At 38.1% G+C, this 72,089-nt stretch overlaps 3 long non-coding RNA genes across 4 annotated transcripts; 1 reads left to right on the forward strand and 2 right to left on the reverse strand.

Annotated features, from left to right (window-relative positions):
- Window positions 1-249: 249 nt before the first annotated feature.
- Window positions 250-5,196, reverse strand: LOC130459506 (uncharacterized). The gene is made up of 5 exons (XR_008918919.1): window positions 4,874-5,196; window positions 3,029-3,108; window positions 1,795-1,858; window positions 1,597-1,695; window positions 250-728 (listed from the first exon to the last, which is right to left on the reverse strand). It is a non-coding gene; the product is annotated as an uncharacterized lncRNA (long non-coding RNA).
- A 36,217-nt stretch (window positions 5,197-41,413) lies between these two features.
- On the forward strand, window positions 41,414-54,045 carry LOC130459320 (uncharacterized). Its single transcript, XR_008918664.1, has 4 exons — window positions 41,414-41,745; window positions 50,737-50,800; window positions 53,437-53,649; window positions 53,734-54,045. It is a non-coding gene; the product is annotated as an uncharacterized lncRNA (long non-coding RNA).
- Window positions 54,046-64,192: 10,147 nt separating this feature from the next.
- LOC110785160 (uncharacterized) lies at window positions 64,193-66,904 on the reverse strand. 2 transcript variants are annotated; one of them, XR_008918612.1, is made up of 4 exons: window positions 66,794-66,904; window positions 65,626-65,739; window positions 64,836-64,933; window positions 64,193-64,325 (listed from the first exon to the last, which is right to left on the reverse strand). It is a non-coding gene; the product is annotated as an uncharacterized lncRNA (long non-coding RNA). The 2 variants fall into 2 exon arrangements; XR_008918611.1 differs by lacking the exon at window positions 64,193-64,325 and having other exon boundaries at window positions 64,362-64,933.
- Window positions 66,905-72,089: the final 5,185 nt, after the last annotated feature.

Below are 72,089 nucleotides of genomic sequence, written 5' to 3' on the forward strand. Positions count from 1 at the left end.
GTTAGATATTGAGATACAGAACACCTTCCGTACATAGGCGTACTATGTACTTCCTGTTTAATATTAAAATAGAAAGCAGTTTCCTTACACTATCGTTCTATATATATTCTACCCTTTTTAGAAAAAATATTATTCAAAAATAGCAGCACACACATCCCTAAAATAAGATATTATGATCCTAGCTCCTATATGTAAACCAAATCTAAATAGATAACAAAAAAATGATATCCACGCAATCTTTCCAAAAATCATTTCATTCAATAACAAAATCCTGTTGTTCATACAATAAGAAAATCCCTTTTTTTTTGTGAAGAACAAAATCCTATCATTCATTGACAAGATGATCCATACAACTGTACCGCAAATTAAAAAATACCATTCCAATGTCAATAAAAAAAATCAAAATAAATAAATCAAAGGGCTGCAATAGGCGACTATGCAGCAGCAGCAACCATAGCTTCTGCAGCAGCAACAACCAAAGCTTCTGCAGCAGCAGGGCAGTTTGTCTGCAGGAGTGAACTGAGGTAACAAGGCAGTTCGTCTGTAGGAGTGAACTGAGGTAACCGACCATCTGCTTGAGCTAGCTTAAGTCACACTAGATCATCATCATCATCATCATCATCATCTTCATCATTATTTGGTTGGTGATATTCGGTAACGTATGAGATCCACCTCTCCCTTAGCTCGTCAATTGTATTTTGAGAATACGTGGGAGCTTTGTTAAAAAACTACAAGACAAGTTAAAATTATAGGATGTCAAAAGTACGTAGAACACTCTCAAGCAAACCTTTTAGGGAGCTTTAACTTGAGCACATTAGAAAGAAAAAGAAATAAGTGATTGAAGAACTCCTTAACACGGGTATAACCAAAACACAATTATCAAATGAGAATAATCTAGTAGCGGTTGTTATAGGTTTGAAGTAACATTTCAAATATATCATGAAGCTTCCCAACAATAACAAAGCCTCAAAATTTGTGTACTCATACGAAAACTATACATCAGGAATGAGGTAGCAGTTTTAACTTTTAAGTGCTTATATAGCTCAGATAGTAGCAAATAAGAGTAAAATTAATGCTTCAGGAAGATAAACTACCCTTTGTTTAAGAGTTCTGTTTGCTTCAATTCATTAAGCATATGTTCCTTCAACAACAACGATATTCTATGGAATTAAACAACAGGAGTAATTATTTTTGTGATACAACAATAACATAAACAACGTAACAAATCCTTAAAATGATTTGAGGCCGGCTAACATCAGTATGTTCACCTTCCTCTGAAGATCAGTAAGTTGATCCACAATGCACTTAGTCTGCAAGGAAAAGAACCTTCCTGTCTAATTTATTAATTCTGGTCGAGTTAGTTTCAAACATGTTTTGCTGATTTAAGTTGAGATTAGTTAAGGTATAGTTTAAGATTTAGTCGATTCTATGCCACGATACTGAATCCTAAGGTAGTGTTTGCGTAATTTCAGTTCAGATAAGTTAAATTCTCTTTGTTGTAAGCGAAAATAATCACTTGAAACGTGTTTTAGCAAGCATGTAACTATGGCTAACTAAAAGCACATATGTAAACAAGAAAGGATATTGATTCAGTACCCTTATTGATCTGATCTGCTTCAGTGACATGTCAAGCTGCCTCTCAATAGATTCAAGCTCCTTGATTCTTAGAGGACCAAGCTCCTCCACCATACGATTCTTAACATATATATTTGAGAAATGAAAACACTATAGTAAGTTTGTGCTCATATATAATCACAGGGTTAGTAAAAAACAATTTAACTACATCTTACTTACGTGTACGCTGCAGGGATTCAAAACGCGCATTTAGCTTAAGATACTCCTACTGGCTACTTATTTCCTTCATCCATTACAATCAAGGAGAAAACATATCAGTGGATTACTTTGGGAAGAATTTGAGTATCAATGTTGGATTGAGATGAATTGCTAAACAAATCCAGTAACATCATCCAAGCTTTTAAAACAGTTGGAAGCCTTATAAGGTAAATAGGGAAATACATATGATCTGTTCATGAGCTATATACGAGCTTATTCTTCAAATATCAACCAAGGATTTCTCTTAAAAGGATATTATAGATCAGTTTAATCCAATATCTCTATCTAGTCTTCCATGGGTGGGCATGGTAAGCGCGCTGCTAGAGGGGTCAGATACTCAGATGTAGACATTTTACTCATGCAACAATGTAGTGCTATATGATTAGAAATGAACAATCAAAAAGCTCATTGTGATTGTTGAGAAAATATCTCTTGAGTCACTGTGAAAATATTCTTAACAAGAGAACATAACTAGTGAACTGCAAGCTAAGTATCAGTATGAAGCCCTCTAGGGTTACATATGGAAGATGATACTTGAGAAATCATCCATTTGGTTCATAAACAAGCATATATGTAGTATAAACGTCACACAACTGAATTTACTCAGCTTTAAGCTGATTCTAAATCTATATCTTTAATCGAAATTCTCTCCAATACATATGATACGACCATTTATATATTGTATGTTCCTTAAATTATGAATGTACTATTACTTGTCAGTTTGAATACCAAACACAATAACAGGTTTGACCTTACAAGATACTTGAGTGTTAGTGAAGTGAGTAATTACTGGCCGGGGGAAGTCTCTCTATAAATTATCAATCATTTTGTGTAAGCACAATCTCCAGAATCGATCATCCACATTATTTTTGAGGAACGAAGAGCAAAATCAATAAGTATATAGCCATTTGATTTCTTTTTCCAAAACATTATGGTCTTGCTTCTAATTAATGCATTACTTCTAACTTCATTTTTGTAACTCTTGGTTTCAAATTTATCATCAATTCCTACATGTTTAAAGCCATTTTCCCTCCTAGCTTAGCTTTGATAATACATAGTCAACCACTCAAGAAACAATATGTTCCCCAACAAATCTAAGGCTATACTCCTCGAGTTTTTAACACAAGAAATGAAATGTCAAGAGAGACGATCCTTACAATTTTGAGAATGAAATCTGCATATCTAGTGTACATACCAGGGCCTCTCTTGTTGAGACAGTGTTGTTCGGGGATCCATAAATTTCTCTTTTGATACCTCTCTAGTGTCTTCAGCATGCTGCAAGAAGGAAATCAATACATAGAGTGAGAAACTTCAATTGTCACACAAGTTCAAAGGCACCACATTTTCAAAGCACAAATCAAACCACAAATCACATAAAAACAAAGCTTAAATTGACATCTATATAGTCATTCATTGAGACAACTTACATCAAATAATAAAAGAATAACTTACATAAAATAAGAGTTGAACTTTTTTGTTTTATATTTTGAAGATTGCGACTTGGTACTATCATAGTCCGGAAATGAAAGAATTATATGAACTAGTAATTGACAACTAAAATCTTGAAAGAGATAGTACATTAAAGTCAGGAAATGAATGGATTAATTGAAGTATTAATTGACAACTAAAATCTAGAAAGAGAGTACATTAACCTACTTTTTATGGTTTACTCAAATAGTCACAAAGCTAAATTTCTTTGAGCTCCTTCCCTAAATAGTGAATACTTGTTTTCCTCAAGAAGGACTCTAGACTTCATACTACTTGATGATACCAGGACTATTACTTCCAAGAAAAAATCTTGAGACAAATCCTAGTTTTGAAGTATTAATTACACTCTCGTCATATTGTGAATGTCCAGTACTACATGATCTTAATTAATACTTCGTATAAGAAAGCGTCATAACAATGAACAAGTATAGATAGATAGAGAGAAAAGGAAAGAAAAAAAAAGCAATAGAAATCGAAGTAACTATCAGCACATCAAAAAACTAAAATCTAGCTACATTAAAGTCATTGAACATGACATACCAAGTACTAGTATGTAATTATCTCATAAGACTAGAGCCAAATGCATATTTTTAGTCATGTTTTTGCTCAAACTTCCATGAAAAAGAGACTGAACTTATCAACCATTGGATTCCCGGGAAGAGGCAAAACATGAAATATATATATATTTGTATAGACAACAACTCATAAGAATCAGCAAGCTAATCCAAGGCAGCTTTTGCTAAAATTGAACCAAACAAAGAACAAGCTAGCACCCTTCAAAACCAGTTTACTAATCATGGCTTCTACCGCAAACTAAGAAATCTATTTACCTTCCCCCTCCGTCTTTCTCTAAGGCTCCGTTTGGCAGGGCGTAAAATGTTTTCATGGAAAACGATTTTCTCCTCTTCAATCATTTTACGTTGTTTGGTTGGGTAAAGGATGGAAAACAATTTTCCATAACTCCCTAAAAGGTGGAAAACCCTTTTCCATTGAAAATGGAGGGACACCACTTTTCCTTCTTTCCTCCTTACCTCCCTCTCCTTTCTTCCCCTCAATCTTCACCATCTTCTCCCATTTTCCTTTAAGGTAACAAACAAAGGAAAACTAGTTTGGAATTGTGTTTTCCCTTGAAAAATGTTTTCCATGGAAAATCATTTTTGAATGAAAACGTTTTACGCCTTACCAAACGGAGCCTAATTGAGAATTTCAATTTAATTCGACCTATATCACACTAATTAACTAAAGAAAATTAGTTTAATTAGACTTTATTTAGCAGATTCATTCGCCAATAATTCTACATATTTGAGTGTAATTCGATTTATTTGTTGCTCTTTCTATGCATTCGTCGAGCGGAAATGGGTCGACTAAATTAATTCGACCTAATTTTTAATACGTTTAAAGAGTTTACAAAAAGAACTTAATTTTTTCAATTGTCCACTCACAAACTCGAATTCCTTACTCATATATTACAATTAGATAATTAAAAACATTCATAATCCCTAGGTTATTAGTTGAAGAAATAGTATGAATAAACAAAATAAAGCATACAAACCTCGAAATTAACGGCAGCAGAGGGACAGGCAGCGATTATCGGAGGTTGGAGGACGGTGGGAAAGGTGGTGCACTGGCCGGAGCCTAAAGTAAAGGAAGGAGATCAGAGAAACAGCTTTGCGGGAGTATTGCTAGTTTTGCTCTTCTTGAAGAAATCATTTTTTTTTAGGACAAAGTATTGATGAAGTAATTAAAGGTTGGATTTGGATGTTTTCTTTTGCTTAGTATTTGCCGCCTAAGAATAGTTTGAGTTTCAATTGATGTGCGTCCTAGCTTTTTTTTTTTTGATAATCCCTAATTGGAAAATATTTGTTTTCAAATTGGAAAATATTTTCCTAAAAGCTAAAATATAAAACGATTATCATAAACACTGCTTTATGTTTTACTAAGTATTTTAAATTTAATTAATTATTTTTATTGTGGTAAAGAATATAAAACGTATAGGTAACATAACCGTTCTCTATTCTTTTCTTCACACAACTGTTATAAGAGAAATGCGTACTCTATACACCTAGAAAACGCTTAGCACAATTAACCGTTCTCTACTTCGAGTTATCTAATCCCTTTTTTGTAGTAGTGTCATGCTAGGTCCCTTAATGCTATTTAAATCAGATAATCACCATCGAATTAGTATTATATGTTGCATATTGCTAAAATCAATTCAGATTAGTTTAATAGTTAACGCATGTCCCTTCAATTATTTATGCTGAGCTAGTAAGGATATCCTGCCTCTGGAGTTATCGACGAGCGAAGTACTCCTCTCGGTAGTTACAGTCTCCCGAACCCTCAATCTCTACCTTGCGGGTGTATGTTGAGAGATCCCCACACCAGGAATCACAAGGGAACCTACGGCCGTCGTGGTCAAACATAATTGCACTCCCTTTATGTCACGATAACCGGGTTTTGTCAGTTTTTCTCATTGTCGTTAAAAACTGAATGGCGAATCCTATATTACTAGTCAATTGGGTGTATACTCACAGGAAATCCAATTACACTTGATTGAATAAAAGAATCGTCACACCCACGAGGGATGAGGTCACGCATTAGCCTCGTGCTTTTTCGACCCCCTCACAGTGGCGACTCCACTAGGGATAGTGAAGGAAATACTCGTGCTTGTAGGTAATCAAAATAGCCGAAGGGTGAAGCGATCCTACCCCGCGTTTATTTCCCAATCAAGTTGGGACGACCTGAAAATCAGCATATTAATGTGAACGGGCAGAACTGCATAACGAATCTCGGCTCCCTCGGGAGTTGGGACTAAGGATACCTTTTTTCGCCAATAGGGGGGTGCATACGCCGCGCATGTTGCCCACTCGGTACTTGTGCAGGTAGTACGCCTATCCCGAACCCAATCGCTCGCTCATTAGGTCCCTCTCGCCTGCATGCCCCCTTGGCTTGCACTTGCGGGTTGGCCTCTTGAGCGAAATTCGTCTGTTGAAGACACTACCTCGACCGGGGCATGTGTTGGATCTACGATAGAAGCGGTACCAAGCCAGGCGCAAATACTACCCATAGAAGCCTATCATAAACTACGTGACATATTTAATTTTCAAATCCATGTTTGTAATGTAGTTATGTGTAACGAACTATGTGACTATGTTATGATTGTGCGTACGAATAATGCTAGACAAATAATGCTAGAAAACCAACGACCTTAAAAATTGCCCAAACATTCATGAACCAATTGGCCAAAGAGTTATACCAAAATACGTGTTCCGCAAGCCCGAACGATCGCTACAAAAATAAGCGACGCTCGGGATGGCCGTAACGAATCCCACAAACGCTGCACAACGCGTAAAGGACGTTATAAGGCAAGCACGCAAAACTAAAGTCGCGAAAACAAAAGTATACACAAACAGAAAACGAGAACCAACCAGCGACGCATTTTCAACGCCCTTGGCTGGGCGCCAAAATTTCTCACGCCCACTGCTGGGCGCTGTAGTTGCTGCCTGGCCTTTTGGTTTGGCACAGCAGCCTCGGTGCCCGCGCATGAAAAAATATACGTAGCAAAAAAAAACTTTTCGTAAAAATTGTTGCAGGGGCGTATGAAAAGGCACTCGACTCTAAAAGCGACTAAAAAATAAAAAAATAAATAACTCTTTGTGTCGTTGTTAGGCCTCCTACGACGACAATGCTCGGCACCAAAACCGAGCATGCTAATTAAACGACCTTGAATGTCACATGGGCAAAATATTCAAAAAAATGTTCGAATAAAGTCTTCAAGAAAAAAATAAATGTTCAAATAAATCCGAGTCTAGACTAGGCTATGCCAAAATACAATCCAAATCCTAAGTCTCAGTTTTCTTATCCATAGAATCGGTCCTAATGCTTGGTGTCGTTCTGCAATTTAAAAGGTTAAACCATATTGAGTCTCCCTTCCTAACATTTAAATCAATAAGCACCCATATGTAATTGTCATCCCTTGCTAAGAGTCTACGACCTCAATACTCTCTCTCACCAATAAAAAGAACATATTATTTAATTCAAGTATTTGCAAAATGGAAACGGTCATATTCTGAAAATCATTCATAGTCGCCCAACCCCCAAAGTGAACCTAAGGTGTCAATACCATTAGCAAGAATTACTGGCCTCAAGGCTTATGATCACATTGGGTCACGACTATCATAGTCCTCTCGAGTCACTCACTCCTTGAAATACTACTAAGTACGGACTAAAAGATTTTCCATGAATGCAACATGACCAACCATGAAAATACCCAAATCGGCATGCCATAAGACTACCATTGGGGTAAAAGCAATACACACTAAGAGAGAAGCCGCACTAATGATTCTAGCCTTGCAAAAATAAAAATTCGATCTCCCCAATTAACTACCTTGCCAACATTAAGCAAAATGGCGCATGACAAATGAACACCCAAGGGTTAAAATCTAAAGTGTCAACCAATGAAAGTTATGGTCCAATTAGCCTAAGTCTGAGAGTCGCTTGATCAAGTATTATAGGCTTACGCCATGTCATTATTTAGAGTCTAGGCCACCTCCTTGTATTCATACACGGGTTATAATCAGAAAGATTAATGAAAGTTTGAGTCTAAATCACAACTTCCAATTAAATCCCAGAAACTGGAATCTGAAAAGAAGCAAAAAAATTATTTTCGATGTAATTCTTTCGTTAAATTTCAATAAGGTAAAAACAACAATTTGAATCTACACTATTTGCACATTTGAATAAACGACTAAATACACTTGCAAAGTAAGACGATTTAAAGGTCCACCCTAGGCCTACTAAAATTAAAGGTCCACCCTAGGCCTACTAAAGTTAAAGGTCCACCCTAGGCCCTAAGTACCGGTGAAGGACCGAAGTTTTATGAGACTAAACCCCAGGCTTGAGCCACATAGAGCACCATTAGTAAAAAGCGCCTAGTAGTTCTTTAGACTGATAGAAAAAATAATAGAGACTTTAGATGGTCCTAAGGCCCCTTAGAATATGGGTCAGTTTTATTTCAGTGTGTTTTCCTTACTTTCCGAATCAATAAAGGCGTAATATTTCTCCTAAAATTTTTATTCTAACACTAAATAAACACCAAATGTACTTGCAAAATACGAAAATAAGAGGCGGCCCACTCTAGGCCCAACAAACAAAGCCCACTCGGTTTTAAAATAGTGCCATGGGAACCAATTCCCGAAACCCACAAAATAAACCACACTATCCCATTCATACCCCCAAAACCTAAAAAGCCAACCAGTGTCATCATAAGAGCCAATCCATGCAACCCAAAATCAAAGGAAATCAAAATCCAAAACAATGCAAATGTTACCAAAAAACAGATGCATAAAACATAGATTCCATCATACCCTTCACTAACAACCCACCTCCAAAGCCTACACAAAGGTCTTCATAACTTCCGCACCCTAACTCCATTTTCAAAACTGTTTCAAGTCACCAATAGAAAAAATTAATCCGGACAAAAATGCATTTCACGCTAACAGTAAAAAAGCCTCCAGAATAGCCTCAAAATTAACTTTAAATACGAGCAAAATATCAAGGCACAAAAAAAAAGAAATAGAAATAAACGCAAGAACATGTGAAGCAAAGGGTCAAAAATTGACCGCCCAAGTCATTTTCAGCGCCCAGGGCTGGGCGCCGAAATTTCTGACGCCCCAGCCTGGGCGTTGAAACTCTCTGCCTGCCAAAAGTTTTCTTTTCGAAAGTGCTCGTCATTTTATCCGCACACAACGGAAAAATAACGAACACTTGGGGGTACAGTACGTATCCAAATAGGTTTACCAAGAATATAGCTATACAAATTAGTCGAATTTTACGCGACCTATGGCAAAAAAAAAAAAGAACAACGGCAGATGAAAATAAAGATAATACTTCACTCATTTGACCGATCAGGTAATATGTTTCCACCTCAGGGCATATCTACCGAAATCCGGCATACTAGAACTTATTCTAAAGCTAGAACTACGCGCGACCTGATTCTGACAAGATACGTAGGCAATCCTTACCAAGGATTCGGTCCAAATAAAAAAAAATATATTCTTTGTGCAAAAAGTGTTAGACATATAAAATACATAAAAAAGAGGAGAAACAAAATAAAAGAGTGAAAATGAAAACTAAAAATACGCCTTTATTAAAATATAATAAGAGGGAAAACAAAGTGCTAGGAATAAAAACAAACACAACTGAAATAAATAAAGGGCACCTACACCCTAGCAAGAACTACACTACTCTAGTTCTTCCGGATCATCAAACAAAGTCTTGTAGAGAGCAATGTTCGCAGGATCCACCCCCACAGTCTTCTGCGCTGCCCCAATATCAATCTCCATAAGAACCGGCTCCTGGACACTAACTTCCAAAGATGTCAAGGCTTCAGAAACATTCTCAATTATAGCCCGCTCAGCCTCGAGGGCACAGGCAATGGTGGGAGAAGGATTATTATCATCAACTAGACTAGCCATTGTTTCTACAGGCGGCTGAGCCTTCCTAACCCATACATTGTTCCGGCGACGATCTCCGCGAGAGCTTGCATTTCTTTTAACAACAGCAGGCCCCTTCATGTTAGGCATCTTTTTAGGCCTGAAACTGGAACGGGGAGGAACCTCCTTTCGCTTTCGATCAGGACGAGCTTTCACAGTCTTAATAGTATAGGTACGAGGTTTGGCAGAATCAGGACCCTCATACTTAACACGAATACGAGGTATGAGATATAAATCTATCCTAACAAATTTTTGGATAATATGTTTCCACCTCAGAACGTACTTGTTTAAAATCGGCAGTCTAAGAAACCATTTTCTAGGCTAAGAACTACGCAAGACCTGATTCCAAATTAAATTTATGTAAGGCGGATACGTAGGCAATCCATGATTCGGTCCAACCAATTTGACAAAAATATTAAAGCCTATAGAAAAAAAAGAATAAAAATAGAAGTCCCTTATTGAAATTTAATTACTTGCAATCCAAGTCGAAAGAAAAATTTAAGTCAAAGAATCCAAGTCATCAAAATGCCAAAATTAATGAGCACACATCGAAAAATAATAAGGGCACGTACCCTTGCCAGAAGGAGCACTCACACTCCTAGGCACTTAGCCAAGACTCAAAAGATCGCTTTGCCTCAATTGAATGGAGGCTAGCGCAAACGTCCATGATCTCTAAAGTACTCGACTTGACCCTCCCTAAAAGCGAACTAACTCACTTAAAGACTTTTCTTTCACCACTAGACATAGTCGTTCGCTTAAAGACTTTCTTTCGCCACTAGACACGGTCATAATCGCCAACAAGTAATAAAGGCAGTAAGCTTGCAATAAAGAGGATTGTTCTACGGCGTCGCCCCATCGTTCCTTCGAACTCAGGGCACCCGTTCATGGTAATTCAAATGCTCGCTAATCCCCTTCGAAAAAAAATCAGACATTGTCAATAGGACTTGGCACTTAATCAAGGCTCACCCTACTCAGACTTATGGCGCGGGCATCTAAAATCGAAATCTGAAACATCATTAATGGGAAGACATAACAGCAACTGGGGGCTAAAAAATTGAAACGAAAAAGCTAGGGAAAGAACTAAGTATACCTTGACCTTTTGTGCAGACATACACCAAGTAAATCTAAGTCAATTTGAAAACGGTTTATATTCCCGCAATTCTGGAAAAGATGGCCCTAAAAGCCTAAAGCAAATGCCAAACTGGCACAAGTGTATCTTGACGCCTGCACCCTGGCTTCCAGCAAATCCTTAGACAGCATTCCAAAAATCGTAACAGTATTTTTACGAACCCTTCTATAAGTCAACCTACTTAGGACACCTCGGATTGTACACAATAGGACTCGGATTTTAAATAATTTTCAAATGATTTTCAAAGACTTCTTCGAACATAATAAAGTGTCGTTGGTTTAAGCTTAGTATGCGTCTATCTCAACGTTGCAAATGAGTCAAAAAGATTTCTAAATATGATTATGGGTAAAGAAAGGCACCTAGCTTTTATTCAAGGCACACTACAACATGTGACTACCTTGACCATGGCAATGTCGGACAATACGACATTTACAAGAGAAGTAGCAAAATCACTACTCGAACGTACCTCGCACTAAACGAGTCTGGTTCAAACTATTCATGATCCATGTAACCATGAATGCATAAAAACGTATGCCAAGCATTATAGCACCAAGACAATCCCGTAGCTACAATTGGGGGCTTGAGAAAAACACTATAAAAATGCTCGTAGTGACGATTTTATCGCAAATTCTCGACGCTAATGCTATACATATGTCATAGGGGCACAATCCTAAGCTTTAATCGCGTAAAACGAACCTTAGAATGGCTACAACCCCTCCTAAATTCTAAGCGCTACTTAGAATATATGAAGTCACCCCACTAACAAGGGTAACTGAAAATCGCGAGTCACCAAAACTCCGATCAAACTACTGCACATAGCGCTCGCCCTATAAAGCGCCCGTTACACAGTCTACATCGTTCCAAAGCAAAAGAGAAAGAAAAAAGAAAAAAAAATCAAGGATAAGAACTGTCAAAATATATTCAGAAATTATTTTCAAACGCCCAGAGCCGGGGCGCCGATATCTTTAACGCCCCAGCCTGGGCGCTGAATCTTTCTGCTAGCCAAGTTTTGCCCAGATAAAAAAAGGGGGAAGAAACACCTATGAATCCTCGCATCGAACGAAGTAATAAGCCGTGCAAACCCACGCAGAAGATGCTACACTTGTTCGATCACCTGAACGAGGCATGATAAAGTACTCCAATACAAAAAATAATAGTATCCCAACACCTGGCAGAATGTTCTAAGACACGCCGTTAGGCCACACAAGCCTACGTCGCACCATAAGTTCAACCGTCCCACGGTACAAGTCTAAAAAAAAAGAGTAAGGCATATTACACTAATGCAGGCACGACCAAGAGCATGTGTAAAAGAGGCAAATACTACTTATCGCCCAAATTCAAAATGCAAGCCACACGACTTCTACTTTAAGGATTAAAGGTAGTAAAATATTACCTACCACGGAAGGGATAGCTCGCACCTACACGAGCGGAACCCCAGGGCATCTTTCTCAAAAGAGCCTACAAAAATCGTACGCCAAAAGGAAGCATCCCAACATGCATACTTGGGGGCTCCAAGCTACGAAATAACCATAGCAAAAAAAAAAAAAAAAAAAAATCTTGAAGCAAATGTTTGAACAATCGAAAGGGCACGATGTTTGAGCCCACTTCATGAATGGGCCTGAACCTTATAAAGCGTCTAAGCAAACTATTCAAAATCAGTCATTGCTAAAAAAAAAAACATGATTCAAACAAACTGATTAATGGACCGCACACAACGGCCATTCTATGAACGCTCGTTCGCACATACATATCATCTTTTCTAAGTATCGAACATTTACGAACGCTCTAAAAAAAGAAAAAAGAAAACGAACGAACGAACAAGAGGCCAACTGTGTCATCAAGAAAGCTCGCCAGGAATTATTTTCAGCGCCCAGCGCTGGGCGCCGAAATCTTTAACGCCTAGGCTTGGGCGCCGAAAATGATCCTAGACCCTCTCTGACTTCTATAGGGCCCTGCCATATTTATTCGACTTGAAAATTGCCGATTCCTTTACTGAAAGTCGCGCCTCACGGCTTTGTTAAGAGTAGCACACCACTACAAAGATCGCTCGCACTTACGAGCACAATCCCAAACACGATCAAGGACATTACAGAATGCGTATCCCCAAGGAACCTCTTTGACAAGAAATGACCGTCAAGCACGAATGCTTGGGGGCTCGAAAGAAAATATACATTATGCAAAGTAAAAACAATATTCCCAGACTACGCTGTACGAAGTCTCGTGTTTGGATGTCTCAAAAAATAAAACCAGTTTACGACCTCAAGACAAAGGTCGCCGTTGATACTTATACGTAGTCCCCTAATCAAGGACCCAGGTAGTGGCAAAATTGAGCCGAAAAGACTAGCTCAAAACCATGAAAAGGTGATGACCACGAGACTATGGTCCATCTAAACACATTGTCAACCCACATTCAGGTTGCAACTAAATCCGAGCATCCCTCGGAAGAATTCGCTCCTACAAGAATGAATAAAAAGAAATTCTCAAAAGAAATCACAAAGAACCAAAGAAATAGGAACTTGCCCACCTTCAGTTGGCAAGATCGCGTCACAAACCGTGCGAGTTCCCAAATCGAAAAAACGAATTCAGGGACGTCCACCCTTAGCGGACAGGGCTCGCCCACCTTCAGCGGGCGGGGTCTGCGTCACTAGCCGCGCAGGTCCTCAGTTTTCCAAAAATGAAGTCTTCAAAAACAAAATGAAACAGGCTCGCCATCTTCAGCCGGTGGGGTCTACGGCGCAAACCACGTAGGTCCTTATTTTAAAAAAAAAACACAAAACAAATTTCAAAATAGATTCGTCCACTTCTATCGGACGGGGTGTCCACCCTTAGCGGACAGGTTCGCCATCTTTAGCCGGCGGGGTCTACGTCACAAACCGCGTATGTCCTTATTTTCAAATTTCAAAAACAGATTCGTCCACTTCTATCGGACGGGGTGTCCACCCTTAGCGGACAGGTTCGCCATCTTTAGCCGGCGGGGTCTACGCCACAAACCGCGTAGGTCCTTATTTTCAAATTTCAAAAACAGATTCGTCCACTTCTATCGGACGGGGTGTCCACCCTTAGCGGACAGGCTCGCCATCTTTAGCCGGTGGGGTCTGCGCCATTAAACCGCGCAGGTCCTTAGTCGCTGCAGCGTTAACTTTTGCTGGATTTTCCTTCATTTTACGTCCTATAAAAACAAGGGTACTGGATTTTCCTTCGTTCTACGTCGTATAAAAACAAGGGTGCTGGATTTTCCTTCGTTTTACGTCCTATAAAAACAAGGGTGCTGGATTTTCCTTCGTTTTACGTCCTATAAAAACAAGGGGGTTTTCTCGTTTAGCTAGCCCTGAAAATGAGAATCTTTAAACACATTTTTACCTCGTGATTGGGCTTGGCCAGGCCCAATTACATTTTATAGCTTTGATTTCGAAAATATCTGTAGCTACTCCCAATGACAAAGTGAGGGAGTTTCTACGCACCTTTAGATCCTTCCAATGACAAAGTGAGGAAGTTTCTATACTATCAGTTGACAAATCCCAATGACACGTGAGGGATATGTCGACACTTCAAGTGATGACCCTTAAGTCAAATGTTATCACTCGGGGGCTCGTGAGACCCTCGCAAAACAGGTCACATACACCATGGCTTGTGTGACGCACTCCGTCTAATACTTTGACCATCGTCTTACTCCAAGACTCAGTCAAAGTGGGGGCTAACTGTAGACACCTACTTTTGTCCCTATTCCCGAAAGGGAAAGGTTCGATGATGAAAGCATAAATCTCCACTTGACAACGCATCTCCTATAAAATAACGAATCTCAAATCCCCTGTTCATTTCACCCGAAACCTGCTATTTATAGAAACTTGCTATTTATAGAAACCTGCTAAAAATAGTAACTGCCGTAAAGGGTAGCTTCTAAAAGTGGCAAGTCATAAAAGATAGAAACCTGTCAGAATTAGGTGTTGCACTCCAACATAAATCCTAAATGAGATAGAAAACTGCGAGAATCCTATTCCTAATATGATTCGGAAATAAGAGTTACGTATTAATTAAAATCCTAACGAGCCTAGAGTTCGTAACGGGCCCAGATGCATTCCGTCATGAAATTGATACGCACTAAAAGACTCGATTAAGTCTCAAACACTACGGATTTCAGGAATCCGAATCTGACAAAGAAACGGCCCAAACAGCAATTTCATCGCCCAGCCCTGGGCACTGAAATTGCCTGGATCCTATTTTCAACGCCCAGAGCTGGGCGCCGAAATCTTTGACACCCAGGCCTGGGCGCTGATAATACCTGGGTACGTGTTTTTTCCTAATTCTTTGTGAATTAGAACTCTGTAATTCTATCTTTCCACGAACTCTTCCCTATAAATACAGCCCCAAATTCGACGTGAAAAACACAACACAACAACACACAATTATATTCTGAGTATTGACTCCAACCCTTAGCCTAAGCCTCACGCTGCGAAATTGTTCACGCGTTCTGTCGCAATCGATCAATAAATCGAACAGAACGTATCCTGTCCCATAATTGAGATTCGTTAAATAAAAAGGAGAAATAGCAAAGTCAAAGTGGTTAGTTTTCTGAGAATCGTGACGCACCTCTCAAGGGTGCGTCGTAATGTGTCCCTTTTCGATGATTTAACTGCTTTCCTCGCCCTTTTTATGAACTGTTAAACTAACCTAATCTGATTGTTCTATCACGCCTAACAAATATAATATTTTTGGGAAATCGGATTATCATGCTAGGTCCCTTAATGCTATTTAAATCAGATAATCACGATCGAATTAGTATTATATATTGCATATTGCTAAAATCAATTCAGATTAGTTTAATAGTTAAAGCATGTCCCTTCAATTATTTATGCTAAGCTAGTAAGGATATCCTGCCTCTGGAGTTATCGACGAGCGAAGTACTCCTCTTGGTAGTTACAGTCCCACGAACCCTCAATCTCTACCTTGCGGGTGTATGTTGAGAGATCCCCACACCAGGGATCACAAGGGAACCTACGGCCGTCGTGGTCAAACATAATTGCACTCCCTTTATGTCACGATAACCGGGTTTTGTCAGTTTTTCTCATTGTCGTTAAAAACTGAATGGCGACTCCTATATTACTAGTCAATTGGGTGTATACTCACAGGAAATCCAATTACACTTGATTGAATAAAAGAATCGTCACACCCACGAGGGATGAGGTCACGCATTAGCCTCGTGCTTTTTCGACCCCCTCACAAACGCATACCAGTTCAATTCTAATTCTGCAAGTAAATACAACCACACAACAAATATCCGAGCCTTTTCCAAGTCCAAGATCAAAATTTCAAACCATACAAATACAAAGTACAAAAACCTTTCAAGCCTTTTCAAATTTCAATCCTTTTTCCCAAACCCATTTCGAAAATGCAATATCCAAAGAGCAATAAAAAAATCCAAAGAATTCGATATCCAAATACAAAAACCTAAAAACCGTAAGACAAAGCTATGATCTCGTTACCTTGCAGGATAGGAACAAGTAAAAAGGCTATTTAGAGCCTTTCCAAATACAAAAAGGTTGTTCAGAGCCTATTCTGGTACAAAAAGGCTATTTAAAGCCTATTCTAGTACAAAAAGGCTATTCAGAGCCTCTCCAAATACAAAAAGGCTATTCAGAGCCTCTACAAATACAAAAAGGCTTTTTAGAGCCTATTCAAGTACAAAAAGGCTATACAGAGCCTCTTCAATGCCAAGGTTGTTCAGAGCCTCTTCAAATGCAAAAGGCTGTTCAGAGCCTCTTCAAGTACAAAAGGCTATCCAGAGCTTATGTTCAAGAGGATACGCGAAGCCTCTACCTCAAAGATTGACTATCCAGAGTCAATTCAATCTAGGAAAATCCTAAGCCTAATTGGAAATCAAGAGCACCAGCATCCCCAACAGAAGGGTGATACATGTGCAAATCCAACTAGCATAGTCGATTCAATCTAGACTATCCCAAGTCTATACACAGCAAGATTAAAAAATCCCCACTAGCAATACAAGTTTAGCCAGGGACCTCTACGTCGACAGAAAATTCTACACCAACGCCTAGGCTATCCACGCCGAAACAGGTATTCAAGTTCTACACCAACGCCTAGGCTATCCATGACGAAGTAGGTATTCAAGTTCTACAGCGACGCATAGGCTATCCATGCCAAAGCCAGCATTCAAAATTCTACAACAACATCTAGGCCATCCTAGCCTACTCTCTTACAAGAGACCCGAATAAATCATGAATAGGGTCACTATCTACAAATGCCTAGTACAAAATTCAAAGAAGAGTTCAAATTCTACAAAGTTCCAACAGTTCAAGTTCAAATGGCTACCAAACAATTTTTTTCCTACAAGATTCAAGAAGCCTACTACCATACAAGCATCATATCAACAAAACATTTCAAAGTACAAAAATCAAAACTACATGCAATCCTAAAGTTATTTCATAAACAAAATTTGAAAAACTTACATGGACAAGGCAAGAAAAACAAGATCAAGGGGAGAGTAGTCGACCTTTGAGAGAGAAAGAAAGAAAAACAAGTGAAGTTGCTCTTCTAAGGGCACAGGAAGGGGGTATTTATAACCCAGCCCCACGCCAGACGCCTGAAGGAAATAATGCCCTTGGTCCAAGTATGCATTCAATGTTAAGTCTAATAAATGCGGTTCAGTATTAATTAACAAGTTAATAATTCAGTGAGATCAAGTGAGCTGAATGCCTAGCTAGAGGCCGCTTCAGTTCAAGTGGAATTAATGATATTAATCCACAGCTTACTCTTGACTGAACCCGTAGGGTCGCACAAATAGTACGTAAACGAATCAAGTATTTAATGGCATTAAATACTCCATCTATGGATATTCGGAATCGACGGATCTTGGTTTCAGTGGGAGCTGAGATCGTCACAGGCAAGAAATGATTACTCCGGAAACGATGATATTGCCGGAAACGGAAATATGGATCGTATCGGAAATATAAATATTATCCAAGTCGTAGATGTTGCCGGAAACGGAAACATGGTACGTATCGGAAAATATTATCGGAAATGGAAATATTGCCGGAAACGGAAATATTGTCAGAATCGGAAATATTAGCGGAATCGGAAAATAGTTCCGGAAACGGAAATATTAAATATTTGTTCGAAACGGAAATTAATTTCGGAATCGGAAATATTAAATATTGTTCGTATCGGAAATGAATTCCGGAACCGGGAATTTAATCGGAAGCGTATCGTACGAATAAGCATCGGACGAGGCCTGCCGGACGAAGGCCCAGCACGAAGCCAGGCCATCGCCCAGCAAGCCAGCGCGCCACAAACGCACCAGCCAAGGCTGCGCCAGGCCCACCGCAAGGCAGGCCCAGCGCGCGCCAAGGCTACGGCAGCGTGTGGGCTTGCGGCAGTGGGCTGCGAGCTCGAGGGCTGCGCGCGCGCGCATGGCGCCCCTCGTGGGCTGCTGTGCGTGCGTGTGTGTTTGTGTGCTACTCGAATCCTAAAGCTACCGGGATTTGTCATATGATTAAATCTAATCTTAAAAGATTTAGTTTATTTAATTAGAGTCCTAGTAGGATTATAATTAAATAAATTAGTATCCTAATAGGATTCCAAATCCTTTTCCATACTCTATAAATAGGTGCCTAGGGTCACATATTTACATCGAGCATTCAAGTATTCAAAGTGAGTTTTTGAGAGCAAAATTCAATTACACAATTGCCTATAAAGTGCCGAAAATAATAGTACCTTAAGGGCGATTCTAGTTGGTCAATCTTAAGGCGGATCCGGACGTGTTGTGGACTATCTACGGAGGGACGACACTTGGAGTCCTAAAGACTTGTTCTTGTTCGGTTCGGGCGCAGCTAGGGAAGGCACGCAACAAAGAGTATGCATCTAAACTATGCTAAATGATAATGTATAAATAATATGTTTTCCTGGCTTTATGGTTTTTCCGCATGATTTATGAATTGTCATATGTATCATAACCTAACAGTGGTATCAGAGCCTCTTATTATTTTCATAATCTAAATTGCATGAACATGGTTAAATATTACAAATTTGCAAGAATTAAAAGGGGTGATTAATTTTCGTAATTGTTAATTAATTGCAAATTGCGTTTATTTAATTATACGTACGCAGTTTTTCGGCAGTTTCTTCGTTACTCATCCAAATCGAGTGATTTTTGTGTCAATTCCGCATGTAAAAGGCATTCTAAAATTTTGACAAAATTAGTATTTTTCTGCCGAACCCAGAATTCTCAAATTCGAAGCCTAACTATGACTTTTCGGAAGTTTTAGTTTTTCGAATGCAAAATTTCGTAAATTTAAGATGTTAAATTAAATATTTGCGATTCTTGTTGATAAATCTTGAATTTTTTATTGACCTATTGTATATGTTTAACAAGTTTGAATGCCTAGCCTTGTTAATTATGCAATCTAATTTGTAATTATGATTAATTTGTTGAAAATTAGAATAATTTAGAATTAATTTGATTTTCATAATTAATTATAATTTAATTAGATACCTATGATTAAAAACCACCATAAAAATTGTAAATTTATGATAAATTTTAAATTTTTATGACCTAGGCTTGAATCCATGTTAATCGGAAATCAATTGAATAATAAATTTTCGATTTTTCGCCCTAAAATTATGAAATTAATATTATTTATTAATTTGTCATTAATTTTAAATATAAATTTTTTAAATTTTATGCGATTCGCTCATATAACTTGCACGCACAAAGCAATGGACGCTACGTGTTACCCTTAAGGGGTGTTGTATAGTGCGGGCATGTGACGACGAGCAAGGGAGCTCGTCGCCCATGCGGCACGAATGCAATGAGCAAGGCCATGGTGCACGAGCACAAGGCAGCAGCCCTGCCTTGTGTCGTGGGCTGTGAGCAATGGACGAATGGGCAAGGGCGAAAGCAGGCACAGCAGTCGCGTGTGGGCAGCAAGCGAGCTGCGCCACAACGCGCACTGCCTCGCGCAAGCGTGCGGAGCCTCGCGCGCAGCGAGCGCAAGCTCGCGTGCCACGAGTGCTACGCCCAGCGTCGATGCCTCGCGCAGCGAGCGATGGCTCGCAGGATCGAGCGCTGGCAAGCGCGCGCAGCAAGCGCTGGCGAGCGCGCGCAGCGAGCAATGGCCCGCACAAAGCGAGCGCTGGCAAGCGCGAGCAGCGAGCGCGCTGGCGAGCGCTGGCTCGCATGAAGCGAGCGCTGGCGAGCGAACGCAGCGAGCGATGGCTCGCGTGCATCGAGTGCTGGCGCGCGCAGCGAGCACCAGCTCGCGTGATGTCTTGCGAAGGAGAGCAGCAACAGCGATGCGACGCAGCGCATGGGCTGCGCGCACATGGCCAGCGATGGCTGTGTGCGTGTGGCCCATGGGCGTACGTTGCGTGGGGTTGTTGCGTTGCGATTAGATCGTTTTGAAATTTTAATTTGAAATTTTCAGTTTACGTAATTTTAATTAATTTTAAAATTAATAATTTAAATTATTTTCTTGGATTTTAATTTTGAATATTGTAATTATAATAAATTTTATTTATTCTAATTATTTTACTAAAATTAAAATCATGAATTAATTTAAATACGACTGAAATTAAATTAAACTTTTTGGATTCAATTATAAATTTATATGAGCTTTAAATTTTAATTAAATTTGTATGTTTCCGGTTAGACTAGAAATACATTTTTATGTTTAAAATTAGTAAAGCATATGAATTTATTGGTTTAAGTGGGAGCCCCTTTTAGTCATAAACTCTTGATTAGGTCTACAAATCCTTAAGGTTAAAACAACTTGATTAGAATTAATAAGGACTGAATAATTGGTAGATTATTGGTGCCCTTGATTAATTGCTGCAAATGTTTACGTGATGCATAATGTGTTTTACTAACCATCTATGTGGGCCATTGATGATAATGAATGGGTGAATGGTATATATTGTATATGTACTGTTTTGCAGGTTATGAAGTGACTAGTATGGCCCAAATAGGATAGAAAATATGGTCTGCGTACCATTAATTTGAATGTAATTGGTCTAAAGTACCAAAGTTGTTTTTCAATTCAAATATGGTCTGCGTACCATCAAATAGTTGTAATTAGTTTTAATTATAGCTTATCCTATTTGAAGAAAATGGTGCCTCCCACGGAGATTTTCAAGACGGACTTTGAAGTTAAAGCTTCAAGATGAAGTCGGGCCATACTAGATCACATTTATCTTATGCATGTTTTAAGTTATTTATTGCTTTTAAATATGTCTTAAAATGCATGAGATCAAAAGCTTGATTATGTTGCATGATTAAGGATTTTAGTTCACTTAAAATCTAACCAACATAGTAAGAGCCTTAAGTTCCAAACTTAAAAATTGAGTTAAAAGGTGCCATGCCAAAATATACACTTGCTTGGATATCCTTTACATCAATCTAGTAATAGTTTTCGCTCAGCGAGGTGTTACTTATTGGTCCTAAAGGGGCAAGGTACACAAATAATTGTGAGTACATGTTAGTTTTGGTGAAACTCAACGATATAAGTAAGGAGTCCTTTTATGTCGTGGCAAAATCGATAGGTTTACCTAATAAGTTCTTAGACGTACCTATCAACCAAGAATAGTTTCTAGACTATTAGCAAAAGGCTTTTGCTTACCTAAGATGTTTTAGGATTAAGTCGACAAACTGTGCTTAGTTCTTCAATGATTTTAGGATCTTGGAATCATTTTATTCACACCTGCCGGAACACATAACTTGAATAAAATGCTTAATAAACATTGAATTATGCATGTATGCTAGAATTTAAGTTTATTAAGAGAAACTGTGAATGGTTATTTATTTTTCTATTCTTTTCAATTTTAGTTTTAAATATGGCAAACAACAATTCATTCAACATTCGATCAATTCTCGAAAAGGAGAAGTAGAACGGGAAGAACTTCCTTGACTGGCAAAGGAACTTGCAAATAGTTCTTATGCAGGAAGAAAAGGAGTATGTCCTAGAAGAGGCGATGCCCGAAGCCGCAGGCGACGGGGTCACTCAGGCAGCCCTCAATCGTTGGATTGATGCCAACAAGGATGTGAAATGTCTAATGCTCGCCACCATGAGTGCGGATCTACAGAAAACGTTCATCAACTCAGATGCTTTCACAATCATTAGTGAGTTGAAGAACATGTTCCAAGATCTGGCTCGAGTCGAAAGATTCGAGACTCATAGGCAAATTCTTGAGACCAAGCTTAAGAAAGGCGAGCCCGTAAGTCCATATGTTCTCAAAATGATTGGACTCATTGAGAATATGAGTCGGCTGGATCAGCAATTTTCTCAGGAAATGGCTATAGACACCATCCTCCATTCTCTTCATAGCGGGTATGATCAGTTCAAACTGAACTACAGTATGAATAGTCTGGACAAAACGCTCACTGAGCTTCACGGTATGCTGAAGACCGCTGAAAAGACGCTCAAAAGTGATAAGCAGGATGTGCTTATGGTGCGTGGGGGCAAGTTCAAGAAATCTGGAAAGAAGAGGAATGCTAAGAAAGGTGGCAACAAGGCCAGCCCAACTAAGAAAACTGGCGCCAAATCTGTAAAGAGGAAGGTCAGTCAACCCACTTCTGAATCCGAATGCTTCTACTGCAAGAAGAAGGGGCATTGGGAGAGAGATTGCTTGAAGCTAAAGGAAGATCAGAAGAACGGAACAGTCGTTCCATCTTCAGGTATTTTCGTTATAGACTGTATACTTGCTAATTCAACTTCTTGGGTATTAGATACAGGTTGTGGCTCACACTTATGTTCCAATCCACAGGGACTAAGAAGAAGTAGAAATTTAAGCAAGGGTGAAGTCGACCTACGAGTGGGAAATGGAGCACGGATTGCTGCATTAGCTGTAGGAACTTACTATTTGTCGTTGCCCTCCGGGCTAGTTTTGGAACTGGAAGAGTGTTTCCATGTTCCAAGTCTTACTAAAAACATCATTTCAGTTTCTTGCTTAGATGCTAAGGGATTTTCCTTTTTAATAAAAGACAATAGTTGTTCTTTTTATTTTAAAGAGATGTTTTATGGATCTGCTAGATTAGTCAATGGATTTTATTTATTAGATCACGACAAACAAGTATATAACATAAATACCAAAAAGGCCAAAAAGGATGATTCAGATCTCACCTATCCGTGGCATTGTCGATTAGGCCATATAAACTTGAAACGCTTAGAAAGACTTCAAAAGGAAGGAATTCTAGAACCATTTGACTTAGAGGATTATGGTAAATGCGAATCATGTTTACTTGGCAAAATGACAAAGCAACCTTTCTCTAAAGTTGGAGAAAGAGCAAATGAACTATTGGGTTTAATCCATACAGATGTATGTGGACCAATGAGTACAAATGCTAGAGGTGGTTTCAGCTACTTTATCACTTTCACTGATGACTTCAGTAGATATGGTTATGTCTACCTAATGAAGCATAAGTCTGAATCCTTTGAAAACTTCAAGGAATTTCAGAGTGAAGTAGAGAATCAATTAGGCAAGAAGATTAAGGCACTGCGGTCTGATAGAGGCGGTGAATATCTGAGCTATGAATTTGATGACCATCTGAAAGAATGTGGAATTCTATCAGAATTGACTCCTCCTGGAACACCACAATGGAACGGTGTGTCAGAACGGAGGAACAGAACCTTGCTAGACATGGTCAGGTCAATGATGGGTCAGGCCAAACTTCCATTAGAATTTTGGGGACATGCACTAAATACAGCTGCACTCACTATAAATAGAGCTCCGTCTAAAGCTGTCGAAAAGACTCCATATGAATTATGGTTTGGAAAGCCTCCAAATGTGTCTTTTCTTAAGATTTGGGGATGTGAAGTATACGTCAAACGATTAATTTCAGACAAACTTCATCCAAAATCTGACAAATGTATCCTTGTGGGCTATCCAAAGGAAACAAAGGGGTATTACTTCTACAATACATCTGAGAACAAGGTGTTTGTTGCTCGAGATGGTGTCTTTTTGGAGAAAGATCACATTTCCAAAATGACAAGTGGGAGAAAAGTAGACCTCGAAGAAATTCAAGTCGAACAACAAACTCTAGAGAATGCTCAAGATGACATTCAGGATGAAACTCAGAGATCTTTAGAAGAATCTGGTGAGAATCATGGTCAATCTAGAAATGTTACCCCGCGTAGATCGCAAAGATATAGATCTCAACCAGAAAGGTACTTAGGTATCTTGACGAACGAGAGCTATGACGTTCTATTACTTGAAAGTGATGAACCTGCGACTTACAAACAAGCTATGACGAGCCCTAGCTCCAAGCAATGGCAAGAAGCCATGCAATCTGAATTAGACTCCATGTCTGAAAACCAAGTATGGGATTTGGTCGATTTGCCAGATGGCTACCAAGCCATTGGAAGCAAATGGGTTTTCAAACTGAAAAAGGACAAGGATGGGAAACTTGAAGTTTTCAAAGCTAGATTGGTTGCAAAAGGTTGTAGGCAAGTCCACGGTGTGGATTACGATGAAACCTTTTCACCAGTTGCAATGCTAAAGTTTATTCGGATAATGTTAGCAATCGCTGCATATTACGATTACGAAATATGGCAGATGGATGTCAAAACCGCTTTCTTAAACGGCGTTTTAACAGAAACTGTGTTTATGACACAGCCTGAAGGTTTTGAGGATCCAAAGAATGCTAAAAAGGTATGCAAGCTAAAGAAGTCAATCTACGGATTGAAGCAGGCATCCAGGAGCTGGAATATACGTTTTGATGAAGCAGTCAGTGACTTTGGTTTCATCAAGAACGCAGACGATTCTTGTGTATACAAGAAGGTCAGTGGGAGCAAAATTTCTTTCCTAGTATTATATGTCGACGACATATTACTTATCGGAAATGACATTCCTATGTTGAACTCTGTCAAGATTTAGCTTGGGAAATGTTTTTCGATGAAAGATCTAGGAGAAGCACAGTACATATTGGGCATCAAGATTTACAGAGATAGATCTAAAAGGATGATTGGACTTAGTCAAAGCACTTATATCAATAAGGTGCTTGATAGGTTCAAGATGGCGGACTCCAAGCGAGGCTACCTAACCATGTCTCATGGAATGACTCTAAGCAAGAATCAGTGCCCAAAAACACTTGATGTGCGTAGACGAATGAATGGGATTCCATATGCATCATTGATTGGTTCAATAATGTATGCTATGATATGTACACGCCCGGATGTTGCGTATGCACTCAGTGCTACGAGCAGATACCAGTCAGACCCAGGAGAGGCGCATTGGACTGCTGCCAAGAATATTCTGAAGTACCTGAAAAGGCACAAAGATGACTTCCTGGTCTATGGTGGAGATGATGAATTAATTGTTAAAGGCTATACGGACGCAAGTTTCCAAACCGACAAAGATGATTTCAGATCACAGTCTGGGTTTGTCTTCTGCCTCAACGGAGGAGCAGTAAGCTGGAAAAGTGCTAAGCAAAGCACCATTGCGGATTCTACAACTGAAGCGGAGTACATTGCTGCACATGAAGCAGCAAAGGAAGCTATATGGCTAAGGAAGTTCATAGGTGAACTTGGTGTAGTCCCCTCCATTAAAGGACCAATAGCCCTGTATTGTGATAATAACGGAGCTATTGCACAGGCAAAGGAGCCTAGACACCACCAGAGAGTCAAGCATGTACTTCGTAGATTTCACCTTCTACGAGAGTTCGTTGAAAGAAAAGAAGTCGAGATAAACAAGATTGGAACTGATGACAACATATCAGATCCATTAACTAAACCTCTGCCGCAGGCGAAGCACAACTCGCACACTGCAGCTATGGGAATCAAGCATATTGGAGAATGGCTTTGATGACCCTGTTTAATGTTTTAAAGTTTTAGAGTTCAAATCTTTGTAAAACATTATTGGTTAATCATTCACAATAAATAAAAAGAATTCATTTTTCCATTTAATTTGTGGTTTATTAAATGATGAGTCCCTTCAATTTGACGATATATTCAAGATAGACTGTCAGGACCAGTCCTGTGACTAAGAAATGTCTATCAAGTGAACTTGAATGTCAAAGGTTGAAAATGGTCCCTAGTCGGAGTTTTCTATAAAATTGGACGCATAGAAAACGTTAGACGACTAGAATGCAAGATGACTAGTAGTTCTGTTTCTTGAACTATGTGGACATGGCAATGTCATAATCATTTGCATAGATACTTACTTTGGAAAGACTAGTATCGGACAAGACCTATGAAACTTTACTGTAAGAGATGAAAATCTGTCATAAGTAAATTTCATTAAAATTATTAGACACTAAATCCTCAATACCTGAGTGATTTGAGATTACTTGTTTGAGAACTGGTTGCTTTGACGTTGACCAACCGTCGCACCGTAAAAGGAGGCTATAAAGGCATCGCTCAGGTAATCACCTATCAAACGAAATCTAATCTCAAGATCGCAAGATTGGGATTGTCCTCCCATAAATCGGGATGAGATGCTTAAAGGTTGTACAAGGCCACTCGGAGAGCTAGAAACTGTGAAATGCATGGCCGTGCTCGGATGAATCATAGGCTATGATTATCTGTTTATTTGATCAGTTGAACTCTGAAACCGAGAAATACCTCTGGACATAATAAGGATGACAACTCTTACCTTATGTTCAAGAGCAAGCATCGAGCGACAAAGGAATTAGGAAATGCACACTTGTCCCTAAGGACAAGTGGGAGACTGAAGGAAATAATGCCCTTGGTCCAAGTATGCATTCAATGTTAAGTCTAATAAATGCGGTTCAGTATTAATTAACAAGTTAATAATTCAGTGAGATCAAGTGAGCTGAATGCCTAGCTAGAGGCCGCTTCAGTTCAAGTGGAATTAATGATATTAATCCACAGCTTACTCTTGACTGAACCCGTAGGATCACACAAATAGTACGTAAACGGATCAAGTATTTAATGGCATTAAATACTCCATCTATGGATATTCGGAATCGACGGATCTTGGTTACAGTGGGAGCTGAGATCGTCACAGGCAAGAAATGAATACTCTGGAAACGATGATATTGCCGGAAACGGAAATATGGATCGTATCGGAAATATAAATATTATCCAAGTCGTAGATGTTGCCGGAAACGGAAACATGGTACGTATCGGAAAATATTATCGGAAATGGAACTATTGTCGGAATCGGAAATATTGCCGGAAACGGAAATATTGTCAGAATCGGAAATATTATCGGAATCGGAAAATAGTTCCGGAAACGGAAATATTAAATATTTGTTCGAAACGGAAATTAATTCCGGAATCGGAAATATTAAATATTGTTCGTATTGGAAATGAATTCCGGAACCGGGAATTTAATCGGAAGCGTATCGTACGAATAAGCATCGGACGAGGCCTGCCGGACGAAGGCCCAGCACGAAGCCAGGCCATCGCCCAGCAAGCCAGCGCGCCACAAACGCACCAGCCAAGGCTGCGCCAGGCCCACCGCAAGGCAGGCCCAGCGCACGCCAAGGTTACGGCAGCGTGTGGGCTTGCGGCAGTGGGCTGCGAGCTCGCGGGCTGCGCGCGCGCATGTCGCCCCTCGTGGGCTGCTGTGCGTGCGTGTGTGTTTGTGTGCTACTCGAATCCTAAAGCTACCGGGATTTGTCATATGATTAAATCTAATCCTAAAAGATTTAGTTTATTTAATTAGAGTCCTAGTAGGATTATAATTAAATAAATTAGTATCCTAATAGGATTCCAAATCCTTTTCCATAACTCTATAAATAGGTGCCTAGGGTCACATATTTACATCGAGCATTCAAGTATTCAAAGTGAGTTTTTGAGAGCAAAATGCAATTACACAATTGCCTATAAAGTGCCGAAAATAATAGTACCTTAAGGGCGATTCTAGTTGGTCAATCTTAAGGCGGATCCGGACGTGCTGTGGACTATCTACGGAGGGACGACACTTGGAGTCCTAAAGACTTGTTCTTGTTCGGTTCGGGCGCAGCTAGGGAAGGCACGCAACAAAGATAATGCATCTAAACTATGCTAAATGATTATGTGTAAATAATATGTTTTCCTGGCTTTATGGTTTTTCCGCATGATTTATGAATTGTCATATGTATCATAACCTAACAACGCCGATCTGTGCGCCAGGCGCAGCGCTTCTGCGCATGCGCGAAATATTCTCCGTGCGGTCCTCCGTGCTGATTGAACGCTCTTTGCTGCTACGGTTTTTAGCACCAGGCATCAAACATCAAATCATGCTACCTTCCGAAAATACTGGTATACATCTGTTTCTCCAACATCAACAGATAAATATTTTAAGAATGCAATGTCCGAAAAATACAAGAATTCAGGTGTTCGACTCCAAACGGACCCAAGCTCCAAGAAAGTCAGCTGGAATTTCAAGATCTTAAGAGTCAGTAAAAAACTCTTTCCCCCAGTGGACATATCCCCAGCGGATCAACTCCGGGTATTCAAAATTCAAAAATTCAAATTTCAAATTTCTCGATGCCAAGTTCTGTTCTAAACCAAAGGCGGAAAAGCAGTACAAGTACAAATCAGAGTCGTCACAACCGCACAGAGGTAGACTCTATCCTTTTTTCCTAACGCTTGTCTTGTGCAGGTACCGGTGTACAAAGAATGGTCTTGATTGCAGAACATCTTGACCGTTCTCCGTCCCTATTCGAAAACTTTGACTATCGCTTTCCTAACCGCACGCTCAGTCAAATTAGGGACTTCTGTAGACACCTAAATTGTGTCTCCCCTATGGGATGATGACGGTACTATTATCCTTGTTAGGTGGTTGGTACAACTCCGTGCGGAAGTCCCAATTGCTAGAATACATTCCAAAGTCCAAGATCCAAAAAGTCCAATTCCCGAGCCCGTTCCCATTACGGAACTCGGTACAAAATTCAATTTCCAAAAAGCAATTTCAAAATCCAAACACAGTCTCACCCAATGGACCTCTCCATTGGTTTTACAAGGCCTTTTCCAGTCAAAATGACACTAATTTAAGCAATCCAAATTCGGGCGCCAACCCACAAAACTGAGCAAACCGGGGCCCATCCTGTAAAACCGTATTTAAAAACCCAAAAATGGCTAGTTTTTAGTCGCAAAATCAAAGCCTTAATCATTAAGCATCAACTACGTGCCAAGTTCGTACATTTCGTACAAAGGTACATTAATAAAAGACAAACGCAAGGACGGTGTCATCGTCCTTGCTTTGGCGTTTCCTGTGCAAATTCAACAGCGCCAGACGCAGGGCTCTACGTTGGGCGCAACTAGCGTTTAGCCATCTAATGTTCTATTTAAACCCTTATTTTCAAGCATTTTAGGGCACCAAATCAGAATCAGAACGTCGTAATTTCGAAATTCAATTTCAAAATCAAAACACAAAAATCAATTTTCAATCTTCAAGTTCCTATACAATTTCTAATATTCAAGCAATTGGGAACTCTAATCGGAAATCCAACCTAACCCTAACTAGGTAATTCCGAATCCCTACTCACATCTACCATGTATTCTATTCTTTTACATTTCTAATACAAAAATTCAATGATGTTACCATTTAGGGTTCATGCCTTTGAGTAACTGGGAAAGTCATACAAAGGTGTCATATTTGGGGAGGTTTCATACTTGAAACCCTCTCCAAATGATTGTCCAAAAACACCATTTTGATTATGCCATACAAGATACAGTTTTTCTTCCAAAATGATTAGTAAAGTTGTCACTTTTCCTCTCAAAAGTGTTACTTACAACAATCACACATTTTACAAGATCAACACTTTTTATGATTCAAGTACAAAGTTATGGATTCCATGATGTTTAAGGTTGTTTGTAATCACTTCCTTAAACTAGAATCATTTTCAAGTTATGGAGCAAATTAAAGGTGAGGCCTTTTTAACAATAAAAGGTCTAATCTTTGAGATTCAAGACTCCTCATTTCAATGTTCAAGTACAAGTTTGATTTTCAAGATTCTATGATATTTAAGGTTGTTTGTAATAACTTTCTTAAACTAGAATCATTTTGAAGTTATGGAGCACATCAAAGGTGAAACCTTTTTAACATTAAAAGGTCTAATATTTGAGATTCAAGACTACTAAGTTCAATATTCAAGTTCAATATTCAAGATTCAATATTCAAGATTTAATTTCAATAACCAAAATCTAAGACACTTTTGGATGAGCAACTTGTCCTAAAGTTGAGATTTTTAGACTTGAATCCTTGTCGGACGCACTTATTATTAAGTAGTAGTTTGCCGTTCGGATCTCAAATTCAAAAGTTCAATTCCAATATCGCACCTTTTCAATAATGCACTTCAATACCGCAATTTCAATAATGCCTTTCAATACCGCAATTTCAATATCGCACCTTTCAATAACGCATTTCAATATCGCATTTCAATATCGTACCTTTACTATTGCTATTTAAATTCCGCACTCTTTACTCATCTCACTTTGAGATGATGTGGTTTTGTATGCACTTTCAATAATTCCTTTATTTATTGTGATGTTGCTTTACTTGTTTATTGCTTTCATCACCTCACATGCTAAATCCAACAAAATGCAAAGTTACATCACGCTTTACAAAGATAATTTCTTGGACAAACCGGCCTTAGGTTCCTTCAAATTAACTTTAAAGAAAAGTGGTCACGATACAAGTAGAAATTCTATGTTCTAAATTCGAAGTTCAAACCCACATAGTGTCATGACTAGGGTTGTTTAAAAATGCTTCTTGCCATGTACTCGAATACAATTTTTAAAGCTCGCGGAATAAGCACTTCGTTCCCTTGCCCGGATCTCACACATCCGTTTCTAAGATTCAATGCCTTATCCACTAAAGAGTCAACTTTGGTATTTCCAAACGAGACCCTTAAAATTGTTTGGTGGCGACTCCTTGGAAATCGAAAAACATACAAAGCCTCGTAGGGAAAAATACAAAAAGAAGTATGAAAAAACCCCCTACAGACACTATTATATACATAGTAATTAATAACTGCCCATCTTGAATTTGCGGTGAATGTTATGAATAGATGTGGGCTTGCAACCCCGACAATGTCTTCGTTTTCCATTGCACTTCCTACGTACGTTGGTGTAAATTTCACATCTAAATTGTGGTTCGTTGTGCCAGAAAAACGACAACCATTTCCCATTAATTGCATAGGAGCAATCTACTATAATATGGTGCAACAATCGCTCTCCTTGATTAAAGTTTGTGCTCCACTTTTTCTTGTGTGTAACCTATATGTGTAATATTACATCATCAACCAAGTCATGAGTATTTTAAAGAATAATAGGGATACATTTTTGTTAGGGTCTAATTATTATCATATTCATAAGCTAAAATAGTTGTTAATGATATGGTCGTAGTATTTGGTACCTAACGTAACATTCCAAGGAAACTCTTAGGTGTCATGACTCTTAACATATTACGAAGTATACAAAAAGGTAGAAGACGGATTTTGGTACCTAACATTCCAACGGAAATTTAATCACGACAAGACTCTAATATTTTTACTTAATAAACCTAAAATATTAGTATTTGATGACGTGAAAATCCTACGTGGACGCTCTAAATGTTCTCCAAAAACTCCCTTTTATGTGTATATATATATATATATATAACTTCCTCCGTTCTTTTTTAAATGACACAATTATTTAGGCACGTTTATCAATGCACGATTTCAAATATTAATATCTCTAATTGTGTATCAGAAAAAATTATAAAAAGTTGATATTTAAATAATATTTACTGATACGAATCTAATAAGACCCCACACGACTATGTTTTTTCTTATGTATAAACCACAAAAGGAAGTCAAAGGTGTTTGTGTGAATAGTGTCTAAAACACCATTGTGTCATGTAAATAAGAACAGAGGAAGTATATATATATTAGAAAGCATGTGAAAAAATTATAAATTTAATATTTTAAAAACACATACCGAGATAAATCTAACAAGTTCTCACATGATAATGTTTTAATGTACTACCTCCGTTTTATAGTGGTATTTACAGTTACTATTTGCACAAATATTAAGACAAAATAGGGGGAGCTTGTAAAAGAGTGGATAAATATAAAAAAATGGATAAAGTAAGATAGACATGTATATATAAAGGTGGGTGGATGTAAGGAAAAAATGAATAAAGTGGGTGAAAGGTTGTAGATGTTGTAAGGTAAGAAGGGTAATAAAGTAAATTTTCATGTAAAAAAATAGTATAAAATGCAATGTAAATAACATTATGAAACGTACTAAAACGGAAAGAAAATCATTTTGAAATGGAGGTAACATATGATAGTGAGGATTGGGTCAAAGTTTTCATTCTATAGATACATATTCCAAAGCGTAAAAAAACTTTCAAAAACTGAGGGTCTGAGGTACTACTAAAAAATTGAGTAACTAGATACCTTCGTGTATTTTATGATGTATTGGTGTATAAGAAACTACTCTGTCATAAGGTCTGAGTTCAATTACACTTGACGCTTTTGACCAATTTTAAATACTTGTAACACTTCCTCTTTTGACATAAATTTAAGCCATTAATTATTTAATTGCTTCTCTCTCCTTTTACCCATATGCACCAAATTCTTTATTATTTCTTTTTTAGCATAAACAATTAAATTATCATCATTAACCCCACTTGAACAATAATTTGTTAATTTCCATATAATATCCACAAACATTTCTAGAACTACAAGCAAAATGTTGCGAGTATTCAAAATGCAAGGAGTAATAAATTATTACTTTAAATAACACGTGGCGCACATAAATTGAAATATCACTTAACCCAAATTCGACCCGTTTAATTAAATGTGTCATGTCGTGTTGACTTGTTTAATTAATAGCTTCGGAAACCCTTCACTACAAGAAAACGCGACATTACCGACCGTAAAAAACGGTCGGTAATGTTCGAAAACTAGTCGGTAAAACGTTTACCGACCTCAACGGTCAGAAAAGGGTGAATGTTATACAAGGGGTCGATATTTGTGAGTTTGCTGACTGTGCAGCGGTCGGTAAATATTAATGACCGTTTTTCCTACCGCTTAGGCAGTCAAAAAAACACCAACTGTATAGGTAGACGGTATTTTACCGACTGTATTGGTAGTCGGTGAATACCGACCGCCAAAGAAGTCGGTAAAATACTGGCTGACACTTAGCGTTTCTGCGCATTAATTATATGTGCCACGTGGAACACTGTAAGTCTTGAATCTTCCATCAAGCTCTAATTCCACATCATCTCAACCAGAAACTAACAGATAACGTCGTTATACATCAAAGTGATTATGTTAGGGTTTGAACATGGGACCAATAAAAAATATATTAGAAATCTTATCATATTAGCTTACTCCTTTTAACTCTATTTATTTATATTTAAGTTGGATAGGATAATTGTGCTTTGCAGTACGTTTTTCACATATTTTATGTTATTTGCTAATTTTCTTTTTTAACATGACATGTCTTATGTTATTTTCTAATTTTCCTCGTTAACATGACATGTTTATGTTATTTGCTAAATTTTATAACATAGTGATTGTTAGAAAAAAACAAATATTGTTATGAATTGATTGTTGAAAATGGTTTCAAACAATTACTATATCTTTATTTTGTCCAGCTTCCTTATATAATAGAACATGTTCTTTCATTCATTACTCGACAATTGTTGAACATATATGGATCATAAGATACAAGACATTAATTAAATACCAGTTTACAAATATTAACAATCCGAAAAAGGAAAAGGAACACTATAGTTGCTCTCCTATGAGCCCACCTCATGCATAAGATCGCTGATGTTAGCATTAAAAATGTGGAGTATACGATGAGAAAATGTAACTACTAGAATAAAAATTATACTCTTTGATTGGAAATATAGTTAATAAGACATTTATAGTTAGTAACTATTTTATCTCAATACATAACTTTGATTAAAAAGTATAACTATTTGCTAATACGGTGGTCATATACATAAGAACGTCTTATATAAGTTTTTATATAGAATGAAAAAAATATTATTTGGATAATTAAATTTCAAATAATTTTAGGAAGAACTAAGAAGTCATACTAAGATAACTTTACCCTCGAGTTCAGATACAATTATACAAATAACACACATATGACATATTACGTACTCCCTCTGACCCTAAAAAATTATCTCGTATTTATTTTCAGGTCACTTTAAGTTTGTCTCATACTTCAAATTGTATAGAGTATTTCATAACTTTTTCTATTTGCTCGATCTATTTATCTCTCTTCTTATGGGCCTGACCACTTTATCAACCTATGTGCACAATTTACACCCAAGTATTAATAAAATGAAGTTTGGTTTATGAGATAATCTTTTATTGAAAAAAAAATACTAAATACGATTCTACTTTCAAGTACTCGAAAAAATTATATTGTTAATCATGACTCTAATCGACTTTTCGATCTTAATTTTAAGGGTTGATAACTCTCAAAGTCGGCCAAAATTTATTATTTTAGTTAAAACAAACTACGGAGTACTCCCTCCGTCCTATAATGTTCTTTCCATTTTCTTTATGGTGTTCTGAAATAATCTTATCATTTTAAACTTTTCCTTTTTAAAATCATATTTTCTTCCTAAAATGTCCTTTTAAACTTTTATATGTGACCACATTGAAATAGAATACACATGGGAACATATTTTTTTTTATTCAAGGATGAGTTGAATAAAACAAAATATTATTTATTTTCTGTGATGCACGTCTGTCTTCCCTCCCCGTTTTTTTAAACAAAAAACATTAAATTTTTCTCTCCTCCAAACTTTGAATTGTGTACTTTCCTATAAAAATACATACATAAATGTGTAATAATAATTAGAAATCATACGAATTACAACTTTTCAAATTTCTAAATCACCATGGAAAATATTATGGGACAGATGGAATAGCATTTCAAGATATAGATACTACAACCCACACTTCATTTGCAGGCTTCGATACTGATCTCTAACAGCTTTTCAGAGCCTTCTTTCCCATATGCATTCTGTACTAGGGTAATTGGATTTTTTTAGTTTGGGGTGCAGAGTTTCACTAGGAGAAACAACATACGAGGTAGGAGAGACGCATATATCTGATATGTATTATTCAAAATAGGACAAATTAGGGGAAAAGTTAGAGAAAAGGACAAAACAATAAAACACAAAACACAAAATTCAGAACTAAAAATAAGAGAAAACAAAAAGTAGAAAAAGAATGAGAAAAAAATAAAGAGAGAAGGAGACGACAGTAAAGAGAGAAAGTGACAAAATGGAGAGAGAAAATACCATTTCTTAAAAAAAGAGTACTATTCCTTTTAAAACAAGTATCATTTTCAATCACAAAAAAAAAAATTATTTTTTTGCTATTTTGTATTTTGCTCTAATGTTTGTATTGCCACACATATCAGATATGTATTTAGATTTCCTCAATGACATACTCCCTCCGTCTTTCTTTATATAAATCATACTCCGTTTTTTATATTTCTTTAATTTAAAATAAGTGGGGTGTAAAACTTATCAAAAATAAAATTATTTATGATGGAATTATTTTCCTCGTATAATTTAAGTGGATCATAGGAAAGTAAAAAATAATAAACAATTGGAGAGTGAGGGTAAAAATTAACAAAAATGGAATTGTTATTCTTAAAAAACGAAAATGATAAAGGTCGTAGCATGCGACCTTTAAGCTATGTCACAATGATGACATGACATTATTATGTATCACAATTTAAATTGGAAACTAAAATTTTTAACTTATATAACGTATTATACATGTTACAAAAAAAAAGTAGGAAAATCTTAATATTCTAATTTGTTTCCTTCTTCATATCGACTACCTTATTTACAAATTTTCATAGTAAAAATGTTACATTGATAGTAAAAATATTTCGATGACGCATAGCCTACGTGGCGCCTATATGTACCAATTAAACTCTGACACGTAAGATGGCGACAACTAAATGTTGTCGCAACTTGCGACCTTTATCATCGCCCCCTAAAAAATACGGCCAGAAATAGTAATTGTGTATCTTAAAAAAATACAGAAGAAGTAGCTTTAATTTTTCCACTGATTTCTAGTATTTTAAGGGGGATTTCTAGTTGATCGCCCTAGAAACACCCCTCTCTAACTTTATCCAACATTTTTCTACACTCACCTACTTTTTTTACCATTTTTCTCGAACTGTTTCTTTATACTTATTTTTTTAAAAAAAAGCCATCGACATTTTCGCACTATATAATTTTATGCTTCCTTCGTTCTTTTTTGGATGACATAATTTATTTTATCACGTTTGTCAATATAATATTTCAGTCATTAATATCTTCTATTATCAGTAGGAAATATTTAAAACAAAAATTGATATTATAAATCTATACAATGAGACGATTATATATAACAAGACTTCAAATTACTATACTTATTCTTAAGTATAAATCATAATTCATAGTCAAAGTAGATCCTTTGAATAGTGCCGAAGCCAAATTGTGTCATCTAAAAAAGAACAATGGAAGTATCGTATATTCGTATATATTTGTGCAATAATAAATGTTAAGATGATTGTGAAACACTAAAACGGAGGTAGGCCCTATTTTTTGGAAATGATTCCAGTTCAGTTCGTTCAGAGTCCGGCTCCATTTAATTCAGTTCAGTTCAGTTTAATTCAGCTCCACTCAATTAATTTCAAAAGAACGGTTGTGTTTATCTTCGTCTTTATTAATCTTATTTTATTATTTTGTTAATTATTACTACCTCCGTTCTTAAATGATATTTACGCTTACTATTTGCACAGTAATTAAGGAACTTTGGTGAATATGCGATGGTGGGGTAACACATAGGAAAATGACTGACTATAAATTGTCCAACAATGTGAGTGGGTGAAAATTAATACTTCGTATTAAAGTATTGTGAGTGGGTAAGTTATGGTGGATTATCATAATAAAATATGAAAGTTGTATGTTGTAGTGGGCCAAATGAAGGTATATATAAACGTAAAATTTATAGGTTAATTAAAAATGGAATAAAGTAGAGGGTAAACAATTTTCAGAAATGTACTAAAACGGAAAACTTAAATAGCTTTCAGGAACGGAGGTAGTATAATATTGAAAATTACTATTATTATATTATAATGTCCATCTTTTTTCTTTTTCTTTTTCTTATTACTATTATTATTATTATTATTATTATTATTATTATTATTATTATTATTATTATTATTATTATATCAAATGCTAACAAAGTCAAACATTTCAAAAATTATTATTATTAGTATTTTTATCTCCGTTATTTATTATTCGTTAGTCATTATTCATTATTTATTACTTATTTACTTACTCCCTCCGTCCCTTTTTAATTTTTCACGCTTTCCTTTACTTGTGTCCCATTTTAATACTCCCTCCGTTTCTTTTTATTTGTTACGTTTGAACTTTTGCAAGTTTATTTACGTATAATAAAGATTCCTTTTAATTTTTATTAAAAAAATAAACCCAAGTAACACCTGAATCCACTAATCATTACAACAACCAATAAGATCGTTTTATTTTTCAAAATGAATCAATAATGGAAAAGCACACAGATTGCTAACTTAACATACTAGAGAAATTGTAAATAAATTTAATGAGTTGAAATAATTGGACCAATTAAAATTAAAAGCTGGCACAAAAAATGACAATATAATAAGTTTATAAAAGGAAAGATTCTCCCACGTAACAAACATTGTGAAACACTCTAAAAGGAATACGTAACAAACAAAAATAAACGGAGGGAGTATTTACTTTTCGAATATTTATTTTATATATTATATCATAAATATCCTTAATATTCTGTCAAAAATTGTGCAAGTGATTACCTTTGGCACACTAAACCTTTCACATTTTCCCATTAGGATATTGAATCTCTCACACTTTCCTAATACCATATCTTGGATATAAGTGAAAACATTGTCAATAAACGTAATTTGCATTGTTTAAATAAAAAAGGAGGAATCTTTATCAGCATTAATCTATACTAATATATTAAAAAGCGTTGAAAAAAACGTTCATGTATCACGTTGTACTGTCCCCTTTACGCCACATCATCCACTTGCCAAGTGTTTTGTCTTTCATGGGAAACCAAAAATCAATACAACAAGGTTCGAACACAAGAGCTCAAGTGTAGATGATAACTCTCATTACCATCTTAACCAACAACCAATTGTGTTTATCTCTTCACGTTAATTTATAAATAAATGTTAACATGGAGTCTGAAGCAACTAATTTTTTCTGAAAAAACATGACATTTTATTTCCTATGGACTATTTTGGAAAAACTAAATAAAGCATTCGAACAACCATGAAGAAACATGATGTCATAAGTCTCATAAGCGTCAAGCTAGTATAGAAACTCCATGCATGCTGCATATATATCTAATTTAGTGTTTATTAATTTGAAACACTTAGTTCTACCAGAAAACAAATTATACGAATTGGAAGATGGTCTAATTGAAGCAAAAGAAAATTCTAAAATTTTAACAGGTAAATGTAGCAACCGGGACATCACCTGGACCACACACTAATTTAATTATTAAATCGCCCGCATCATACCAAATGTGAGGAATAAAAATGGACGGAAAGATTATTACTTATTACTTATTTATTATTACTTATTATTTATTATTTATTACTTATCATTACTTATTTATAATTCATTATTCATTATTTATTATTTATTATGTTATAAATATATTGTATTATGTATGCCTATTATTCCCTTGACATTATTAACGTTTACGATGTATGTTTATATATACATTAAATTGCCTTTATATTGAATAAAGATAACTGGCAATTTATTCTCTCTTCCTCTCTTCCCTTCTTCTCTATTTTCACAACAGGTTATGAACATCATCGCTAATTGACGGAAGATAAAAAACGAGAATTACAAACGAAAAACAACGGGAATTGTCAATATTTATGTAAGTCTACTTTAATTATTTAATTATTTAAATTTGTAAATATATACATAGTAAAATTATATTATATGGAGCAATTCTACACGTTGTAATATTTTGGGGCTTGCAATTAACAAAGATCAATATTTGTGCCGCTTTGTAAGTGTAGGGGGGTTATTTTCTTCCCGTTCCTACAAGGGGGCGGTTCGTTTAGAGAACCGTTTGAACTTTGTTTTTGCACCTCGAAGGAGTCGCCACCAAATTGTATTTTAGGTCCCGTTCGGGAACACCGCAAAATGACTCTATTTTTGGATAAGGCCTTGAATCCTTGAAACGGATGGGTGACATCCGGGCTCGGGAACGAAAATGCTTATTCGGTGAGCTTTAGAAATATTCAAGTACGTTGGCACAACATTGTTTCGAAAATAAACCCTAAGATTAGACTGTGGGTTTGAAATTTAGAGCAAAATAGAATTTCTAATTGTACGGTGGTCACTTTGCTTTAAAGATTGATTTAAGGAACCTAAGGTCGGTTTGTCCAAAAATATCTTCGTTAAGCGTGATGTAACCTTTGTATTTTGTTGTATTTAGCATGTTTGGTGATGAAAGCGATAAAGCACATAAAGCAACATCACAATACTAAATAAATTGCGGAATTAGTAAATACAAGACCCCCTAGAAAAGGACTAGGGAGTAGGTCCACATTGCCTAGAAATGGAGTAGGCAAGTAAAGGTGCGGAATTGAAAGTGCGAAATTGAAATTGCGGTATTGAAATTGCGGTATTGAAAGTGTGATATTGAAAGTGCGATATTGAAAGTGCGATATTGAAAGGTGCGATATTGAAAGGTGCATAATTGAAATTTGTACTTGGGCACATGAGATTCGAACGCCAAGCGGCTCCTTAAAAATAAGTGCGCCCGACACGAATTCAAAGCCAAAAATCTCAACTTAGGAGAGGTTGCTCAACCCAAATGTCCTAGATTTTGCATATTGAACTTGAAATTGAAAGATTGAATATTGAAAGGTTTGAACTTGAAAAGATTGAAACTTGAACTTGAAATGATTGAAATTTGAACTTGAAATGATCCTAGTTTACAGAGGTAGTTATGAACAACCCTAAACATGGTGGGATCTTTAAAATTTGAAAACTTGAACTTGTATATTGAAAAATGGAGTCTTGAATCTCAAAAGACTAAACCTTTAAATGTTAAAAGGTGTCATCTTTGATTAATCCACACTTGAAGGTGATTCTAGTTCAAAGGGATGAATGTAAACAACTTTGAACATCCTTGAATCTTGAAAGTTTGTATTTTGTATTTGAAAAGTTTGTATTTTTGAAAAAGCATGTATGATTGTTGGAAGTGGTGTTTTTTATGGCAAAAAACACCAACTTGCTAATCATTTGAAATCAAAATAGCATGATTGATTGAAATGGGGTTCGGATTTACCTAGTTAGGCTTAGGCACGAGCTCCCAATTGCTTTTGAATTTTGGAACTTTGTATGTGTTTTTGAAGAGTTTTGAAGTTTGTATTGTGAGGAGTAATGTCGAAATTACGACGTTGTATGTATTGTGCTCCCCCCTTTTTTCGATGGAAATGAGGGGTATTTATAGGAGGAAAATGGTGCAAAACGCCAGCACACGACAGCGCCTGGCGCCAGGCCAACGCTGGGCGCTGCTGAGGTGGCCTGAATGCCGCCAAAAAGCACGGATAGATGCCGTCCTTGATTTATCTTGTATGGGTGTACCTTCATACGAATAGTACGATGTTTGGCATGTAGTGTTTGCTTGGAGGTTAAGGCTTGAATTTGCGTCTAAAAACAAGCCTTTCTCGGGTTTTTGAATTCCAGTTTTACGGGACGGGGCCCGACATGCTCGGTTTTGTGGGTCGGCGCCCGAATTTGACTTGCCTTATATGATTTTGAGTGGAAAAGGCCTAGTAAAACCAATGGGATGGTCCACTAGTTGAGATTGAACTTGGATTTTGAAATTGGATTTTGGAAGTTGTATTTTGTACCGAGTTCCGGGAGGGGAACGGTCTCGGGGATTGGATTTTGGACCTTGGATTTTGGAGGTGTCTTAGTAATTGAGATTTCCGCCTGAAGTTACTCCAATTGCCTAACAAGGATATGGTATCGTCATCATCCCAAAGGGGAGAACAAATTAGGTGTCTACAGTAAGTATTTTGACATATTATGTATTTTGACATATCGGCATGATTAATACTCCATCCCTCCCAGATTACTTGTTACACTTTCATTTTTTGTCCATCCAAGGTTAATTGTTACACTTCTTAATTAAGAACGACCTCACAAATATTATATTGTTTCTCTCTTCCCACTAATTTTTTTGCCACACCCTCTTTCTTTCAATTAAAAAAATACCTCCCTAACGACTATCACATCTAATTTTTCAATAAATTAACAATGGATATCCATACAACCATTTATCACCTTAAACTTTGTGCAAAAGTAAGTGTAACGAGTAATTTGAGACGGAGGGAGTATTTCTTTGGTTGGATATATTACCTTTTTTTTGTTTATTTAAAGATGTTTACTCGAAATCGTTTTCAAGATGTTTTAATTAACATGGTTGCAACTTGCCATTATTGCATTACATTTTCTCATTGAATTGCACGTTGAATTTTATAATTGCAGTTAACATGGTTAAGTGAAAAGAAAAACTTTTTAATTTGTAACACTGTTGATATTTGTTATAATTCCTAAACTCTTCGCTCCTTCTCTCTCCCAAAAAAATCTCGGTACTAGCAATATCTTCACAGTCCGCTTAAACTCGCTGGAGACGAGGAAGGACTTGAATTTCCTGTTCTAGTCTCCGTGGAGTTTCGTTTCTTCAGCTTTGATAGTATGTTAGTCTCTTGGATAGCTCTATCTGGGATTTGCAATTTTCTGATCGAAGGGTCATCAATTCATCATCAATTGAAATAACCAAAGGTTCATCTTCTTCTGTTTAATTGCAAGTCTTTCTGTCTAGTATTTGATTCTAGAAATTAGTTCTTGTGTTACTTTGGAATTTTGGGTTAGGGAGTCTTATGTTTTTGTGTGGGGTGTTATTATCTATTAGTGGTTATTTTTTGGGGTCTGTAATATGTGTTCCTTGGAGGTTTACAATGAATTAAGGGGGAGCTCAATCGAGTTCTTATAGAAGGGGATAGTCTTATGGAGGAAGATGAGTTTTTAATTGAATTAATCTCAACCTCGAAAAACCCGACAGGTGTCTTGGATCTTGCAAAAGATATGAAAGAGGTAGGAAATCTTCTTTACAAACAAGGTAATATAGAGGATGCTTTAGAGAAGTATGGTTATGCTAGGGTTATTCTTCGTTGCTTTAAGTTTGAGGATGATGATGATAGAGTTGAATTTTCTGATCTGGCTATTTCCATTCTACTTAATTCAGCAGCTTGTTTTGGAAAAAAATGGAGTTTGAGTAGGTAGGTCAACTTTGCTCGATTATCTTGGAATTTAATCCAACTAATGTTAAAGCTATGTTTAGAAGAGCCATGGCTGCTATAGAACTTGGAAGAAATGATTTGGCTTATTGGGACTTGTTAATGGATTCCCAAGTGGAACCCAAAAACTGTAGGAAACTTGAGGAGGTAAAGCAGTACCGATTAAAAAAGGAGTCAGAAAAACAATTTCAAGGTGATTTTCCACTTGGATTAAGACTAGGGCTACCTCCACCAAAGAAGAAATCTAAAGACAATTTGGTGAAGGGTCATTCGAATGAGTAAGCTCTAGTTTAAGAGAAGGATCACATTTCTGTTGAAAGAGGAGTAGAATGTGATGGTGGAACGTGCTTGGAAAATATGGTGGTTGAGCATGGCTTATCTATTATGGAAAACAAGTAATTGTCGGATTGTTGTAGTGCTAATGTGGAAGATATAGTACTGGAAGGGGAAAAGTATGAGATAATGGATGATGATGTAAGGAAGTTGCAAGTGTTTCGAACTTTGAGAATTCTAAGCTGGTGGAGCCCAATTATCGGTTTGTTAACCAAAGAAGGTGGGGTTCTTAATTGTCCATTTCATAAAAAGACTATCAATTGTTGTTGAAAGGGAAATCTATTTAACATTTCAACTCGAGGTTAGGATCTCCCATGACCTTTAGAATAGTTGGTAGTGATACAGAGAGTATCATGAAGAGAAAATGTGGAAGTCAAGAAGAATATGTGAAGAACTCTTTTATGGTTGACATGTATGAAAAGAGTCAAAGTGCTAGTGGTAAAAATAAAGAGCCAGAAAAGCAATTGGAGAGCTTGATTATGGATGATAGTTACAATCAAGTTGATTCAGAAGTAGGAGAATCAACAAGTGAATCCATGAGCACTGTTACACACAACCATCATCATATCAGAGGAGTAAGATCAAGGAATACGACTGATCGTTGTATAAAGAAGAAGACCACGAGGAAGAAGGCGACCAGGAGGCTACCACCCCTGTACTTCATACTCACCATGTTGTGCAGGTACACAGATGGAAGAAAGAGGAAGGTTGCTGCCCCTCTGCCAGAAAGTATCCAGCGTCTAAGGAAGAAGTGTTTAAGCTCGTCTCTTTGCAATAATGTTGAATTCTCTTTGTTTCAAATTAGTTGTGTTGAGTTTGATTCCAGTATTGTCAAGTCTTGTGTTAGTAGTGTCGATTCTTATTGTTTGAGTTGTTCTGATAGTGTTAGTTGTGTCGCCCATGAATTGGCAATCGGCTGATAGTAATGGGTTTTTTGTTTTTCCTTTAATTTTTTTGCATGTATGTAATTCCTGCCAAAAAAATAAAAAATAAAAAAACTATCGATAGAATTCTAGTTTGCCTAATTCTTTGTTTTATTAACCTTAAAAAAATTATGTTGGAATAGTGTCCGCTATGTGGTATCTTGGTGATTCATGGCAGAGTGATATTATAATGTTGATTTACTAACTTATCACGTTACCGCAATAAGATGTAGATATTGTTAGAAAAAACATACTCCATTTTCATGCAAACAATGCTATCCCTTTAAACACATTATCGAGGTTAATAGTATGGTTGATATATTAAAGATTGTGGAGGTTATTTCAAGAACTTAAATTCCGGTCCCACTAAAAGCGGGGCTTCAAAAATGACGAAAGGGATTTTGAATATGGTGATCATACAACTCAATTAGACGCTGTTGATTTTTGAACTTCCCGGAAGGGACTAATTAAGTCTAAGAATGTCTCTCATACATACAATGACAATAGATTATGACACTACTACAAAACGCGCCTTTATGGACGCTTTTTTGAAGGATTTTCGACGCTAAAAAGCGTCGAGAAATTTAGCCTCGACGCTTTCTAAAAGCGTCGAAAATATTAAAGTCGAGAATATTCTCGACGCTTGGAGGCGTCGACTACCTCGACGCTTTTTGACGACCACCTTTTATCTTCAGCGTCGACCACCTCGACGCTTTATACCGTCCACATATCTGATACAAGCCAGATGGCAATAGTCTCTGCACTATTTCCATCTTTGACAAAACCCGAGGGAGTAGTAATTTTCCACCCTGCTCCTGCAAAGATATCTACCAGAAGCTTGCCTTTTCTAATTTTCTTCCATGCTCCATCGGTAAGGATGATCGTCGGAACAGTGCCAACGTCTTCCCCCTTTTTCCAGAACAGATTGTGATGATTGAGCACCTATTGAGGGACAATGTTTTGGCTTTCACGAATACTTACACTTTTTGTGATTCTCTATTTATGTTCATTTTATAGGTTAAGAATTCTAGTCGGGCAAGAAGACGTTCTTCCACAGGAAATTTCATTTCTTTGGATCCAAATGCACCATAGCATTCCGATGAACTTCACATCACCTCCTCCCCCCGGGTCATTATTCCACACGTAGTTCAAAAACTCCCTTACCCAAGTTTCTATGGATGGGAGTTGGGTGCCCATGCGCAGGAAAAACTCCGAGGAAGCCCACACTCGCTTCATCATTTCACAATCACGTAACAAATGCTTTGTAGTTTCCCATTCCTGCTAACAAAACACACAAACGTCATGTAATAAGATCCCTCTTCTTTAGAGACCCTCTTTTGAGGGCAAAGCATTCCAGAGTATCTTCCACCCGAACAATCGACACTTCGGTATAGTTCTCATCTTCCAATTTTTTTTCCAAAAGATGTCTTCCACATTGATGTGCCCCTTGTTCCCAAGGAAGGAGCAGCCCGATTTCACCGTAAACCTTCCCGAATCCGTACCTCCCCATGAAACTGAGTTTTCACACTCCTCTTCACTTAGATGATTAGCAAGGATATTTTTCGCAATATGGGACGGGAAGAGGTTCCAGATCAACCGGTGGTTCCAACATTTGTGATGGGTTATCAGGTCCGAAACTGAAGTTGGCAGGTCACTCATTGCTAGGTTGAGATTACTTTTGAATACCACTTTCCCACTTCAAATTCCATATATCTTCTGTAAGTTTTGTAGCTTCACCGTTCCTTATTACGATTACCATACCCGGGTTGAAGGTCATAGCCGCATTACATAAGCTTCTATAGCCCCAAGAAGCCTGCCTTATTCTTGATAATGATCTAGCTTTATCGATAGGTAGTTTCCCATATATACCTTTCATCACCCTCGCCACTAGGAGATGGGGGTTGGTATTTATGGGAAGCTTTTTCAAATAGGAGAGCTTAATTTAAGTGGAAGACATTACGCAGACCAATACCTCTCTCTGCTTTGTGCTTAAACAACACTTCCTTGCTTTTCCAATAAATCGGTCGCTTATCCATAGATCTAGCCCACCAAAATTGGAGTTGCCCCTGATCTTGTAGTGCCATCATTTTCCTAGAGGTATTTATGGGAAGCATTTTTAAACATGAGAGCTTGATTTAAGTGGAAGAGATTACGCAGACCAATACCTCTCTCTGCTTTGTACTTAAACAACACTTCCTTTCTTTTCCAGTAAATCGGTCGCTTATCCATAGATCTAGCCCACCAAAATTTAAGGCATATTGACGTAATTTTCCCCAGATCTTTCTTTGAGATTTGGTACACACTCATGATATGGGAAGCCAAGGTAATTAGAATTAAGTTTATAAGAACAAATTTACCTGCTTGGCAGAGGTAACAAAATTTCCTAGAAGAGATTTTTGCAATTAATCGATCAAGAATAAATTCAAGTTTCCTTGTAGACCTGCCATCTATTTCCATGGGGCAACCCAAATATGTCCCCATTTATGTTTGTGTCGGCACTCCAATTGGTTTCCTCATAATTCTTAGGAACAGCGACGGTGTATTAGGGCAAAAAATTATGAAGGACTTTTCCACATTTACCTATTTAACCAAACATGTTACAGAAATCATCAATCGTTCTCCTCAGAAGTGCACATGATGGTGTCGGCTTGAAAAAGAAAAGGGCATCATCCGAGAAAAATAGGTGATTGATTCTTGGACCTGATCTTCCCATTTGAATACCTTGGAGTTGCCCTTGATCTTGTAGTGACATAATTTTCCTAGATAAAACCTCCATACATAGGGTAATTAAGTACGAAGAAAGTGGATCTCCCTATCGAATACCCACTTTTGGATTAAAAAACACTGTTGGTTCCCCGTTTACAAGGATAGAAAGGGCGAAAGTGGAGATACATTCCAAAATACATGAAATCCAAGATTCTGGTAAAGAAATCTTCCTCGGAATATTCACAATGAAATCCCATCGTATCCTGTCATATGCCTTGTTTAGATCAATCTTCATAACAGTTGCTATGTCACCCCCTTTCTTCTTGTGCTTAACCCAATGCATCAACTCATGAGCTATGAAAATATTATCCGCCATTAAACGACCCGGGACGAAGGCATTCTGAAACTCACTTACAGTATCTGCTAGGATCAGTTTCAACCTCATAACCATACACTTGGTGATGATTTTGTAGAGGGTGTTACATAGGCCTATGGGCATAAACTGATTCACTGTTTCTGGCCTCTCACCTTTGGGGATAAGCACTATGAAGGTTTTATTCAAATCCTTCATCATCTTGCCCGAGCTAAAATTTTTTTGAAGTGCCTTTGCCACTTCCCCTCCCATAATATTCCAACATTTCTGGAAAAATACGGGAGGGACGCCATCTGGACCTGGGGATTTTAATGGCTTCATTAGAAAACAGCACATCGAATTTCAGATTCCGAGAAGGGGGCGCTCAAATGTGCAATCTGCTCCACGGAGAGGGAGAGTAAGTTGTGAAGCCATGAACTGTTTTCCTGGTGTTGCCCCTCGTCATTACTCCCCTGGGCCTCAAACTAGTGCTTATGGGAAAGTCGTTTGCCATGAACAATCACAATATGCTCTATCGAGTTTTTCATATATCACATATTCACCTTCTCGATTATTTATCCATGTGAACATGGCCCCTTGACATGGTAAACCAATTAGCCCTAATTGGATTCGCCAGGCAGCAAAGTCTACGGCGCCTCGTAATGCGTCTGATCCCCCCATTTTTTGAGTATGTTAAAATCGCCCATTAAGCAATGTTTCCCAGGGTGGCATTGGATGAAAGAGTGGATGGAGGTCCACACTTGCTGCCTACATTCTAAGTAAGGAGAGCCATAAACAAACGAGGCATAATATGAAATATTCTTACTATCCGTTACCTTATAACATATTACATTCTGGCACTCAGATATTACATCTATTACAACACTATTAGACCAAACTAAAAACAAACCCCCTGCCGAAACAACAGGATCCACCCCAGTATAATGTGGAAATCCCATTTTTGCAAAATCACCGAAAATTGACTCGAAAGGAGTCTTAGTTTCCGACAAAAAGATGACATCTATACTAGCCGAAATTACTACTCCCTCCGTCCCTTAATACTTGCACCGGTTTGACCGGTGTGGAGTATAAGATACTTGAATTGACTTATTAATTTAATGGGTGTTAGTTGATAGTGGGGTATTTTTTAACATAGTTAGTGGGAAATGTGTAAGGGGTGGGGAGTGGTGAGTGGGGGGTGTGAATTTTTAAATGACTTTTTTGAAGGGAGTAGGGGTGTAGGTGGGTTAGTAGGTAAGTGTGAGAAATAATATAATATTGGTTAAGATTTCCATTTATAGAAGCGATGCAAGTATTAAGGGACGGCCCGAAAAGGAAAGCGGTGCGAGTATTAAGGGACCGAGGGAGTAATATACTTATATAAGGAATTATAGGGTACAAATCTGAATGGACACCCCTACAATTCCATGCTAAGAACTTCATTTAACCACCCGTGGCTCCTTGTGGGCAGCCACGAAACCCATTCCAGAAGTAGGAGTAGCAGATTGACCACCCGGTTCGTCATCATCAGAATTGTTCCCTTTCTTGAAGATGAAAGGGAATCTACCACAATTACAGCTGCAGGTTATGTCATGATCATCTGGTATGCCAAATTTCCTAGCCCCAAAGCCCCTGTACACTTTTGTCTTCTTACGTTTCTTCTTTCTCTCCCTTTCCTCTGACAAGCTAATTTCTCCACGGACAGCCTCTTTCGGGATAGCATTCAGATCTAGTCCCTCCTTCTTAGAGCTCGCACCACCAAGAGAAGGGGGTGTTTCCCTTTATTCAATTTCAGTGAGAGGAACCCATTTGGCCTCCATTTTTTCCCTTTCTTTTATTTCCCGTTGGTAATATACCTCTGCTTGGTTAGCTTTCGTTTTCCTGGGGAGTCTTCCGTCGAATTCACTTAAATTGGGGTTTGGGCTTTAAATCCCTCCCACTCCAGAGCTAGAGATGGTAGTGAATTGTTTAAGTCACAAATTTTCTCCATTTCCGCCTCCAAACTTCTGATAGCAGCAGGGGAGAGGAAGGACACCGAGGAGGAAAAAGAATCCCCTGAGTCAGGAGAATTAGGTGGGTTTCAAATTTTCTCTTTTTCAGAAGAGGAGAACACAGATTTCTTGAACTTAGGGGTGAGGTTTGAGGACTAAGCTAAAGACCTTATTTGTAAGCAGGGGAAAGTGAAATCGGACGGTTCAAAACCCTTTAAAGTAGGGTGTAGGATTTTTCTAAACTCATCCCAATCAGAGATCTTGTTTGGTGGGCCAAAGGTTTGGGCTTCCATAGGTAACAACTCAACAGGGGGGGTTTCAATGACAGTGGTTTGGGGTTGATTTTCCTCTATCATGGCTGACCCATTTTGGACGAGGTTTCCTTGGTTCGGAATTTCGGGATAGGGTCCCCAGGCGGACCCCGTCGGACAAAATGGTAAAAGGGGATCAAAATCCATCAGATGTGGAATTGAAATACGGTCCAAAGGGCATAGGCTGGGTGGTGGCCCGTCAGATTCTTTATCCGACGGGTAGAACATGTTGAGAAGATCCGAGAGATTCAAAGTTTTCCATTTGACTATTCAAAGGTGATCCAGGAGTGAGAGTTGGGTAAAAAAAAGGAGATGGATTTGGATTTGTACAGCTGTGGAGTCCGTGGGGGGGTATAAAATGAGTAATATAGTGGAAGTTTGGTGGGGAAATGAAATACCTATTTATGGTAATGTAATCCCTTCGTGTTGCAAAAATTGACTTATTTGGCAATGTGTGGGTCTCATGCAGGGAAATTTCAAACTTTGGACTTACTAAGGGCAGAGTTGTATGTGGAGATAAAGTGGTAGGCGGTTTTGAAGAATTTTCTGGTTTTTCCCAAGTGGGGTGACTAAAATTTCCCTATCCATACCACTTAAGGTAGCCATAGGGGAAGAAAACAGGGGGGTATTTTTGTGAAACAAACTAGACCAGGGGGGTATATAAGAGGAGTACTTGGCCCTTCAGGGGATGACGTCCGCTGGGATACTGTAATCTCATCCACACTTAATGTATCATTAATGCAGTTGTGCTCCGTGTTTTCCTCTACAGCTAACCCCTTTGCAGTCTCGTTGGACCCTTTATTCTCTGCTTGAGTCATGATCTCGTCACATAGTAACTCATCCTACGCGCCACCTTTATCTCCGGTACTCAACCGGTTGACCATCCCACCTCTTCTTTTGGCCAACCCACCTTGATTGTTCGAAGATGGTCCCCATGTCGCGCTTGGGGAGGGTGATCTGTTTCTCTTCTTGCCTGATGTTGCCTGGTTACCATCTCCTTCATCATTTCTATCGTGACCCTCCTTTTAGTTATCCTTATTTCCCCCTTCTGAATCATCATCATCATCATCATCATCCCCATCGTCATCATCATCATCATCATCATCATCAGTTTCTTCACCATCAACAAAGCTATCAAGCACAATAGAATGATCAAATGGTTCTTCTGAGGACATGCTGTAATCATTTGAACTCATCTTCTGCCCATTACTACATTCATCACCAGGATGCACTTCCCAGTTTTCTTCTGAGGCACAATCCCCCCTATATCTATGCTATCAACTGAGATTGTTAAATCAATTCTTCGAGTGCGAAATCGCTCAATTCTTTTAAGACCAATCAGACGATTTGTGAAAAGGGGGTGGTAAAATCTATTTATTCTTAGGTTTTCTTCGTCTAAACAACTTCTTTCCATTACAATTCCAAATAAGACACTTTAATGTCTTGCTGTGAGTTTACAAATTTATTTTCTGTGACCTATCCGTCCACATGCAGAGTAGAAAACAAATACTCCTTTATACTTGAAGTTTACCCATATAGGGTTACAATCTTCAATCTCAAAGAAAAATCCTGGTATTAGGGGTCTGTTCATTGTTCGTGTTCGTGAATCATAAACTTAGGAAAACACGCTTCGAATGAAAGTTTACTTAATTTGTGCTTTATACATGTTTCTTGGCTTTGGGGATTGTTCCGCACATGTTATATGTATTTAACTGTATTCCCCTACAATGTACTATAAGAATAGAGTGATTTAGAACCCTGACGGGGGACTGTTTCCCCCTATGTGGTGATATTATTTTGTGGTCGTTCTGTCCTTTTTTTAATATCAGGGATTGGTTTTAAGTTTGTTTTTTGACACAGGTTCTTGGGTTAATTGAGTACCCTAGCGTTCGGTGTTTAGTGATTCCGTCAGGCCTTTCCAAAGGTGATCCATTTTCTCTACTTTGTTTGCAACATCCTGAATGTACTCCACTACTATGCATTCTGCATGATTTTGTTTTGACATATTGAGAAATTTGTCCCTATTGCCGAAGTCTTCACCTTATCCCACCTCAATTTACTTTTAAAATTTGTACGAATGGATGATGTGTCTTATTTAGTAAATGTGTGGCCTGTCACTTAGGTATGGACTATTGAGGGAATACTTTTACGTTGTAGATTGATGTAGAAACAATCTGCAGTACCTGTGCAACTTCGATTATTGTCTGAATCAAATATAACTATGCAAAAAATGCTTTATAAAATATTTGCATATGGAATCATGTTCTCTGGTACTTTATATTGATATTCTATAGACTTAGGAAGCACGTCAAAATGTTTCCTTAAACTGAAAGTAATAAATCAGAGAGGGGCAAGAATGCCGAATCCTGACTTCGCAGTAATGTAAATGTTAGGATAGTTGGGTTGGTCATATTTTAACAAAATAATATCACATCTAAAATCATGTTGCAAGTCTTAAACAACCCAACAAGAGGTATCCTAAAAGTCTGATTAGTGAATTTATTAACAAGTTTATCAAAAGTTTTTGCAGAGAGATGTATTGCTTGTGAGTTTGGATGTTTTCCGAGGCAATTGTCAATATTCAGCAATGGCATGTCAATTGAAATTAATGCTCATCAGTAAAACTCCACATATTCAGTTATGATTTACGACCTATATTTAAGAACTCAGTGGCAATACACTATGTAATTACAGAATTATACACATATTTAAGGGGGTCGTAACTGAAAATACTCTACAAACATTTTCGGCCAAGGAGCCGGGCCCACCCCACAACTAACTAATATACACCACTGACTGAATTAATTGAGTACCCTAGACAGCAGCTCCGTTCCATTGACCCAAAAATAACCTTGATTATTGAAGTTGACATCTATACTATCAATGGTTCAAAACTTATCCTTCGTCTCAAAATTAGAAATATACTATGAAGATAAGGTTTCTGTAAAATATTTCAAGGTTCAAGAAAACATTTTGGGGGGATTATATACCAAATTACTGAGAAATTACTGACAATTCTCATTTCAGGTTAAATTAGAATTAATCAAACACATACATAAAAAAAAAGGGTTTTAAAATATTTGCATATGGAATCCTGTTCCCCGGTACGTTATATTAATATGCTACTGCAAAGTAAAGTAATCAACAAGTAATGCTTTCTCCTACGCCACCCCACCCCTCTCCCTCGCAAGAATAAAGTTGACATAGATAAAACCATCCAATAATATAGACATACGGAGTAACAATGTAATTCTAAGTATGAATATCTCAACGTTCGGTGTTCAGTGATTCGGGTAGCCCTGTCCAAAGGTGATCCCTTTTCTCTACTTTGTTTGCAACATCATGTAATTTCTCCACTACTATGCATTTTGCATGATTTGGTTTTTGATAATTTGAGAATTTTGTCACATATGCAACCCATTAAGGGACTAATCCTTAATTTTATTTTCTAAATTTTTTAAAAGAAAATGTAGAATGGCAGGATACTCTTCACCATTAGTTACACAGGGTTGCTTGGTCAAGTTGTTCAATGGTATGGTCTTCGTAGACCCCCATACAGACAATACTACAAAGCCAAAAAACACAAGTATAAGGTTGTTGTGAAGCTTACAATGAACAAGGAAGATTTACCAATCAAGGTTTATAGTAAACTACACAAAGACATTGCACAAGCCTTTAAAGATGCAACAAAACAAGCAGTCAAAATTATTCAACAAACATATAATTTCGATGTAGACGATATTAACTATAAAGTATGCATGCAACAAAGGATAAAAAGACGTTTATCCGACATTAAGCTAGCCACAGAAGAGATGAGCTTCAAAGATCTTAAGCGAAGCTACTTTGAAGTTTGTGATGAGAATAGAATATTTCGACAACATCTACAAAATTTAGGGATGATAAATAAATATAAAAATATCTACTAAGTCAAACTATATTAGTTGGATTATCTATTTAGAATTTTCGCCGAAATTATGTTTGCATTCCAATTGAATAATCGAAATTACAATGTTGTCTTTGCTCAATTGAATCTTACATTTGTCTATCTCTACTTATCGTATACATATTAAAATTCATGGCCTGATTTAACTTATATCAATTTCATTGCATTAACTTCTATCAATTTCATTGCATTAACTTCTATCAACTCCATTATCAAATACTCAGCAGTAGTAGTCCATGCTAAATGAATTTTATGCATAACTTTTGCACATCGAAAATGGATGATTGTAACAAAAATGCTAGACATGCTCGATTGTTAAGAAAACATATACTTAAACAAAGGAGAAATCAATGCGCATCAGCCTCTGGACTGTCCTCAAGAGGTTTTAGCAGATTAGTTAGAAGACGACTGGTCTAACTGGTAAGAGGTCAATTTAAAAGCACAGACCACAGCTATTATATTTGATTTAATGTAACAATCAGTCTAAACCTTATATATTTGGTTTTATATACTTCACCCAACTCAACAAGAATCCAAAGGGTAAAAATTAGTATGGTAGCTCATGTTTCATTTTGGTTTTTTTTATTAAATGTCCCTAATCACATTTTGAACTGCAGATGAGCATACACAAAGTTTGGTATTTCGTGGCCAACAACCGGTACCCCTAATTGCCAGTCTGGAAATGGATTACGTTAAAGGAAAAGCAAAACATGCTCAAGTTTTAAGAAAATAGATAGTTAACAAAAGGAGAAATCGATGCGTATCATCCTCTGGACCGTTCCTAAGAGAGGTTAGAAGACCAGTCAAAAGACCCATGACAGTTATAATTGGTAAGGGGTCTATTTAAAACCACATAACATGGTGTTTGAGAAAATGTAATAATTTAGTCTATAAACTTATGTATTTGGTTTCAGAGACTTCACCCAACTCAACAAGTGTACATCCTACTCCAAGTCGCGGAAGAGAACAGTGTCGTCAAAGTGAGAACGAACAACTGACGATATCAGAAGATACAGATCAACGGGTCGGAAACCTAAACTCAGAATCACCAAATGGTAAAAGAAAAGTATTGTAGGTCATGTTTAATGATTGTTTATATTTTTCGTCCACACAGTAGGTAATCACATTTTGAAAGACAAATATTGAGCAAACACAAAGTTTGGGATTTCATTGCCAACAACCTATACCCCACACTACCAGACTGGACATAGATTATGTTAAAGGCAAAACAAAAAATGCTCGATTGTTATGAAGACATATACTTAACCAAAGGAAAAATCGACGCGCATCAGCCTCTTAACCGTCCCCATGAGATGTTAAAAGACCCCTGACCGCTAACATTGGTAAGGGGTAAACTATATTGCAAAAACATGACTATGTTTTAAATTTTGAAACAACAAAGTCTGACATGTTATTTATTTGGTATTAGATATTACATAGCTCAAATAGTATACAAGCCACTCCAAGTTGTGGAAGAAAATGTATCCGTCAAAGTGACACCGGACAACTGACAACATCAACAGCCACACAACATCGGACCGCAAATCAAAACACAACATTCGAAAATGGTAAAAAGTAGTAATATGACTCATGTTTCAAGTAGTTTGTTTTTTTATTAACACATTCCACCATTCTGATATTCTTAAACCACGGATATGCAGCAAACACCAAGTTTGGAACTGTACAACCATCAAAAAATAGCTCACCCTACTAAACATATTAGTGAGCAAATATTCTATCTACTTTCATTGTAATCGCACATGAACAAGTTCATCAACCTAACATGTTCCCAACCATCACACATATACACCGAACCTTGGACTTTTTGGGGGGCCAAGTGAAGTGTGTCCAAAATGTGAAGCTATAGTTTGGTATGAAGAACGGGCGAGGAAGGACAGAAACAATGTTGTAACTGAGTACGATTTATATTGTTAAAAGGAAAAATTCAGGTTACCTCTATTAAGAGACCCCCCTGTATTTTTGAAGGATCTACTTGAAAATAATTACACTCGGTCAAATGATTTCGATGTCAAAAGAAGGATATACAACTCCATCAACGCTTTCACTTCAATGCGAGGGAAGGTCGACAGCAGCATCAATCGAGGAAATGATCCGTATGTATTAAGATTAAATGGTCAGAACCATCATAAGTTTGGGTCGTTGCTTCCGCCAGAAGGGCAACAACCCAGGTTCACCCAGCTATATATTTATGACACACAAAACGAAGTAACAAATCGGATAAACAGCCTTGGAAGTGGAGAAGGAAAAGAAGAATTAGACCGAGACATTGTAGAAGGCTTATCAAATATGTTTGATGAGCATAATGAACTAGCAAAAGTGTTTCGAATGCAAAGGGAAAGATTCCACGAGTCTGATTTACAACATGTGAAGATCCGATTAATCGGAACAAGGGGAAAATATGGAAGACAATACAACCTCCCTACTTCTACAGAGATCGCTGCGTTGATAGTGGGTACAGGTGATACTGAAAAAGGGCCTCAAGAAGTCATTATTAAGGACAAACACTTTGGTCTGAAAAGGATCTCCGAACTTCACCAGAGTTTTATGGAAATGCAATATCCTCTTCTTTTCCCTTATGGAGAATATGGATATACAACAGAAATCCCCCATAGTGACAGGGAAGAAACTGGGAGAAGGGTCAGAACAACAGTGACTATGAGAGAATATAATGCATTTTGCTTTCAACAAAGAGAAAAAGAGGCAAAGACGAGATTCCAATTGGGAAGACTTAACCAGCAAGAACAAGTTGACGCCTTCACATGCATGCAAGAAGGAAGATTAGAATAGGTAAGAAGAAACCAAAAAACACAAAAAAAGATGTGCTACGTGGATTGACGGATCCGGTTTTTCGAGGTGATACAACGCCTGCATCTGTAGGACAACGCGTTATACTACCTTCATCTTTCACCGGAAGCCTGAGATTCATGATTCAAAACTACCACGATACCCTAGATATTTGCAGATGGGCTGGCCCTCCAGATTTGTTCATTACTATGACATGTAATCCAAAGTGGCCATAGATTAGAGAATTTGTATCCTTGATCCCTGGACAAAAACCAAAAGACCGACTTGATATCATTGCTCGAGTGTTCAAGATTAAACTTGATGAGCTTATTGTAGACCATACCAAAAGAAATATCTGCGGTCGCACTAAAGCAGGTAAATACTTAATTAACTACCTCACTATATATGTGTATCAGAAATCTGACACTTAATATGTTTAGCATGTGCATGCACCAGCAACATTTCATTTTTGGGTCGATATAAAAGATCTTATGATATAATATATTCAATATTTACATTTATCCGGTAAAGAAGTAAATAAATTTTATAATCAGATAATAAACTGTAGTGCCTTCAAAATCAAGGAGTTCGAATGTAATGTACATGAATGCTTGAACATTTTAGTCTTTGAAACTACATGACAATTTTTAGGGTATAAGAACCAACAGGTAACTCAGCTGAAAGTGCACAAGAATATGTTAATGAAAGTGCGTAAATAAGGAGTATGAATTTTGATGCTTTATATAAGAAATTGGTTGTGGAAGATTTGATGGTTGATACCAGTTTAACACAGGTTTGAATGGGAGAAACATTATGGCATGAGTGCAAGGGGTTATATTATGATTTTAACTTCTATTTTATTGATGCTTGCGGTTTGGATTTAGATTCTTTATTTTTGGTTTTAGCAGATTCAATTCCATGGTTTCCGTGGGTATATGTGGTTTGTAGTAAGTGTTGATTGGGGTTGTGGGTGTTATAAATAAGGGTGAGTTTTGGGATTTTATTATTCCATTCATCGGGTTCATCTATCTTATTAGGTTATCACAGTTCACAAGAAATAATAATTCTTACACTTAAGTACCTTGCAATTCTAACCTTTCAAACCACCTTGCAGCAATATACACAATCGAGTTTCAAAAAAGAGGACTTCCACATGTCATATGCTGCTATTTTTGCATGAAGCAGACAAACTTCGAACCCCATCAGACATCGACCGCTTGATTTCAACAGAACTAACAGACCAGGAAATAGACCCTATTGCATTTGAGGCAGGAGTCCAGTACATGATACATGGACCGTGCGATAACTTGAACCCAAAATGTCCATGTATGCATGGGTGCCGATGTACGAAATATTACCCCAAAGACTTCAACAACAAAACTGTTATTGGTGAAGACGGATACCCAACATACATGAGAAGAAACAATGGAAGGACATCAACAAAGAATGGACACACAATTGATAATACTTTCATTGTCCCGTACAATGTGGACTTGCTGGTGAAGTATCAAGCACACATCAATGTTGAAGTGTGCAACAAATACACATGTACCAAGTACATGTTCAAGTACATGAATAAAGGTCCAGACATGGCATTAGCAACTATACAAGAAGCTACAAAAAATGCAATGTCGCGAGGACGAGATAAAAGCATACTTGCAATGCAGATATGTTTAGGGGAATACAGTTAAACATAATAACATGTGCGGAAACAATCCCCAAAGCCAGGAAGCATGTATAAAGCACACATTAAGCATACTTACGTTTGAAGCGTGTTTTCCACAAATCTGTCAACGAACACGAACTTAGAACTCCACTTGTCATTCCTCTACTTGGTTCACCGACACGATCAGATCCGTCTTGATTATCGTAGCTTAGATAATCGATCAAGATAGTTTGCTTTTGGGAAGAACTCATTTTGGAGGCACAAAGAGAATTAGGATTCTCTGAGTCTCTAGGGTTTGAGTATTAGTGAATTGTGTTTTTGGAAAAAGGGTTAGAAGGTTATTAACATAACCTTACTAACCGGCCAAGCCACAAGGGCAAGACCGGCCAGCAAGCCCGCGCAAGCGTACACGAGCACACACAGCGAGCTGGGGCGTGGGCCGCGCTGCTGCTGCTGCTGTGTCGTTGCCTTGGCCCGCGCGCACACACACGCAGCTGCTCGGCCATGGGCCAGCGCTGCTGTGTCGTTGCCTTGCTTGCGTGCCGAGTGCCCATGGGCCTTGAGTGCTTCTCGCACTCGGCTCGTGGGCCACTCCTCGTAGTTGCGACTTAATATCGTCCCAGATATTATTTATTGTTTTGTATATGACGAATCACCGTCGTATGATACGATTAATTCGTTTCACCTAGCTTACGAATATTCGTGATACGATATACGATTCCGACGCAAGGTCGTATCGTATAATACATTTTCCATAACTAATTCGCGAAAAGCTATTAAATGAATTTCCGATTCATTTAATCCGGTGATCTATTACATGTCATTGGTGTGACCTTGTAGGTTCAGTCAAGAGTAAGTTGTGAGCTTAATATTCATTAGAACTCACTGATCGGAAGCATTTCTCTAGCTAGCTGTTCCGATCACTTGATCTCACTGAATTAATTGTTCGCCATTAATCTGAACCTTGGTATTAGACTTAATGCACCTTGGGTGAAGGACATATTTCCTTCAGTCTCCCACTTGTCATTCAGACAAGTGTGCATTCACATTCCTTTGTCACTTAGTGTTACTTACTGAACATAAGGTAAGATCCAAGCCATCCTTATTAGGTCCAGAAGTGTTTCTCGGATTACAGAGTTCAACTGTTAAACTTTTGCAGAAGGTTAAGCCTTAACCATTCTGAGCACGGCCATGCATTTTACAGTATCTAACTCTCCGAAAGGCCTTGTTACACAACAACACCATATCTTATCAAAGATAGAAGGAAAATCCATTCTTGCAATCTATGAACACTCACTTTGATACATAGTACGCCCAATAACTGCTTTTATAGCCTCCTTTTACGGTGCAACGTTTAGCTAGCATCAAAGCGAACTAATTCTCAAACGAGCAGACATAATCGCTCATGTTCCGAGGAACGGTTTCTAATCACCATTAATGAGAACTACCTATGACATGACTTTAATCTCTTAAAGTGTTCTTATGGTCAATCCGATACAAGATCCAATAAGTATCTATGCAAAAGATTCTGACATCCAGTCACTTTAGTTCAAGAAACAGAACTAAGTAATCTACTTGCAATCGAATCTTCATTAGTCATTGGTCGTCCACTTTTCAATGACCTAGATTAGGGATCCTTTGTGACTTCAATATTGAAGTTCACTTATGGGTGTTTCTTTGTCGAAGAATCCATCTTGACGTCCCATTTGAATGATTTGAATCACATGGACTTATCATTTAATACTAAACCAAAATTAAATGAATATGAAATAATAAATTTCATAAATATGAAATGGTTAAACCAATTGTTTTAAACATAGATCTAACAGATGTTCAAAAACAATAATTAGAAAATCAAAGCCATTCTCCAACATGCTTGATTCCAATGGCTGCTATATGTGCGTTGTGTTTCACTTGTGGCAACGGTTTAGTCAATGGATCCGCGACGTTATCGTCAGCTCCAACCTTGCAAATCTCGATTTCTTTTCTTTCAACGATCTCTCGAAGTATATGAAATCGCCGCAGTACGTGCTTGGACTTCTGGTGGCTCCTAGGCTCCTTTACGTAGGCAATAGCTCCGCTATTGTCGCAATACAAAGCCACTGGTCCTTTAATGGAGGGGACAACCCAAGTTCTTCGATGAACTTCCGAATCCAAACAGCTTCCTTTGCTGCTTCTGAGGCAACAATGTACTCGGCTTCAGTTGTAGAATCCGCAATACTGCTTTTCGTAGCACTTTTCCAGCTTATTGCTCCGCCGTTGAGGCAGAACACAAACCCAGACTGTGATCTGAAATCATCTCTGTCGGTTTGAAAGCTTGCGTCCGTATAGCCCTTAACAATCAACTCATCGGTACCACCATAAACCAGAAACTGATCCTTAGTCATTTTCAGGTACTTTAGGATGTTCTTGGCAGCAGTTCAATGTGCCTCACCTGGTTCTGACTGGTACCTGCTCGTTGCACTGAGTGCGAACGAAACATCCGGCCTTGTACAAATCATAGCATACATGATGGATCTAATAGCCGAAGCGTATGGAATTCCACTCATCTTTCTACACTCATCAGATGTTCTAGGACACTGATTCTTGCTTAGATATGTGCCATTTGACATGGGTAGATGGCCTCTCTTGGCTTCCATCATATTGAACCTAGCTAGAACTTTGTCAATGTAAGTGCTTTGGCTTAGTCCAATCATCCTCTTAGATCTATCCCTATAGATCTTGATGCCCAATATGTACTGTGCCTCTCCTAAGTCCTTCATTAAGAAACACTTTCCAAGCCAAGTCTTTACAAACTCCAACATAGGAATTGTAGACACCTAATTTGTGTCTCCCCTCTGGGATGATGACGATACCATTATCCTTACTAGGCGGTTGGAATAACTCCAGGCGGAAATCCCAATTGCTAAGTGTAGACACCTACTTTTGTCCCCATTCCCGAAAGGGAAGGTTCGATGATGAGAACATAAATCTCCACTTGACAACGCATCTCCTCTAAAATAACGAATCTCAATTCCCCTTTTCATTTCACCCGAAACTTGCTATTTATGGAAACCTGCTAAAAATAGTAACTGCCGTAATGGGTAGTTGTTAAAAGTGGCAAGCCATAAAAGATAGAAACCTGTCAGAATTAGGTGTTGCACTCCAACATAAATCCTAAATGAGATAGAGATTATGAGAGAATCCTATTCCTAATATGATTCGAAAATAAGAGTCACGTATTAATTAAAATCCTAACGAGCCTAGAGTTCGTAACGGGCCCAGACGCATTCTGTCACAAGGTTAATACGCACTAAAAGACTCCATTAAGTCTCAAACACTCCGGATTCTAGGAATCCGAATCTGACTGAGAAAACAGCCCAGATCCTATTTTCAACGCCTAACTCTGGGCGCCGAAATCTTCGGCGCCCAGGCCTGGGCGCTGAAATTACCTGGGACATATTCTTTCCTAATTCCTCGTGGATTAGAGTTCTACAATTCTATCTTTCCACGAACTCTTTTCTATAAATAGGGCCCTAAGTTCGACGTGAAAAAGAACAACACAATTATTATTCTGAGTATTGACTCTAAACCCCTAAGCCTAAGCCTCACGCTGCAAAAACTGATCACGCGTTCTGTCGCAATCGATCCATAAATCGAACAGAACGTATCCTGTCCCATAACTTGAGATTCGTTAAATAAAAGGAGAAATAGCAAAGTCAAAGTGGTTAGTTTTCTGAGAACCGTGACGCACCTCTCAAGGGTGCGTCGTAATGTGTCCCTTTTCCATGGTTTAATTGCTTTCCTCCCCCTTTTATGAACTGTTAAACTAATTAAATCTGATTGTTCTATCACGCCTAATAAAGATAATATGTTGGGAAATTGGATTATCATGCTAGGTCCCTTAAAACAATCTAAATCAGATAATCGCGTTCGATCTAGTACTATATGTTGCATATTGTTAAAATCAACTCAGATTAGTTTAATAGTTAACGCATGTCCCTTCAATTATTTATGCTCAGGTAGTAAGGATATCCTGCCTCTGGAGTTATCGAAGAGCGAGTACTCCTCTCGGTAGTTACAGTCCCCCGAACCCTCAATCTCTACCTTGCGGGTGTATGTTGAGAGATCCCCACACCAGGGATCATAAGGGAACCTACGGCCGTCGTGGTCAAACATAATTGCACTCCCTTTATGTCACGATAACCGGATTTTGTCAGTTTTTCTCATTGTCGTTAAAAACTGAATGGCGACTCCTCTATTACTAGTCAATTGGGTGTAAACTCACAGGAAATCCAATTACACTTGATTTGACAAAAAGAAACGTCACACCCACGAGGGACAAGGTCACGCATTAGCCTCGTGCTTTTTCGACCCCCTCACAGTGGCGACTCCACTGGGGATAGTGAAGGAAATACTCGTGCTTGTAGGTAATCAAAATAGCCAAAGGGTGAAACGATCCTACCCCGCGTTTATTTCCCCATTAAGTTGGGACGACCTGAAAATCAGCATATTAATGTGAACGGGCAGAACCTTATAACGAATCTTGGCTCCCTTAGATGTTTCATCTCGGGAGTTGGGACTAAGGATACCCATTGCCAACCGGGGGGTGCATACGCTTCGAATGTTGTCCACTCGGCACTTTCGCTAGTAGTACACCCGTCCCAAACCCAATCGCTCGCCCATTAGGTCCCTCTCATTGGTGCATGCCCCCTTGGCTTACATCGTGATTGGCCTCTTGGGCGAAATTCGTCTGTTGAAGACACTACCTCGACCGGGGCATGTGTTGGATCTGCGATAGAAGCAGTACCAAGCCAGGCGCAAATAACTACCCATAGAAGCCTATCATAAACTACATGACATATTATTATTGCCTCATGATGGAATGTTAGTTATGTGTAGCGAAATATAAGATTGTGTGTGACAAACAATGTTAGAAAACCAACGACCTTAAAAATTGCCCAAACATTCATAAACCAATTGGCCAAAGAGTTTTACCAAAATACGTGTTCCACAAACCCGAACGATCGCCACAAAAATAAGCGACGCTCGGGATGGCCTGTAACGAATCCCACAAACGCTGCACAACGCGTAAAGGACGTTATAAGGCAAGCACGCAAAATTAAAGTCGCAAAAACAAAAGTATACGCAAACAGAAATCGAGAACCAGCCAGGGACGCATTGTCAACGCCCCTGGCTGGGCGCCAAAATTTCTCACGCCCTACGCTGGGCGCTGAAGTTGCTGCCTGACCTTTTGGTCAGGCGCAGCAGCCTCGTGCCCGCGCAAAAAATATGTAGCAAAAAAAAACCATTCGTAAAAATTGCTGCAAGGGCGTATGAAAAGCACTCGATTCTTAAAGCGACTAAAAAAATATATAAATAACTCTTTGTGTCGTTGTTAGGCCTCCTACGACGACAATGTTCGGCACCAAAACCGACATGCTAATTAAATAATCTTGAATGTCACATGGGCAAAGTATTCAAAAAATAATGTTCAAATAGAGTCTTCAAGGAAAAATAATGTTCGAATAAAAAATATCCGAGTCTAGACTAGGCTATGCCAAAGTACAATCTAAATCCTAAAGTCTTAGTTGTCTTATCCATAGAATCGATCCTAATGCTTGGTGTCGTTCTGCAAGTTAAAAGGTTAAACCATATTGAGTCTCCTTTCCTAACATTTAAATCAATAAGCACCCATATGTAATTGTCATCCCTTGCTAAGAATCTACGGCCTCAATACTCTCTCTCACCAATAAAAAGAATATATTATAGTATTTGCAAAATGGAAACAGTCACATTCTGAAAATCATTCCCCATAGTCGCACAACCCCCAAAGTGAACCTAAGGTGTCAATACCATTAGCAAAAATTAATGGCCTCAAGGCTTATGATCACATTGGGTCACGATTATCATAGTCCTCTCGAGCCACTCGCTCCTTGAAATACTCCTAAGTACTGACTAAAAGATTTTCCATGAATGCAACACGACCAACCTTGAAAATACCCAAATCGGCATACCATAAGGCTACCATTGGGGTAAACCAATACACACTAAGAGGGAAGCCGCACTAATGATTCTAGTCTTGCAAAAATAAACATTTGATCTCCCCAAATAACTACCTTGCCAACATTAAGCAAAATGGCGCATGACAAATGAACACCCAATGGTTAAAATCTAAAGTGTCAACCAACGAAAGTTATGGTCCAATTACCCTAAGTCTGAGAGTTGCTTGGTCAAGTATTATAGGGTTACGCCACGTCATTATTATAGTCTAGGTCACCTCCTTGTATTCATACACGGTTTATAATCAGAAAGATTAATGAAAGTTCGAGTCTAAATCACAACATCCAATTAAATCCCGAAAACTGGAATCTGAAAAGAAGCAAAAAAAATATTTTCGATGTAATTCTTTCGTTAAATTTCAATAAAATAAAAACAACATTTCGAATCTACGCTATTTGCACATTTTAAGAAACGACTAAATACGCTTGCAAAGTAAGACGATTTAAAAGTCCACCCTACACTAGTAGAAAAAATGTCATTTACAGCGCGCATAAAAGGGCCTTTTTGCAGCGTTTTTGGACGCTGCAATTGTGAGGGTTGCAAATAAGGTACTTTTATTTGCAGCGAACAAAAACGCTGCAAAAAACCAATATTTGCAGCGCACATTGGTAACGCGCGCTACGAAATGTCCATTATTTACAACCTGTTTTTGTTCCCATGCGCTGCAAATAGAAGTTTTCCAAGGTAAAATGTTGACATTATTTACAGCGTTTCTAAACAGCAAGCGCTGCAAATAGTCAATTTATTTTTCAAAAAAAAATAAATTACAGCAATATTACAACGAATTGATATTATCAGCCATAATGTTATCATCTAGAACCTGTATAATACATATTTACATTATCCTACAACAAAATTAATATCAACAACTTACACAGTTACGCTACAAAACATATTTTTATTCTTAACCTATCTTCGCAATCATTTCTATAAAAAAAATATTCTGTGTGTTGGAAATTCATGAAGCCGGCATTGACAGGGGACCAAATGCATCTGCACATACACTTTGCAAAGAAGGCAATCAATAAATAAACTAGAAAACCGAACATTATTGCTTAGATTGGATTTTATAATAGAGACACCTTAGGAGCAGATACTTGGAACTATGACCCTCCCTCCCCTATATTTTTCAAGCATATTAAACATATTACATAGAGAAGTCTTGGTAAGAACTCTAAAAAAAAGTACATAGGGAAAAAAACATTTGCAAGTAGAAATGGGAGTCATTGTAACTTGTAAGGCAAAATAGTTAGCCATATCATGCTCCCTAAAACCTCCCTGATTGCAGGGGTAGCTATTGTAGCTAGGATGAGAATGGAATGTGGATTGCAGGTGCCACCCAAAAGAGGATCACGACATCAGCAATGGCGGCAGAAATGTATGGTATCAGATTGGGGTTACAAATTGCAAGAGAGAAAGGATGGGACCATATTATAGTGACTTCGGACTGTCAGCAGGAATTTGATTAACCAGAGAGAATAATTGGGGGATGATTTAGCTAACCTTGTACTTGACTGCAGGGAACTGAAGCTAGCCTTTTCAGAGATGCTCCTTCGGTACGAGGATAGAAGAACTAACCAACTGGCAGACTGCAAAAAGAGCTAGAGAAGAGAACGCGGAGATGAATGTTTTTATTATCAAAGGGAACACTGACATCTTTTGTAAACATTTGTATGAAGATGAACTTCATAAGTGTGATGTAGGAAATGGGTATGTAACGTAAATGACTCTGAGTAGCAGAACACTGTCTTTGAACTCTTGTATTATGGTCTTTAATTTAAATCTAGTCTGTCTGCCCTTTCTTACCAAATAAAAAAACCTCCCCGAAACCTCTACTTCACTTAATTTCATCGGAGACTCCAAATGCTCTTATTCATATTAAATAAGACAAAGTGGAAAAAAATAATAAGAAACATAAACTGGCGTTCATAATATCAATTACCATAGGGTGATGATAAAGGTCGCAAGTTGCGACAACATTTAGTTGTCGCAATCTTATGTGTCGCAGTTTAATTGGTACATATAGGCGCCACGTAGGCTATGCGTCATCCGAATATTTTTACTACCAATGCAATATTTTTACTATGAAAATATGTAAATAAGGTAGTCGATATAAAAAAGGAAACAAATTAGAATATTAAGATTTTCCCACCTTTTTTGTACATATATAATTGGTTATATATAAGTTAAATATTTCAGTTTCCAATTTAAATCATGACATGTAAACATGTCATGTCATCATTGTGACACATCTTAAAGGTCGCATGTTGCGACCTTTATCATTTTCGATTACCATATACAGGACTTCTTCTGTAGGCCCCTCTGTTAGCATTACGGTCATAACCTTAAAATTTTAACCCTTGGCAGTGCGCTTCCTTGGTTCAACGTGACTGTTGTAAGCTGCATTCTGGGAAGTGAGAAAATCAATATTCAGTAACAAGCCTAGCAGTGAGACTAAATTGACAATAGAACTGATTCTATGCAGCAATGTAAACTCAACAAACAACGTACATAAGCCTTTAAGAACAAGTTCTAGAAAACTGACATGAAGTGGTTGAAAATAAGTATAACCATACATTAGAATATGGATTATAAACTGACATCCTCAAAAGAGTATCTGTGTCTACTGATCATCATTCCCAGCTCAAAATGGCAATCACAAACATATAACACACACAGCCACCTCCAACAGACAACACATAACAGAGTTTATATATATACATATATATATATATATATATATATATATATATATATATATATATATATGAGTCGCAAGCTGAACCTAGATATACATATTTGCAAAGAAACACAAGCAAAGAAAATGTGAATAAAAAATACAATTTAGGGAAACAACTTGCAGTAGCAACAATTTAAACACGGGCATTGAATGTGCTTGGAGGAAGGTTCAAGTGTCAGAAGACAATGATAGGCGGTTGAACAAGAGTTTCAGATAACTGACATCATACTATTAGAACCTTACTTCAGACACCCCTCCCAATTCATGCATCTTCATGGTAGTTCCAGCAGTTTATAAAGCTTACTATTGAAGTTTCTAATAAACTGAACGAGTAAAATGATTTGTAAAGTAACTACCAAGTGTCCTACCTCTAATTTGGTTCCTAAATCTTGCAGGACAGGAAGACGATCATAACTACCCGTCTCTGTCTAAATCGAGTAAAATGATCTGATGTACGCACACATTTTCCATCAAACAGGTCCAATCATTTGAATCCTACATATGTCAAAGAATGTTCTTGGGAAACTTTTTGGCTTATAATGAGTCAGTCTAATTAGTGCTACTTTTTGGCTTAGTAATCGTGAGTTCAATCCAGTTAATCCAGTTCCATACACTGAATAAATTACAAGTGTTTCCCAACATACTGAATAAATTACCTAACGAACGAGACAAACAACGAAACACCAATTAAATGGAAACAAATTATTCCAAAACTACACACCTTTAGGCATCCCCATCTCGTGCTCGAATTTCCCCTGCATTTAACGAAGCACACCAGCTTCATCTACAAGTTCATCCAACGATCTGTGTCACGAATGTGCGGAGTAGTTTGGCATGATTCTTCAAATAGAATTAAAAGACCTCAAATGATATGAGTGAACAGTATTATGGTGCTTTGATACTTTGTAAGTGAAAGTTCAGGCAAGTAGTGTGGAGCCTTCTATTACCCAGATAATTTCAAAAGTTGTTTTCATGTAAGCTCCTTATTATATCAATTTGGGACGACAACCTTGGGTTTGATTTCAAATATTTATTTGGCACTTAAAAAACATATTTTGACATCAAAATCAGAATATTTGATTTAATTGAAATAGGTCCATGGATAAGACATAACAATGCATCCTGAGTTTTTACTAAAAGAAATAATAGAGCAGCTCAATTGTGAATTTTTGATGGATTTGACGTCTAAAACCGATATTATGATTCACAATCTTCAAGGTAAGAATGATTCAGCAACCCTGTCACTCTATAAAACATTTACAAAGTTTAGATTTTATTCAACTTTTAAGAAACTGATAGCACCTATGAGCCATATAGCTCCAGCAAATGGCCAGAAAAGGTCTGAAGTCTGAACTTGAGAATGAGAATACGGTTTAAAAGCAAAGAAGTATGAAAAGATATGGAGGATAGCGAGGAACAGTTCACCCTTGATATAATTCAACTATGAGCCTATGAGCTGATGAGCTAACCTTCCATGGATAGAGCAAATACTTTAAGAACATGGCCATCATACCATGCACTCATGCATACATCCCATATTGCCGAGATGTAACTAAAGTTAAGCAGTTAGGAGATCAAATAGATAAGCTATATAAAATCCATATTCTATAACTCTTCTAACCATTAAATTCTTATTTTCTTTTTACCACATGAAACAATTAGAATTCATAAACAGGTGGTAGATTGCAAAATTTGCATAGCAGAAACCCCACCTCCCCTCTCTGTCCCTGTAGCCACCTACTTTTGTCCCCATTCCCGCAAGGGAAAGGTTCGATGATGAAAGCATAAAAGCTCCAATTGACAACGCATCTCCTATAAAATAAACGAATCTCGATTCCCTATTTCATTTCACCCAAAACCTGCTATTTATGGAAACCTGCTAAAAATAGTAACTGCCGTAAAAGGTATCGTCTAAAAGTGGCAAATCATAAAAAATAGAAACCTGTCAGAATTAGGTGTTGCACTCCAACATAAATCCTAAATGAGATAGAAAACCGCGATAATGCTATTCCTAATAGGATCCGGAAATAAGAGTTACGTATTAATTAAAATCCTAACGAACCTAGAGTTCGTAACGCGCCCAGACGCATTCCGTCACAAAATTGATACGCGCTAAAAGACTCGAATTAATCTCAAACTCTACGGATTTTAGGAATCCGAATCTGATTAAACAAAACTGCCCAGACCCTATTTTCAACGCCTGGCTCTGGGCGCTGAAAGTACCTGGGTACGTCTCTTTTCCTAATTCTTTGCGGATTAGAAATCCGCAATTCTATCTTTCCACGAACTCTTCCCTATAAATAGGCCCCTAGTTTCGACGTGAAACAACACACAACAACACATAATATATTCTGAGTATTGACTCTAAACCCCTTAGCCTAAGCCTCTCGCTGCTAAACTGTTCACGCGTTCTGTCGCAATCGATCCATAAATCGAACAGAACGTATCCTGTCCCATAATCGAGATTCGTTAAATAAAAAGGAGAAATAGCAAAGTCAAAGTGGTTAGTTTTCTGAGAACCGTGACGCACCTCTCAAGGGTGCGTCGTAATGTGTCCCTTTTCGATGATTTAACTGCTTTCCTCGCCCTTTTTATGAACTGTTAAACTAACCTAATCTGATTGTTCTATCACGCCTAACGAATATAATATTTTTGAAATCGGATTATCATGCTAGGTCCCTTAATATTATTTAAATCAGATAATCACGATCGAATTAGTATTATATGTTGCATATTGCTAAAATCAATTCAGATTAGTTTAATAGTTAACGCATGTCCCTTCAATTATTTATGCTGAGCTAGTAAGGATATCCTGCCTCTGGAGTTATCGACGAGCGAATTACTCCTCTCGGTAGTTACAGTCCCCCGAACCCTCAATCTCTACCTTGCGGGTGTATATTGAGAGATCCCCACACCAGGGATCACAAGGGAACCTACGGCCGTCGTGGTCAAACATAATTGCACTCCCTTTATGTCACGATAACCGGGTTTTGTCAGTTTTTCTCATTGTTGTTAAAAACTGAATGGCGACTCCTATATTACTAGTCAATTGGGTGTATACTCATAGGAAATCCAATTACACTTGATTGAATAAAATAGAATCGTCACGCCCACAAGGGACAAGGTCACGCATTAGCCTCGCGCTTTTTCGACCCCCTCACAGTGGCGACTCCACTGGGGATAGTGAAGGAAATACTCGTGCTTGTAGATAATCAAAATAGCCGAAGGGTGAAACGATCCTACCCCGCGTTTATTTCCCCATCAAGTTGGGACGACCTGAAAATCAGCATATTAATGTGAACGGGCAGAACATCATAACGAATCTCGGCTCTCTCGGGAGTTGGGACTAAGGATACCTTTTTTCGCCAATAGGGGGGTGCATACGCCGCGCATGTTTCCCATTCGGTACTTTGTGCAGGTAGTACACCTATCCCGAACCCAATCGCTCGCCCATTAGGTCCCTCTCGCCTGCATGCCCCCTTGGCTCGCACTTGCGGGTTGGCCTCTTGAGCGAAATTCGTCCGTTGAAGACACTACCTCGACCGGGGCATGTGTTGGATCTACGATAGAAGCGGTACCAAGCCAGGCGCAAATACTACCCATAGAAGACTATCATAAACTACGTGGCATATTTAATTTTCAAATCCATGTTTGTAATGTAGTTATGTGTAGCGAAATATGTGATTGTGTGTGACAAACTATCCTAGAAAACCAATGACCTTAAAAATTGCCCAAACATTCATAGACTAATTTGCCAAAGAGTTATACCGAAACACGTGTTCCGCAAACCCGAATGATCGCCACAAAATAAGCGACGCTCGGGATGGCCTGTAACGAATCCCACAAAACGCTGCCACGCGTAAAGGACGTTATTAGGCAAGCACGCAAATCGAAGTCGCATAAACAAAAGACAGAAAACGAGAACCAGCCTGGGACGCATTTTCAACGCCCCAGGCTGGGCGCCTGAATTTCTCACGCCCACTGCTGGGCGCTGAAGTTGCTGCTTGGCTTTCTGGTCAGGCGCAGCAGCCTCGGTGCCCAAGCAAAAAGAAAGTACGTAGCACAAAAAATGCTCATCGAAAGAATTGCTACGAGGGCGTAAGAAAAGCACTCGATTTCAAAAGGCGACTCGCGAAAAATTAATGACTCTTTGTGTCGTCGTTAGGCCTCCTACTATGAATGTCACACGGACAAGTGTTTCGAAAATCCAAAGAACGACCAAAATAAAAAAAACCCCCGAAAAGTGTACCGACAAAAGAAAGAGCGAAAAGAAAACACCAATTTAGAGAGTCGAAGTCTAGACCAAGTAATGCTTGAAACTTTGGGAACCTAAACTTTAGCTTATCTTATGCCTAGGACTGGTCCTGCCACCTGGTGCCGATCAGGGAATCAACGGCTAGTGCGTCTCGAAGATACATCACCAACACCAGGTCTAGTAACTCCAAGCTCCGTCCGTCGTCCCTCATTTCAAGGATCTCCGCTTCCCCAACCTCGATTCACACCTCCAAACATGTCCATCGAAGATTTGCGAGACCAGATGGTCCAAATGACCCAACTCATGGGCCAACTGAAAATGGAAAACGAAGCCTTAGCGGCTGCGCAAGCCAAAAATGACCTCGAAAACGAGAAGAGGATCGAAAAAATGGTCCTACAGCAAACCATGGGGAGAAAATACTTCTCCCTCGAGCCTGAACCTTTTTCTGGCAAATTACCAGAAAAGTTCAGTTCATCTGACTTACCAAAGTTCAAGGCCACGGACAACCCCCGTGATCATCTACTGAGCTTTGTGAATACCATGAACTTGAAGGGCGTGGACAAGTCCATGTACCTACCTGCCTTTCCTTTGTCCTTGGAACCTGTGCCGCTCAAATGGTACTATCACCAGGACCCTAAGCTCTTCCCCACCTGGGAAGACTTTGTCAATGTCTTCATCAAGCAATACTCGTCGAACATGGATTTCCAAGTCACCATGCGCGAGCTGGAAGTTCTCTTCCAAAAGAAAAATGAAGGTTTCACGACCTACTTTGCTAGATGGAGGGACCAGGCGGCCCAGCTAATCAATAGGCCTCCCGAAACAGAATTGGTCCAAAAATTCATTGACAACTTGGACCCGGCTTACAGACAACACCTTAGGTACCTGGGACTCGACACTTTCAAAAGGGTTTATGATGTGGGAATAAAAATCGAGGACGACCTCGCCAAAACCATACAGAGCAAACCTGCATATAAGACCAACACCTATAATCGGGGTAACACACCCCAAGCCCAAGATGTCCATGCTGTAGAAGAGACTCCCGCCCGAAGATACCCTGTAAGATGGGTCCGAGACCGAAAGTTTGCCCCACTCGGGTCAACTTTGGTACAAGCCTTTGAAAGACTAACCAATCAAGGAAAGTTGAGACCTATAGGCCCCACCCGTGAACATCCTGTCAAAAACAAATATTGGGTCGAAAGTACTTACTGCAAATTCCATCAAGGAAATGGGCATGACACTGAAAACTGCTGGCATCTAAAACATACGATCCAGGACATGATAGAGGATGAAGTAATACCTCTCCCTAACGTTGGCAAACCCAACAACAACAAGAGCCCACTCGGCTCTTGTCACATCTCTCTCGACCAACCAGAGAATTTCGACCCCACGGTGTATATTACACCTCAAGGTACACCACTCGCTGTGGTACCTATGGATCGAATCGAGGGGGAAGTGTGCGGTGTGTGGAACGATGATGCTGAAGATATTTACCTATCTCAAGTATCGGGCCAGGACCTCTTCACTGAAACTTGGCCCGGGTATGCTCTCATTGACACCACCCCTCAGGAGCCCGAGGTCGACAACCTCACCCGATCCGGAAGGATATACCAACCGGATATTCACCCACCTCTTATGGACGACATCCCGGTTAGGCAAACTCCTGAGAACGGGCGGCACGCCACCGTCGCGGAAGTCATTGAAAATCCTCTCCTGAAGCAACTGAAAAGAACCAAGGCTGAGATTACCATCTGGGATCTTATGT

This window comes from Spinacia oleracea, chromosome 4 (assembly GCF_020520425.1).
Source record: "Spinacia oleracea cultivar Varoflay chromosome 4, BTI_SOV_V1, whole genome shotgun sequence".
NCBI classification, from domain to species: domain Eukaryota; kingdom Viridiplantae; phylum Streptophyta; class Magnoliopsida; order Caryophyllales; family Amaranthaceae; genus Spinacia; species Spinacia oleracea.